The sequence below is a fragment of the Nelumbo nucifera genome, chromosome 8 (genome assembly GCF_055504915.1).
Source record: "Nelumbo nucifera cultivar China Antique chromosome 8, China Antique-T2T, whole genome shotgun sequence".
Lineage (NCBI taxonomy): Eukaryota > Viridiplantae > Streptophyta > Magnoliopsida > Proteales > Nelumbonaceae > Nelumbo > Nelumbo nucifera.
Window position 1 is genome coordinate 5,350,708 of NC_142656.1, and position 71,772 is coordinate 5,422,479.

Below are 71,772 nucleotides of genomic sequence, written 5' to 3' on the forward strand. Positions count from 1 at the left end.
AGAACTAGGCAATCTATAGCAGATCGATCAGTCCTTTACTACTTCATGCAATCGGATGATCTAGGGCTGCATGAAAATGCTTTAAGAAACCCTAGCCAATGCTCTGATACCAAGTAGAAATCTGCTGAATTAAAAAATATAAAGGAAAAGTAGTTTCTTGAAGAGAGAATGAGAAGAGAAGAAGAGAATAATAGAAGTTGAAAAGAAAAGAGAGCAATTAATCTGCCTGCCCCCTTCACTTATTATTTATACTAAAATAATAGAACAGTACAAAGACAACTATGCCCTTATGGAGCGGCAAAACATAAAACAACATATATAACACTCAAAAATATAATAAAATTTAGACTCACATAACTACTGTGGTCCCCACCTCCTATTTAACAAGTAACATAAAACATCTACTCAGAAAAATATCATAAAACTAATTAATCTTCAACATTCTCAAATTCTTTATTTATCCTTTTCATTCAATACCAAAATTCTAGGATATGAAAATTAAACTTATAAAGATTTTGCAAATAAGATACCATCAAGAGAAGTCGTACATTCAATAATCATTATTAGAATTATAAAAATGAATATAGGCAAGCAAAACATTTTAGAACAATTTTTAATAATACCTGCCCATCCCCCCTCATCTATACCTGAACTCATACCTGCTTGTTACCATTCATCAAAGTTGGTAAACATATGGCATTCCATATAATTTTGCTGGTAGATACATATATATTTTAATCTGTAGATATTAACATAAATGTAAATATATAAGGATTATTACATTGATCAGATCGGATTTGTGTGGATCCACTAGTTTTATCCAATTTAAACAAATCACTTTGAATCACCTTAATTAGATTAAATTGAACTTGAATTTGAATTTGAATTTGAATTTGACAAATGAATAAAGATATGAAGATATGGATCAAATACAGATCCATCACTATCAGAATTATTGATGAAAACCCATCATCTGACATATGATTTTTGTAATTGATTAGATATAAAACAGAACATTCTTTAAAATGTGATTGGTGGAATCGAATAGAAATTATTCTGACTCAATATGCAATGCCTTGAATCCCTTGATTATATTACGAGCTAGGGAAGCCACCAGCATAGAGCTAGGTTGCGTGTGCAACTTTGGTTGATGATAGAGTAATGAATTAAAGCACCTACAGGAATGAAAGGGGTGATTGACACATAATTTGCAGGGCACGACCACGTACCCTTGCCAGACCATCTGTCCTTGATAACTTAATTTGCCTAGCTAGAATCATGAATCATGGTATTCGAAAATTCGATTGCGAATTCGATATTTGATAAAATCGAATTGAATTGGGATAATTCAAATATTTAATTGGTCAAATTTAGATATTATCTGATTTAATTTGATAAAAATTGAATTCGATCGATTATTTAATTTATATATATATATAATATTTTATATATTTTATATCAATAAAATATTTATTTTATAAATTTATTAATTATCTAAAATAATTAATTAATTGAATTCAAATTGAATCGAATATTCGAATATTTAATCGGATTCGAATTTGGATATTAATTTTTAATATCCATTAGATATCGAATTAATCGAATCCGGATATTATCCGATTAGAATTCAATCCATTTACACCCCTACAATCACACACTCCTTTCACTTGAGAAGCAGAAATTTAATCAGCGACAATTACATGAATTGTATTTCTTCAATTACCAATAACTGAATTCATCATTATTATATCTCAACTATATAGGGTTGGTCACATGAATCTTATTTCTCTTTTCTGTTTGTCCTCTACGATGAGCTTTTAAATCATTTTTTTAATTCTTGGATCCATATCTTTTTGGTCTTCTATCACTTACAACATGCAATAAATCACTTCTTACATGTGCTATTTTTTCTCATTTTATTAAAGCCCCAATCTCTTGCCCACAAGAACCTTGCCCACGTTTATCTTAGCCACAGATAGAGAACATCTCATCCTCTGCATAGTATTATGCAGGGGAAAATGTTCCCAGTTCATGAAGGATGATATAATGTGGGTAGGTGTAGGCAGGAGATACAGAGTCATTTTATTATGTATTGGAGCTATTCTTACGTTCTTTAAAATGACTTTATTTTTCATCATGTTCTTTCTAATTTTTCCACTATTCATGTCTTCAATTACCAATAACTGTCAATAATAACTATCATGTGTTGTTTCTCTTATTTTGACTACTGATCATTTTATATTATTTATTTATCATGTCTTGTTCTGATGATTCCTGTTTAATTACATTTTTTATTTGCTTGTGAGTAAATAAGTTTTGATAGACAGTAAGACAAAAGCAGAAAGGGGAAGGTTCTTAAGAACTTTCATACAATTCCTTTTAGGGCTTTCCCCACCTGCTGATGGTGTTAATTACAGCAGGTGGGGAATTGTCTACAAGTTGCAGCCCTAGTTTTTGAGTCAATGGTGCAGTGAATCTCTAAAAAAACAAAAATCTAGGGCATTGAAACAATGTACCGAATCAATCAATCCAAAGATCTAGCGCATCAAAATGGTCTTCTAAGATAACTAAATTGACCTTAACCATGCAAGTGATATATAAATATTTCAACCAACATTTTCGAACCGCCGTTGACCCCCAAACAGTTAGATTGTTCAGCTTGGGAACCGTTCAAGCAACCAGTTCTGTTTTATTCAAAACCTGGAATCTGATAAAAAATCGTTAAAAAAGTCAATAAATCATTGACCCGGGTGATCGAACCATCAACCCGTTCAACGGTTTTTTACTGTTTTTTATTTTTTTAATTATTTTTTTATTTTATTGTCAGAAACGAGCCATCCATTCAAACCAGACAGTTAAACCATTAATTCAAAAATCAGTAGCAAGAATGATTCTATTTTTGGGTCATTTTTTAAAACGTTGATTTCAACTATTCCAGGCCATCCGAAAAAAAGATCTAACAAATCTCATAGTGTTCATCACAGGCCTTTTTTATTTGTCTTTCTTTTTGATAGAGGGAAGGGATTAATGGAAGTGATGCGGATGGTGGTGTGGTACATAAAATATAAAAGAAAAAGGTGTTTGATAGAATGGTGAGTAAAGAAGAAGGTGGGATTAAAGAGTGAGATTAATGATGATTGAATGAGCCCGGCCCAATCTGTGTACTTTCTTCAAGTTAGGTACCCAATTCCACCATTTCTAGAAAGATAAAGATCATTGGATGGAAACCTAAAACTGTATATTTCTTTCCTAAGACTGTTTGGTTTGAAAGAAAATACAGAGATAAGTAGAAAAACCTATACAAACCTATAAAGATCACCATATCAACACTCTTACCAAATATGTTTCTCAAACCTATACAAACCTAAAAAGATCACCATATCATTGATTCTTAAGAAAATGATTTTGATGAATGAATTCCTCCAACCACACACCCGATGCAACTTGAACGGCCCAACCCAAACCTGAATTGATCCAACTTGCAATTTTGCATGGACTGGCTTAGGTTTTAAGTTCCCAGGCTCTTATGTTTTGGACTGGGCCCAGGCCTAGCCCTATAGGTTCATACAACTTCAATCACCCCCCCCCCCTCCCTCAAAATAAAAAAAGAGGTTTGTACAATATATTTGACTTTTTTTCGGAAAAAGGAAAAATCTTCACTAATTCATTAAATTCAAAAAAAAAAAAAGTGTTCAGAGGAACACCTTCAAATGGCAAATCAAAAAATATATCTAACATTTTTGCAAGCCCCGTAAGCTAGATTATGAGCTATATGTCTTTTGGTCTATTTGCATAAACCACAATATATTATTCTACTGAGTGAACTCTAGATATCATTTTATGCAACACGATGAGGAATAATTTGGCCCTACTCGTCAATACGCGGATACATAGAACGATCTGATGATTTGATGACAATTCAGTATTTCTGAATACCTCAGCAGGCTAGGTTAGTTTGAGCACTTCAAACACATCGACTAAGACCGAGGCCCGAACAGCTTGTAGTGTCCCGACTTGCTAGGTGCCACGTAGCCCTCTTCTAGAAGTTAGCCAGTCATCTCCGATCTCTCCAAAATCACACCACACGTCAGTAAGCCTTATCCTTATCTCACCTAGATCAGACGGACTCTTGATTACGTGGGTCAGGGGTCTCAAATATGTTTCATGAGGCTTACGATAATTCGCCTATATAAGGGCATCAACTCCAACCTCATGAGGTACACGCAATTTAGCTCTCATACTTTCATACTTATAAACAAACCAGTTCGCTATAATACTCTTCTTTAACTTAAGCATCAAAAGACTAGCCAAGTATTAGTCTGACGTTCAAATTGCCTTCCAACTAGGAGAATACAAATCGCGCATCATCACAACCGGTGCTGCATCAGAAAATAGCATAACTTCTTTCATATTTTTATCCATCACTATTCACCAACTCCAAAGCTGTTAGAACTGCCCGCCACTCTTAATCCATTATGTCAGACACCCTACATTGAACTCTAGGCTCCAGCTGCATAAAAGATTGAAATGTTAGAGTTCATGAACATTATTCTTATAGCAGCTCAGCTTGATTGTGAGTCAAAAACTCAAAAGATCCGTCCACCCATATTTGATTATCATATGGATTAGTGATCTGGTGTTGGCGTTGGATCTCACTTGCTTGACCTAATAGGCCCACCTAAGCCCGATTGACCAACCCAAAGCCCAGGTCTGGAATTCGGGGTTGGATTTACCATTTTACCTTCTGGCCTAGTCCGCCCAACTTGCATCCCCTAAGAAAAATCGATTCTTCAATTGGTTTTGAGGGATCAATCTTACCATGAAATTAGCATGGTGTTTGGAAGCATGGATACTTTTTGGGACCGATTTTAAAAAAAAAATGCCTATACTTGCAAGACCTGTTTTTCACAAAAAAAAAAAAAACAATTATGCCATGTAAACAGTGAGCAACACTATGCTGTTTGATAAGGTGATTTTCATCACCGTTTTTCATATATGTGCTGACAGGTAAGCACCACATAAGATACACATCAGTCAACCATTGGGGGAAACGGTTCACCTATGCATGAAATGCTAAATTTGATGTTTCATGCATCGGTGGGGTCCTGATTTTCGAGGCATACCCGATTTTTTAATAATCGGCTGAACCAAATAATGAGATACATGGGCGTTTGTTAAAACGCTTATATAGATCCGATGTGACACCATTTTTTAAAAAACGGCCACGGTTCCAAACATCCCCTAGATTTTTCATACGATTCAAATAATTGAGTGATGCGGTAATATCATAAAAATTCGCCGAGTAGGCATAAAAATGACTCCAACAAAAATTATAAATTGAGAAGGTAGAAATAAAATTACATTAAATAAGGGAAAGAGTATAAATACAAATATGTACAAAGTAATAGGCTAAATTTGGAAAGAACACAAATAAATTATATACAGTATAATGCAAAATATAAGATTTTACACCCTGCTATTTGTATTTGTACTAATCTGTATTTGTATTTGTACTTCTTGTCTCATTTCCATTCACTAGCAGTGCAAATTAATAACATCCGCTTTTTAACTTCCCGCAAACAAATAAGACACAGGCAAATATGAAGCAAAAGTTACTTGGGTTTATATTCAGCCGATTTGCACTCTCATGCATTTGATGAAAATGCAAATGTGAGTATATTTAGTGTGAATATAAATACCTACAGTTCATAAAAATGCAAAGTTTGATTGGTTTTGCATTAATAAATTTACATTTGATTGTAATGGAAACAAATACAAATTCAAAAATTAGAATCTAACTTTTTTACACCGACTAACTTTTTAAGTGTAAAATTTACATCCATTTTTTTAAGCAAAGTTTGCCCCTATTTTGACTGCAAACATGTCTAAAAAAACACATTTACTGTCATTTTTGGTACAAAAATGTATTCTTACAAAATACATTGTAAAACTGACTCGGGGAGCAAATTCGCTTGGATCCAGCATTTACGCTCTTACCAAAGAGAACCCAGGTAGCAAAGAATAACAGCAGGAGTGTCGACACTCGCGCCCTCATCTGCTCGCAGAAAGTCGCAACTGAAACTCGAAGCGGGCAAGCGGCAGTCCAAACCCTTAGATTTCTCAAAAATGTCGTCATTTACTACACCTCTCTTTCTTTCCATTCGAACCCCCGCAACCCCTATTCCCTCTCTCTCTCTCTGCATCTTCACACACTTTACGCCGGATAACCGTCTTATGCCACCAGCGCCCTCATCTCCTCCTCCCCTCCTTATATTCTAGATCCGTCTCAGTCCACCCGCTTCCATGTCATTCACCGAGGTTAGGTTTTCCAGATTTAGTTCACAATTCACAGTAATCAGACTATTAAATTTTAGTTTTCTCAGTTCCCTCTTCATTTTTTCTTTAATTTTCTTTTCTGAATTTAATTTCCATTCTGTAGCAGGAACTCGAGCCGCTATTCTATCTCAAATATCTCAGAGGAAAAGTTCAGAATTTCTCAGGTATTTATATTTACATACGAAGAAAACCTTCTTTTATTTTATTTCGCTTTTTTGTCAAAAAGATAAGATTTTTGTTCTTGGCGTCATTCTTCTAATGTTTTCAAATTTGTGTTTATGCTTCTCTGGTGGAGAAAAGATAATCTCTTGCAGGTGGTATCAGAATCCATGGCCACGACTACTTGCCCTAACACAACCCAATCCGAGGATTGCCGGGACGAATCCGCTGCGCTGATTCTAAAGATGATCGCAATTGCTACAATTCTCATCGCCGGAGTAGCTGGCGTGGCCATTCCCCTGCTCGGAAAGAAGCGACGTTTTTTACGCACGGACGGGAATCTGTTCGTTGCCGCTAAGGCCTTCGCTGCAGGCGTGATATTAGCAACTGGTTTCGTTCACATGCTCCCGGATGGGGCATCTGCGCTTACCGACCCATGCCTGCCTGAGACGCCATGGTCGAAGTTTCCCTTCTCCGGATTCATCGCCATGATGGCTTCCCTCTTAACCCTTGTGATGGATTTCGTGGGAACTCAATTCTACGAGCGGAAACAGGAGAACAAAGGAGCTGTTGCTGAGGTCGACGGGGAGGGGTCGTTGGAAACGGCTTTGAATTCGGTAATAGTTCCAGTTGCAAGGATAGCAGAGAGGGATCTTAACGGGAAGGTGTTCGGGGAAGAGGAAGGGGGAGGGATGCACATTGTGGGGATGCACGCGCACGCGGCGCACCATAGGCACAGCCATCCGCACGGGCAGCAGGCTTGCGATGGACACGTGGCTGAGCTCTCACACGGACATTTGCATGGGATCGGTGACAGCGACGAGGAGAGCGAGAGTGGTGTTCGGCACGTTGTCGTCTCGCAGGTAAATTCCATTTGGTTTTTTGCACGTTATGAGTTAATCACTTTTTTCTTGTATGTTGTTTCTGTTTGTGTTTGAACTTTGAGGTTATGTTTGATTTGAAGGAAAAGGTAGAGAAAGAAAGGGAAAAATAGGAAACCTATAAACATTTCCTTATCTTTCTCTTCCTTTCCCTATTTTTTCCTTCAAACCAAACATAGCCTGAAGGAGCTCATTCGGAGAAAATTTTGGCTGTCAATAGGGCTCTCTCTGCACGCCTGCGTGGCAGTTTAATTTATGAACTAACTAACGTGTCACATAGGGAGAACCCTGTTGTAGCATCGACTGTCGGACATGGAAAGCCAATATTTTATCGCTTTGAACATGGAATTTGATTGGTGATTGTTGACTAATGCCATGTTTGGAACTAATGTCGTTTGAGAGGTGTCTTTTTTTGAGAAAATAGTGTTGCATTGATATACTATTTACTTTTAGGCTGTGTTTGGTTCAAGGAAAAAATAGGAAAAGGTAAGGAAGTCTTTACAAAGGTTTTTCTATCATTTCCTTTTCTTACCCTAGCTTTAAGGAAATGTTTTTTTTCTTTTTCTTTTTCTTTTTTTTTTTGTTTTTGTTTTGTTTGGGACCATTATGGTTGCTGCTGCATGGGTGTTTTTCAACTCTACATCACTAGTGCTATCCAAGGTTCAAAATATCGATACGCCGGTATGGGCATATCGGGCGAATCAATACTGTTTTTTTAGTTCTTTTTTTTTTTTTGAAACCAGTTCAGGGGCGGTTTAGGTCTCCTCCACCTCATGAACCGGTCAGACCCCCGATACATCCACTATAGGGGCGTATCGAAAGGGTCCTGGAATGATACATATCGATCGATATGGGCTAATACGTATCGATACTTGAACCTTGGTGCTATCAATAGTGAAAAAATAAATAACACCAAAAATGATATTTTTTTCAAACCACACCTTTTCCAATTCCCAAAGTGTCTATAGGGTTCATTTGTTTTCTAAGTTAGTAGGTCCTATGGAAAAGAAATAAACCCATATTCATTTTATTGGTATTAATTGATCCCATAGAAAAGAATGATTTTAAAGTGTGTCATTTGTTTAGGGAACTAATATTTTCGAGTTCACATGTGTGCCTCACATGCACATCTCACTGTGCATTGGGAATATCTCTTGTACTTGTCAAGATATTTTCAATACATATTTGTGAGCTTTACAAAAAAAATGCATAGTTGCAATGTGCTATGGGGCTCTCCTAGGGTGCAATTGTGATCTCGGATACTTTCCTTAAGTTTGGATAAATTATTTGGCCATACTGTATTGTTCCTTCAATAATGTTACTTTTTTGATAAATCAGTCATTATACACATTTAGTGGTAAATGTTCTTATTCTGATAAGCATTTCTCAAGAAACATTTGTTCGAATAATTTCACTTATCTTGGTAAGTCATTCATTAATGTGACACCCTTTTTTAAATAAAGGGCATCGGTTCCAAACCAATGTTTTTTGAATCGTCATTGACCCGAACAGTCAAACTGTTTGGCCCAGAAATCGTCTAGGCAACCGGTTACCACTGATCGGGCAGTTGAACCATCAATTTGTTCAACCCAGACAGCGGTTCATGGGTACAGCGATCCTAAATACAACAGAGAGAAGAAGAACATAGCAGGGATTAGAGACTGGAGAGAAATCAGATCTCAAATATGAGATCTGCATTTCTATTGTTGCCGCCGTCACCATCATCATCGCGGTGAAGGTTGAATCCTCCTCCTCATCTTCTTTCTTCCATCCTCCTCCCTTCTCCCTCCCTCCATCCTTCCTTTTTTTTTTCCCGATAACTGCAGCTTCTCTTTTTCTCATAAAAACCTAAAAGTCTAAAAGACTAAGTACCAACATTTGCTCTAATAATGTAAACAATTCAAACAGTTGGACCCAGATGGTCGAACCACTGACCCAAAAACCGGTGGCCACAGCGGTTCCATTTCTAAGTCGATTTTTAAAACCTTGCTCCAAAATCCAAACAGTGGCTAAAAGCTTTGTAATTTGAATGGATGCAGATATTGGAGCTTGGAATTGTATCGCACTCGGTGATGATAGGGCTGTCACTGGGAGTGTCGCAGAGCCCGTGCACCGTAAGGCCCTTGATCGCGGCGCTGGCCTTCCATCAATTCTTCGAAGGGTTCGCACTTGGAGGGTGCATATCGCAAGCACGGTTTAAATGGGCGTCGGCAATGATGATGGCTTGTTTCTTCGCGATAACGACACCGGTGGGGATCGGCATAGGGACAGGGGTGGCGTCCTTCTACAACCCCAACAGCCCGAGGGCGCTGGCCATCGAGGGCATTCTGGATTCGGTTTCCGCGGGTATCCTGGTGTACATGGCCTTGGTGGACCTCATTGCCGCTGATTTCCTTAGCAAGAGGATGAGGTGCAACGTACGTCTCCAAGTCATCTCCTACTTGACCCTCTTCCTTGGTGCTGGATTGATGTCATCTCTAGCTATCTGGGCTTGATCTCTCTCTTAGAATCAAAAGGAAGAAATCAACAAAAGATGACAAGGGCGTGGACATTTATAATTCATTGTATTCTTTTCAATTTGGGAGGCCAATTGGGGACAACAGGGATGAAATGGTTCCATTGTCGGTTCATGGTAGAGAAAAAAAAAATCCTATAATGATACACTTTTTTTTTGGTACAACGAAATTCATTCCTTCAAACTTCAAAGACGTTGGATCAAAACTGACATCACAATTAGCTTAAATCGATCCAAGCACCCTGCCGATGATTGTCTCTCATCATTCGAGTTTCTTGCTCTTCGATCTTCCTGCTAGACTTATAAGCTGTGGAAACCTTGTAGTTCAGTCAGCTTTTGCAGGCTTTTAAAATGAATGTCAAGGAGATGTTTGATAATAGTTGATGCAGCTTATTATATATTTTGTGTTTTTATTGGATAAAAGGGTGATATAACCTAATTTGCCTTTACAACCTCCTTAATGGCTTATTCAGAAAAAGTAAAAAATAAGCCATTATTTCAGCTGTATCAAACAGCCCCTTAACCATGAACAAGAAATAAAAGTATATGCCAAAATGTTTCTCTCAAAGTTGGAGTACTCTCTCTGTTTCTTATTAATGGTTAAGTTTCCCTCTTAATCTAATATAGACTTTCCTTTGTTGTGGAATTATCTCATCTGTTGGCATCACAAACAGGCAAAAGTGAACTCATGCTAGAACTACCTCAGGCCTTTGTTAGTGACAACTAAGAAACACCCGTTAGGAAGCTGGATTTCCTACTCACCTCTTCCTCCTCTCCTCTCTACTAACCCACTTAAATCAAGCCACCTGTCCCTATCCATCTCTCAATACATTTAACATGTTCAATCTCCCAACAAAGGGCCAACAGAGGTTAACCCTCCTTTAATTATACGGCTTCATTATACGGCGGAGCCACCTGGTGGGATGGACCACACGTTTAAGTCCATAAATAAAATCCCTCTCATTTCCAATGATTAGCACTTATCCGGCAGAGCATGCCACAAACAAACAACAACAAAGTTCCTAATTCTCACATTTGATTTCTTCTATCAATAATCGATACTATCATATATGAAAAAGAGTGAAATTTTTTATGCTTCCCGCATTGCAGTTTGCCAATTTCCATTGAAAAATGATTAATAAGAAGAATTCACAGAAGAAAACTTTGACTTATTTATAGGACATTGCAATTTGCAGTTTGCAAGAGAGAACTAGAGTTTGCATTGCTTCCTCGTGGCTGCCAGTTTCAAAAGAAAAGATTTTTCTTTTTCTCTGCTTTCCATGACATTAACAGTTGGCTATTACGATCTACAATTAATTAACCCCAACTAGAGATGAGAGGCAGAAATGACGTTCTTTCCATTGTGAAAACAATAACCATGTATAGAGCCGTTGACTATGTTGTCGTGAATACACTTGTTGTGTATAGAGTTGTTGGCTCTATTGCTATGAAAATTGCCATTGTGGATCTGCAACTCTGCATACGGTGATTGTTTTCGCAGTGGCCATTTTCATGGCAATAGAGCTCTATACATAGAGACTGTTTTCACAATGAGGCAGAGCCCCTGTTATCATGATGGATGTTTTCAAGGCCATAGAGTCAATAATTCTGTACATGGTGATTGTTTTCAAGATGGGGTAGAGGCTTTGTTTTCACGGCAACAGAGTCAACATCTCTGGATACAGCGACTATTTTCACAATGGAATGGAGCTCGGTTTCCACAACGGAAATTTTCACGGCAATAGAGCCAACAACTTTATAGCAGCAATTATATTCACGACAACAGAGTCAACAACTCTATAGATGGTGATTGTTTTCACAATGGGGCCCCTGTTAAGCTTTATTCGCCGGATCTGGTATACCGGTTTCCAATGAGGAAGAAGAATGTCTTGTGTCGTGGGTAACTAAAAAGTAGGAATCAATTTTCCCAAAAGATTAAAGCATTAAAAATAATTTAATTTAAAAATAATAATAATAATTAATGGAGGGTTAACCTCTGTTGGACCTTTGTTGGGAGGTTGGACAGGTTAAATGTATTGAAATATGGATAGGGACAAGTGGCCTGATTTAAGTGGGTTAGTAGAGAGGAGAGGAGGAAGAGGTGAGCAGGAAATCCGGCTTCAGCATTTAGGTGCTCGGTGCTCCCATCATTGAGAAAAGATGAGGAAGGCATTAAGGAATATCTTTAATGATAAGCTTTAAAATGACTACACTAGGTGGATAGTCTTCACTCTTTGTAGTTGTACAAGCTACAAATTTAAGCTTGAACTAATAGATCCATCAAGTGTAGAGTCAGATTGTACAACTTGGGCAGGTGGTGTAGGTTTACGACCAACTTAACCCCAAGCCTAAAATATACAAGTGGGCTAGGGCCCAACCCAACTTTTTAAGTCCAGCTCAGGCAATACCAATAAATCTTAGGTTGGGTTTCTAATGCTTCGTTTGGTTTGTGGGATGGGAATGAGAAAAAAAGAATATTTCAAAAATATTTCTTTTTCTCTCATTTGTTTTGAGGGAAATAGAGGGATGGGATGAGAAAAATGTGGGATGTCAGATCCCAAAATTGTGAATTTGGGGTCGCACCAAAACCATGCGACCCCGGTGGAAAAAGTTGAGAAAGCATTGTTACCATCAAATTGAGGAGAGAGAACTGAGAAAGAGAGGGAGAAAGTCTGAGAGAGAGAGAGAAAGAGATTGAGATAGAAAGGGAGAAAGTCTAGAGAGAGAGCATAAGAAGGGGAGGGCTCCGGTGGTTTCCCTTTGAAAGGTTGTGCTGGGAGCAGAGAAAGACTCTTAGGTAGAGGCTAGGGTCTCTTAGTTCAGGCAAGAGAAGAGACGATTAGAGAGAGAAAGAGGGATTGTCTTCAACCTGGCAACAAACATAGAGTCCAACGGAGGGTGGTGAGCTCGGATTTCCCAGACCGCACTTCAAGCCTCTCTCTCGCTATTGCAGCTAGTTGTAGCGGCAAAGACGTTCGATAGAGAACTAACGAATTGTTGCAGCTAGTTCAAGCCTCTCTCTCGTTGTTTCACCAACAGCTATGGTACTCTAGTATATTTCTTCCCTCGCTGCTGACAGAGACGTTCGACAAAGGACTAATGAAAGGAGAAAATGATGGAGAGAGAAGGAAAGGAATATGCGAGTAAGATTTAGAAATGGAGAGAGATGGGGGTTCAGTCTACTGCTACCTATTAGTCCGAAGGTAGGAGATGATGAACAATCAGTCCCCTTCCAAACTATCCGAAGGTAGGATATGACGAACAGTGCTTTTCTCATTATTTTCTCATATATAAAACCAAACAATGGAAGTGTAAATTTTTACACTTTCTCATCCCACACAAATCTTCCCACAAACCAAACGGAGCCTAAAGGAAAAATCAACTACTCCACTTTGGAGCTGCACTAGGCAAAGCTATGAAATAAGGGCCTTCCACGCATTGTTGTGGCCCCACTTTATGTCATTTCATCAAATTCAAGGCGAGGCCATGTCAATGAGATCAAATCAACCCCCCATATGACTGTGCCCCACAATGTCCCACAGCACATCCCCACCATGTATTGGGAATATCTCCCAATGATAGTATCAGAAATGATGATGTCATCATCTGGAGATGTTTCCCATACACAACGGGGATGTGTTGTGGGGCGTAGTCTTGTGGGGGGCTGATTTGAACTCCATGTCAATACATAAGGGGTTGTGATTTACTATTTTAGCCTAATGCTACTCCACCGGGAGTAGATAATTTTTTAGTAGGTTTAGACTTGTGCATAGGGGTGTCAATGATATTCGAAAATTCAACTTTGAATTTGATATTCGACATAATCGAATCGAATTCAGATAATTCGAATATCTAATCGGTCAAATTTGGATATCCCATTCTTACCAGATAGTTAATCGGATTCAAATTTGGATGTGACCTGATTCGATTCGATAAATATCCGAATTCGACCGATTATTTAATTCTTATATAAAATATTTTATATAATTTATATATAATAATTAAGTTATATAAATAATTTATATATTTATGTATTTTATATCAATAAAATATTTATTAATTATCTAAAATAATTAATTAATCGAATCGAATTTGAATTCGGATATCAATTTTCAATATCCGTTAGGTATCGAATCAAATTCAAATATCGGATTTTCTTGGTGACGTCTATACAATGTTTTTGGCTTACAGCTGTCAATACTAATCTGAGCCTTATGGTCCAACTTAAAAATAAAATGAAAGAACATATGAAATAAAACGCGAATCAATGAAAAGTAAGAAAACTCTAACATGATTTTTGTTTGGGCTCCAGGATAGTTGAACTCTTGTATCATACAGTCAAAAAAAAATGTGTATATTTATTACACATAATATATTTTACACGAGTGTATGGGTTAGAGTCAAGCCCAATTTTAATACAAGTTAAGTTCAAACTTATGAGCCCAAGTCCAAAAACGCCATCGAAAATAGCAGACCTAGTTGGAAAGCAATAGTGCCCTTTCGGGAAGTGACTTGTGGTGTTTAAAGCTAGGAGGCCTCACATGGAAACCCTCTGAAAGAGAGGGTTATAACATGAAATTGTTGTGAGCAATTTCATGTAGGGCCTCAATCAACGCAGCTCTCCCTAAGGGCTAAGGCAGGCATCGTCGTCCCAAGTGGGGCCTCAAAATATTGCAACGTATTGATCCCATTAATTAAGTTGAAAAAGTTGCAAATTTGGTTGGTTAGGAGTTATTTTTCTTTGCACTTGAATACTTGATATAGTTGCATGCAACACATGTCAATGGAAGATGCAAAACTGATTTGATTAACACGCAACTGATTGAGTCTCTAACTCAATTGGCAGTTAAGTTGTTATTTTATTTGCCGATGATAATCACTTATAAAAATTGAAACTTTGTTAAGAAGAATGAATGGTTGTATTCATAAATAGCCGATACCAGGAAATTGGCTACAACCCCACATTTATTTGAACCTCACAATAATCAAACATACTAAAACGTATCAATTACCCAAGATAAATGGATGAGATCGTGCTGATTTCTTTTTATATAAGCCATGTCCTAATGTCCTATGTTGAATCTTGAATCCATCCAACAATAAATCAGATCATCTGTGGGTGTATATGCCACGTAGTAAGTTATGAGGGCCCCACTTCACAACCACCCATCCTGTATACGCCAAACATATTTGCCAATGCCTAACAACAAGGGATTTTTGGACTGCACTTATATTCAAGTGAAGTTCGGTGAAATCTACCTCAAGTAGCCACGTGGCCCACGTCTCTTTTTTTTTTGTAGCCGCCTGTAGCATCTGACCCAATGAAACACGGACACGTCATCGGTGGAAATTAACAACCTGTTCAGATGGATCAAAACCCGAAAGGAATTGCTGCGACCGTATGCGGGCGGTTTCGCCAGGGGGATAGCCCACTTATATATATATATATGTCTAAATTCTAGAACATACGTTGAAAGGACAGTGAGACACTTCCTTCCTTCCTTCCCTCCCTCCCTCCCTCCCTCCCGTCCTCCTTTCCCGGTTCCCCGACCCCGACAATTCTCCTCTGCATTCCTTCGCTCTGGCGTCGCAGGTCGCACTCGCACCTCGAGGTGGGGACCCTCCTCTCTCCATGGTCATTAGTCTTCGTTCTTCGTAGAAGTCGAAAATGAGAAGCAGAGGAGAATATCAGACCTACAATCTACCAGCTAGCTACCAGATCCAGTAAACGCCATGAAACTTGATTGCAGCAACTGAAATCAGGAGCGTCGCCAATTATTACCCAAAATGCCACGTTCTCTGAGTCTGCTTCCCATATTCACCCACCGTTCCTCCTCCTCCTCCTCCGTGTACTCCAAGGACGATAAAGGGAAGAAACATCCTATCTCTATCCCTCCCCAGCCTTCTTCATCCCGCGTTCCACTCGCACTTATTATTTTCTCCATCTTTTGCTTCTTCATCGGCGTCGGCGGAATACTATTCTCTGTCTTCGCTCTGGCTCGCTCCAAACCACTCCCCGTCTTCCGCTGCGGTCGAGCCGAAGACACCTTCCGAACTGCCTTCCGCCGTTCCTCCGGTTCTCGCAAGCTCGGCGACAACGATGGTCTTGTCGACCGCCCCAAGCTTCTTGGCTTCGTCGGAATCCAAACCGGCTTCTCCTCCGCCGATCGCCGCGCCGCTCTTCGTTCATCTTGGTTCCCTTCCGACCCCGACGGCCTTCTCCGGTACCGTAATCTTTTCCCCATCTTAATCAAACATTGCTGTTCTAAACTTTTGAGATCGGATTCAATGTATGAGCCTTTTATTTGTTTGGGGCCAATGTTCAACTATTATCACGATCAACAAGCCACTGTGTGTAGTTGCGGTAATCATGTTTGAGTATCATTAAAATAGGTTTGCAAGCTATTTAATTTTACATATTGAGTCTCTGTCTCTCCTAGAATAATTGGTTGGATCTAATTTGAAAACCATACTTATTACCTCTATAAATGTCTATTTAGTCCTACTACTGTATTCACTCGCCCATTATGTAACGTTGTTCTTTGTTCAGCCATAACTCTAGATCTGAAAATTTTTCTTAAATCACCTTACAGCATTTATGGTCCTTGTCTATGTTAGTATGTTATGCTTTACAGGGATCAGAAATGCAATGCACATCATTTGAATGTAGAGGGTTATAGGTTTTCTTCAAGTAGTAGAGCAAGGGTGGAGCCAAGATTTTTTTTCTCAGGGGGGCCAAAATCTAGTAAACAACAAAAGCTTATAAACATAGATGGGGTTAAAATACAAGTAGGATTTACATGGAGACAATGGGGATTTTTAAGACATGGGGGGTCGGGGTGCCATGGTTCCCCTCTGCCACCCCTCCCTCCGTGGTGCAGTCAGTGGTCTCTTACAGGAGTAAGTCTCACAAGAGATAACCGACAACAACAAGTAGCGCTACAACAGTGGTGAATCAAAGCAACAAAATACACTAACCTCTTGGATTTGCAACTCGTAAAGGGCAATGACCTTAACCTCTACTCATGTAGAAGGGAGTAAGGGTTTGGGGGGTCTTTGTGGCTCTTGAACAAGTCCAACAAAAAAAGGGAAGAAGCTAACAGGAACACCTTAAAGGCAAAACACAAGTTGTATTCAATGTCCAAAGATGATTTATTACAAAACTCAGCTTGGGTTATATAATGCCAAGAGAGATGAAAAAGATTACAAACTTTGGTGCCCAAACATATACCAAAATAATAAACAAAAGGATGGTTGAAATAAATAGAAAAATTAGAAGCTTAGAGGGGGGAAATTGGTGGTTGGTGGTGTCTAACACACAATTTGGCTATCAGGCAACTGCTCAACAGGATATCTGCTGGTGAATCGGTTCAACTGCTACCAAGTACTGGGAGTCAACTTCAAACTCTGGCAGTTGGTGGACAGGTGCGATGACTTGTACACTGGGGGTTGCTGGGTGCGATGAGTTACGATTTCCCCAAACACTGGTGGTCTCATTCCCATCGCATCACAGCCTTGGATTTTCATCGTGTCACCACTGTTCCTCTTCTCATTGCAATTAGGTCTCGTTGCATCGCAGTCATGAGAACCTCGGACTGCATCACTCTGCCATTGTAGTAGAAGTTTATAAATTCCGTCCATGTTTCCTCTTCGTTTCTATTCCCATCAAACAAAACATAGGTAGGATTGGAAGGTGATGCTCAAAAGACTGCCAATTTCCTTTCTGTATCCCACCTTGGTGAATCTACCACTTCTTGCTGATTGCAGGAACTCCATAGGAGACTTCACCTTTTCTTAGTTAGCTATGGACCCAGAACATCAAACGCCATTGTCCATGCTCTAGCCAAATGAGCAACAAATCATAACTGTAATAATATTTGGCCCATGACTCCACCGGTTTGTATTTTCCAGCTCATAGAGGACTTGTAATCACCCAAGGGCCTTCCAAAAACAAATCACCCATTTGAGATGTTTGATGAATGAAAGTATGAAACCAACTTAAGGGCTTCAAAAAAGCTATATATATGTAGGATTCTGGTTCATTAGAGGTTGAAATGAAATAGGGAAGTGATAAATATAGGAAAACTTGATTTTACTTGTTATTTTCTCAAATAACAGTTTTCTCCTTTGTATGGTTCAGAAGGCACAACTCTTTCTAGAATCAAGATGGGTTTAATATATGTACGAAGTTTTTCATATTAAGATATGTTGGAGAACTGTATAAGTGACAAGTTTTTCATTTTTCCTTTCCTTTTGGATGGATACAAGTTTATGCAGCATTCTCAATTATGGTGAATTTTCATCTTGAAATATTGTATATTCACTTTCCCTCCACCTTTGCAGTTTGGAGCAAGCTACTGGTTTAGCTTTTCGTTTTGTAATCGGACGATCAAAAGACACCAAGAAGATGATGGATCTTGAGAAAGAGGTGGAGAAGTACAATGATTTTATGCTTATAGATGTTGAAGAGGAATACCTAAGGCTGCCATATAAAACGTGAGACTCAAGATTGCACATCACCCCCCCCCCTTCCTCATATACATGCATGCATACATATATTTATTGTTATCAGATCAATTGCTTGTTTGGTAACGTTTATCGTCTCTGCATTTTAGGCTGGCATTTTTTAAAGCAGCCTTTGATCTTTTTGAAGCAGATTATTATGTCAAAGCTGATGATGACATTTATTTGCGCCCAGGTATGCTTTTAGGTAATCCATAAATTGGTCATTGGAACTCATCCGTCATGCAATAATAAAATTTCCTTCCTCTATCAGATCGACTTGCCACTCTTCTAGCTAGAGAGAGAACTCATCCACGAACCTACATTGGCTGCATGAAGAAGGGCCCAGTAATTACTGATCCTAAAATGAAATGGTAGATATATGAAGATCTTCTCCAAAATTTTTTTGTGATAAAACATCTAATTCTGTGTGTGTGTGTGTGTGTGTGTGTGTGCTATCTTTTAGTTGACTTTTTCTTTACCAAATAATTTCAGGTTTGAGAAATCTGGGCATTTGATTGGAAATGAGTATTTCTTGCATGCTTATGGCCCTATATATGTTCTGTCTGCAGAGGTGGTAGCATCACTGGCAACTACAAGAAACAACAGGTTCTTTATTTACATTAACTGTCTTTGATTTTAGTTGTCTTTATGCTTTGATATTGACTCTTACATTTAGGTTAGTAGCTATTATCGGTTTTTATCTCATTTAAAATATTGATACTACTTTCTAAATGAATTGGTCTTACTAAACAAACCGTAAGTCCATTACTCATGGTTCAGTGGTGAATTTACTTGCATATTTCCTCTGTTCCTAAAAGGCTATCCTTTCTAGTGGACTTGTGGGGTCATCTGAACTGTGAATTATGGGTTGTAGGTATGGGAAGGGTAGGGGTGCCTGGCACTAAGACAGTAAATGGATACCATGCATGATCAGACTTGATTTTGAAGTATTCCTACCATATTCATTTCACTCATCTCACATTATTCATGGAACTCAGTCTTGGGACCATTCAACTTGTGAGAATTCTACTTTGCGGTTAACATAAAGCATATACAACATTTGGACATTTAATTCTGACAACCATGTATGTCCTTTTTGGGTAAGCGTGCATGTCATGTATAACAGATCCTTATTGGATGTCGATTTTGGACATGGAGCTTATAAGCACACATTTTATTCAGCTTCTAAATAAGCATTATTGCATATTCTGATATTCCATTAATCTGTCTCCTTTTGTTCTCAAGAACGATTTTGTTACCTTAAAATGAATGTAATTACCAACTCTTATGCTTGATTTAGCATAGAAAATGTCTTAGTACCTTAATTATGTCATGCATGTTGTCTTTAACTGGTATTTCAATTTCTTTTCGTTTTTTGCTAGAATTGTTTATTTACTAGATTTATCTACTGGTTTCCAGTCTGAGAATGTTTAGCAATGAGGATGTAACTGTTGGTTCCTGGATGCTAGCTATGAATGTCCATCATGAAGATAATCGAGCAATTTGTGATCCTCGATGCACACCAACTTCTATCGCAGTTTGGGACATTCCTAAATGTTCAGGTGAAACTGGTTTTTTGAACTTTCACTCGTGTCTTTGCAGCTTTTGTGAATATAATTGATAATTTTCAAGGTTGTTTCCCACTTGGAATTAAAATAAGAAACACAACGGTTTTTGCATGGGAAAAAATACTCAGAAAGGATCAATGTTTTTGAAAACCATAATGTTTGATTTTCATCTAGAATGCTAGTTATCTGTTTCCATCCAAATAATGTGCAACTTTAGTGTTTAATTTGTGGAGCCATCAATTTGATCAGCTAAAATAATTAGGTAAAGATTTGCCCGTCTATTACTTTGTCTGCACTAACAAATTTGGTATAATTTTCAGGTCTATGTGATCCAGTTAATAGGTTGAGGGAGCTTCACAAAATCAGCATGTGTTCCAAAAGTCCAACACTACCACCTGATGACAGGTAGTGTTGGTGGCCCAAACTCGCAGTCACGGGAGCAAGACATAACCCATTTACCTTGACAGAATTTTTAAGCTACCATCATGATACCTGTATTTGATATGTTACTGTCCAGTCAATTCATAGTGACGGTTTTCTGTTGGAGCAGCGACACATTCTTTTGTCTGTAGCCTGAGAGACGGCTCCGAGGCCTGTGTTTCAAGAATTCCAGTCAGTATGTAGGTTGCTGTTATTAACGGAATTGGGTTAGGTGTCTACCGTTGTTTCGGTGCATTAAATCAAAATATTATCCGGTGCCCCTTTACCAATGAATGATTGAAAGGTAATTGATCAAGTAACATTAGTTTGTACCGAGTTGCAGCAGGTGTCTAGAATTTTGGGACTTGTGTAATGAACACTCCTTGATTTTGGCGAAGTTCGATAAGGAGCCTCTTTTTCATTATTTGTGCTTCAGTTGTGGCTTGATTTAAGGCCTGTGTTTAACTATAAAATAAAATGACCATTCAAAGTATATGTAAGTTGTATGGAAAAGGTAATTTTAAGAGACCTAATATGTATTTGGATATAGATACATTAGAAAATTTAAATAAATCTTAAAAAATATATATTAATAATAATAAATATAAACTTTATGTGATTATAAATAAATTATTTAATTATTTACACAAAAAAAACATAATGATTTTTATAAAATTAGACATAGAGACATAATCAATAACCAACCAAAAATAATGGAAGGATTAAAATGCATATGTATATACCTTAATTTAGAAAAACAATATAATTTGTGTCTATAGCTATTAATATATAAATTTTAATAAATAATTTTACCATTTATTAGCAAGCATCATACATCCACCAGAAAGAAAATGTTTATTTAAGAATAAAAAGTGCATACAATTATGACAAAAAATTAAGTATGGTGTAATGGTATTACAAGCCAATGACAAAACCTTCATAACTCTAGCTTACAATTTTTATATCAAAAATTATAAGTACAATGATTAATAGTTATGACTTCTGAAAGTTTATTCAAATTTGAACTCACCTTAAATGTAGGAATTAATTAATGGTAAAATAAATTTGACTTTAGGCTCAGTTTGGAAGGAGTACAAATTCAAATATGTTGAGTGCAAACCATATATTTTGTATTATTTTGTATGTATTTGTACTGTACATATTTGCATTTGTACTCTTTCCAATGTGAGCCAAAGAGAGTTTGAAAGAATATTAAAAATCGGTTTGTAGTGACCTTTATCAGCCCGTAGTATCAGATGTGTATGGACCCAAAATGACCTGATTCAATATCAATATAGGCCGGTAAGCTATGAAAATGCTTGAAAAGGTACAAAAATGGTACATATCAACCAATACGGGTCAATATGTTGTAAAATTTTCAATTTTGGTTGTGCCATGAGTAAGGCTACACTCACCCCTGGTTTCTTTTTCCATTTTACCCAAGAAAATTATCTCTTCTTTTCGTCTTTAACCTGAATGACCTTAATTTATTAAATATTAGTGGTACCATTTTCTAAGTCAAGCTGTGATGTTTTTTGCTTAGTGAAAAAAAGGATTCATATAACTAACCCCATGTAGTTGGGATAAGGCTTGGATGGTGATGATGGTTAATTCTCTATCTTCTCAATAAGTCTTATAGTTCTAAAAAGCTACAAACAAAGAAAATTGCACCCAAGTGTCTTAAGTTAAGACACCAAATATGTCACCATGTCATGCTTCTACAATGAATTCTGAATTGAATTCGTATAGCTGCAACTTACATTTTCTCTTCTTAACAAATGTCTAAGAACAAATGTTATGAAACAATGGATTGTTAAAATTCATATATTTTAAATCTTATCAATGACTAATTGGTTTTCTAAGAAATTAGATGTGCATACATTAACCGGAGGGAGGGGTGGCTTAAAATAAGGTTCAAAATTTTGTCACATATCGGGGCCTTCCTGATACACCCCTACAGGGGGTGTTTGGGGTCGGCAAGTGGTTCAGGGGGTAGACTGGCCTTAAACCAGCCCCTCTGAACCAAATTAAAAAATAAAAATAAAAACAAAACAAAAACAGTCCAAACTTACTAAAATATGTACATGCATTAGTTATTCCGTATCTTGGCTCAGAAGCGAGTTATTAGTGTGATGCGGTGCTATTACCAAAAAAAAAAGATGTACATGCATTAGTTATTCCGTCATTTTCAACATTTCCAAATATATCTCAGTAGTCCAAACTTACTAAAATATATTTTTTTCATGTGTATGTACCTCGTTTATAATCATATAGGACCTAGATTTACCATCACTGATGTAACCTTTGACTAATTTGAGTTTTCCTAACATGTCCATGTTTATCTTAAGGTTCAAAGTGGCTCGTATCGGCCGATCGTGCCAATGGCTTCCCAATATTCCCCTCCAGGGGTTGTACCAGATCAGGCCATGGTTCAGAGGGTAGTCAGGACTTAAACTGACCCCTCTGAACCGTTTTTGAAAAATAATAAATAAAACTTAAAAAAAAACACCGATACAGGCTAATATACCGGTATATAGGCCAATACACCCTACCAACATATCGGCCTGTGTCGATACTTAGAACCTTCTTTATCCTAATTTTTCTGTCTATGCATGTCCAAAACATATCCCAATATCATCATAATCACCTTATCCCAACTATATGGGCTAAGCTACACAAATCCTATTTCTATTCAATGACATATCCATTGTTAAATTAAAATATGTATCATCTCTTACACAAATCCTCTTACTTCGCAATATATATATATATATATATATCACTTCTTACTACTTCAACCTAATATATCTCTTACAATTGCCTTTTTGACACCCTGCATTTCCAATACTTCAAACCTTAGATCACAAGTTTCCCAAGTGTATCCCAATGCATCTCTTCGAATAACCATTCTGAAATTTTTTGTAATACCAACTTTGTATGCATGTAAAGAGGGGATTGAGAATCATTAATGAACTTGAAATAACAACAATAATCGGACTAACATCCATCCAATGGCCAAAAGGATATATTGCCATTCTCGTATCATCTTGTAATAATATTCTACTATTGGATACTTTCACAACAAAACTCTACTGGCAAAATTCACAAAACGGAAGTCAAAGCATCAAGTTTAGTAGATGCCCGGAACATAACCAAGGGCCTTGCAACTTATATCTCATCCTTGTAAAATAATCAACAATCAGAAAAAAAAAGGAGAAAAAATCCAAAATATGAAAACTATTTTGGGGGGCTTTTGATCTCACCAAACCGTAGCCCCCAGTATGAAGCCTTCAAACAACTAAAAAAGAAAGCAAAGCTTTCAAACCTCCTCTCAGACATCACAAGTGCAATTCCTTTATGGAGCGTATGTATATAATTTATCCAGGCCCTTACCACAGACCATGTGATGTAGTGGTATATCTAAAGGAAGAAGGCTGTTCTTGCATGCAGCCAACCAGTCTCTAGTGAGGCAACTGGTCCAGTTCATTTCACTTTGTCTTGCTCCAAAGTGCTTGAATACTCTGAACCATTCTTTGAAGATGTTACAGTAGAGGATGCACTTGACATTAAATCATTGTAGGCATGTATACCATTTCCCAAATTTTTTGATTCTGAGGAAGGGTTTCTCTGAGCATCAGGTGCCACTGGCTTTTGGCCCTCCTCCGCTAGCCTTTTGAGAAGGTTCATCACAGTAGGAAGGAACTTTGTAGATAAAGACAGGAGTCCAGGAAGCTGCAGACAGATCCCAAGATCAAATGGATCAGCCACACTTGCAGAACAAGAAAATAAAATAAAAGCTCAAACTTCATTTTAGTTTTAATAAAAACAGGTCAAGTAGTAAAGAATTTTAACACTGACGGCGCCATTGCGGAATTCGCCCGAAATGTCTAGCTGGACCCACAGAGCCTTGCCCAGTAAAAAAGCAACAAAAATCACACCAAGATATAAAGGATTCCTGTGAAGAAAGAGAGTTACATGAAAATTAGCTTGAAACAAGGCAATAGAAGAAATATTCAGTATGGCTGCATGCACAATTCAAGAGACAGTAATTATATACCTTAAGAGTGTCATGAACTCATTGAATCCCAGAACAATCAAAGCAACGATTGCCCATGGAGGTGGTAACCAATTGTTGTTACGTTTGTTGGCTTCCTGTATAACATCCAATCAGCAACCATGACAATATAGGGTTAGTCGGTCATACATCATATGACTATAACTCAAAATTGGTTTCCAACACCCTGCCATGTTTAACATATAGTGTAAAAAATGTTGCTTAATACTATTACTAGAGTGCAGGGTCATACTACAAACTGCCAAAATTTATTTAACCATAGCTCAACTAAACTCAACTTTAACCCCAACTATTTGGGGTTGGCTAAACAAATCCTATCCTGTCATCATGCTTCATCATGAACCATATTTTCTGTCAAAAGTCCTTGGGTCATTTATTACCACTTCAAGCCATTTTTTCTTTGCTCTTACCCTTTCTCTTTTAGAGCCTTCTACTTTAATCAAGTTACTCATTGGTGCAGTCTTTCATCTTCTATGCACATGATCAAACCACCTCAGTCAACTTCCCTTCATCTTTTCACTTATTGGAGCTACTCTCAAGTTCTATCTAATATGTCTATTTCTGAATCTGTCCTTTTTAATGTTATCAATCATCCTTCTCAACATCCATATCTTAGCTATATATATAGCTATACACATTTTTTCTGAATGTGCTGTTTCTTGATTGCCCAGCATTCTTATTCCATTAGCAATGCCGGTCTCATAACTGAGGCTATAGCTATGAACAAATTAACTTGCTGAATGAAACACTATGGAACGATCAGCCAATAAGTACAACTATATTTTTCAAAATCCTTGCACACTAATATCATATGCAACTCAGCCAAAACATGAAGGTTTTGTTTATTTTTCAACTTCATGGAAAACATGCACAGTTGTTTTTGCCTTCTATATTGTCATCCTCACAATGATGCTTATGAAACCAACCACAACAATGTTAACTTTGAATGGTTAAATAACCAGACAAGGTAAGCAACTATGGGAAAAAGCTCATTTTCCTGGCTGTCTTGGCAACTCAGCATTGAACACTCAAGAGAAAACAGTTAAGGAGAAAATTTTTGTATTAAAATGATGATGTGTAAGAGCATACCTGTGCACTAATGGCCTGAGAGACACTGTACTCTGTCTCTGCCTTGAATTGCCTCCACAAATTTTTACATTGGACAGGAGTAATCAGAGTTCTTTTTGATGGAACCTGGGAAAGAAATTGAAAATCAATCACAACTGTGGAATGCATTATTTTAATAGGTAAGAAAGGCAATGCTATAGTACACAAAGGAAGCATTATTTTCTTTAAAAAAAGAAGATAAAACAAAATGAGAATCAAGAAATGGGCCAGCTGTAAATGAATTTGGAATTCTTTGCGGCACCTGGTTAACTTCTGGTCATAACTTTTAAACACAGGAGCATATATCATTTTGACAATATCTGCTGTTGGAGGATTTTTTTAATCCAAATAATATTTAAATAATTTATAACCCAAATAAGTGGGTTGGCTAGTTTGCAAACTAAATTACCAAAACTAAATAAGGTGTCCCATATGGGAGTTCCCTCTCTTTAAGTGGGAAGAACAGGTGTCCTTCACCTAGGGGGAGGGGGTAGTTGCATAACTACCCCACTCCCTACTTAAGCTCCTTAAGGGGAAACTAGATGCTCCTCTTCGGAGAAAACTGTGTCTCAGAGCATACCACTCTTAGAGATTCCTAAGAAAAGCCAAGATAAAGAGAGAAGAAAAGAGAAGTTCTTAGGGGAACTGGGGAAGACAGGTAAGAGAAAAAGAAATCTCACTAATACAGGTAGGTAAAAAGAAAGTCCTCTCTGTAAATACTTCCTATGTGTCTTCTGCTATGTATCCTTCTCTCTCTCTTTTGTTTTACTTCTACGAAAGGAAATAAAGGGAAAGAAACCATCTATGACCAGGTGTTTTTAATTGGTTGATTATGGTCCCTCTATCAAGACAGGTTAGGGATTAAACCATCTACAGTCTTATTTCCAAGGGCTGATTATGGTTCCCTTCAACTGAAAATGAAGAACAGAGGGATAAGAAAAACTGTCTACAGTCAAATAGTCAATTTGACTGACTACAGTTCCCTTCTCGTATACAAAATCCGGAAGATTAAGGCTGTCTACAATCAGAATTTTGTCTGATTGGCTACAGCTTATTGTGAAGAAAGAAATCTTCTTTGTATCAAAAAGAAAAGAAAGAGAGAAATGTAATGTTGTGGAGTTTCTCGAATGTGTTTTTTTTTCCTTTTCTTTTTCTTTCCCATTCTTGTACACTTGAAATATGTAAAAGAAATGCAAATGAAGATTTCTTTTTAAGCAGCACTCTATCATTCTTTTCTTTTGTTCTATGCATTCATTTCTCTAAGTCAGAATCAAAAGGTGTTCTCTACTTTCTTGTAGAGATGTAATTAAGGGGAACAATCCATATGATTCCCTGAATAGGCCTTACCCAAAAGAATAAAACTCAATCGCTCAATTGAGTGAATTGAGAATTTATTAAAATTTCCACTCCAACATCCGCCTACTCAGATTGGTTAACACAAGATCAAAATAAATTTTCTAATGTACACTTAAGCATTTTGTTATGTGGTTTCCCAGGTAAAATACTATTTTCAGTTGATTATATGTTAAACATGTTTTTAAAGCTTTAGGACTGTAGAAGTAGTCTCTCTGTACCTATGGCTCTTGGGGAGAAAAAAAAAAGTCCCCTGCTATTTTTCAACAAGGTCTCATGATTTTCTTCATGCATCCAATGAAATAACACTTAGATTTCTATAATTTTCTTTAACTTATATGCTTTTAGAATATTTCAGACATTTCTGTAACTTAATATTTATTGTCAGTTTATACCCATGGCACGATTTCTATGGGTCGACGTGCTTGACACCTATAAACACCTTGATACTTGGCACTCATGCCAACAGACTAAGGTCAAAAGTGAAGTCCTTTATATGGGTTGATGTGCTACTGCTACAGAGGACTTGGCTAGCATGACACTCACCGTAAAATATTACAATCCAACTGGACCAGAAAACAGAGGCCTCCAAAAAATTATTTATTTTGAACTCCCTGCTGCCCCATGTATTTCAATTGGACCATCCATGACAATCAACAACACATTAGATTTTCATATTACACAGATAGATATGCACATGCAAACATTGATTTTTTATTTTTTCCTTTTTTTTGGTGGGGGTGGGAAGATTGCTTAGCATGAAAAACTAGGCATATGTACTCATTATAGAATTTTCTAGATTCTAAAAGGTTTCTATAGCTATATTTTCCTTTGAAAAAATCTACCTGAAAACAGAAGAATGTTAGAAAGAAAATGTAAAATTGGTGGATTAGCTAACTAAATGCCAATTTCTTTTGTGAACAAAACATGTTTGAGAAAATAAAGGTTCTTTTATTATCTTTATTTAATTTTCTTTAAGTTTCTTGTATTTTCTTGGAACCTAAACATAGACCACATGCAACCTGGTCAACAGCCAATAGAAGGTTTAAGAATACAATCATGGACCTGAAACACATCAAGAACGAGTTCAGCAGCTAGAATATAGCTACCTCTTCCCAAGTGCTAGAGGCCAGTGGATCAAATGATGTGATGCTCTTACTAGTAGCACCATTATTATTGGCATCCACTAGAGCAAGTGATAGAGTATTCTCAATGTTATCTACATTGTCATCCAAACGAACTGCAGCCATAACAGAGAGTAACTTCAAGGACTGAAAGGGAAATAAAGGTTATGTTAGAGATTGAAATGCCACTTAAAACATAAAACAGAAGATTAAATAATTGATGTAATGAGTTGCCCATACCGCAGAGCGAGCAGCTTTTGTAATTGCTCTGATGTCCTCTTTCCCAGTCCAAACCCTCGGCATTGAGTCAGAGTCACGACTGAATAGTGTTGAAAACCTGTGAAGAATTTTTGTATAGCCATTGTCAGGGAATAAATTCAATCATAGTTCAGCCCACTCAAAAGTGCAAAGAATATCTACCTGTCCTTCATACGGATCAGGACTCTTCCGGCTTCTTCTCTTGCTTTTGATTCAACAACACCACTTGCATAATCCTCTAGGCTTGCAAGCATTTTATTTACTGTTTCTTCATCCATGTCAAAACCAGAAAGTGCACCAGAGAGCCCAGATACAGCTGCCTTGGTCTCACGCTGAAGAAGTTTCCTTATTGTTGGCCAGGTATCATTACTAGCTGCATCTAGAAGAGCTTCCACAGGTTCTGCTAATGCTACACTCAGTTTTTTCTACAGGCATAAAAAAGAATTGATATGACATTTTTTGACAAGAATACAACTCCAGCACCATAAGCATCTAAACTTGAAAAACCTAACGTGAGAACCAGTGGTCACTTATTGAGAATCATTTCTGATTCATATATTTTGACCTATAGTCTTTTCCCTTCTAACTTTGTTTTTAATGCAATATCTTGGTCATCAAAGAAAAGAAGACTCTAACATAGGACCTATTGCCTATCTTAGGAGAACTAACCCTGTCTTCATACCTCATATAGGGCAGTAAGTTCAGCCAGTTTGTCAGCACGGACTGATGTGACATGTGCATCTATATCACGCTGAAGCTTATCCCGAACTTTGGATGGGTCCCAGTTTGCTTGTTGAATTGCTGCATCTGTAACAGTAATAAGCATCAGTAATTCAGTATATGTAGATATTGCAAGACCATGTAAGATTTTCTTCCTGTTTTTTTGGGAGGGGTACATTTGAATGGATCTTGGTAAACTTCTTGTCTTCTTCCTTGTTTCTAGCAACGGTTTTGCATTGCAGCAAATGTTTTATTTCCTTAACGAAATGAAAATTCATATCTTTTATCCTCCAACATTGTGATCAGTTTCATCACATGCTTTACAGCCTATAGACTTCCCTTCCAGTCATAACTTGGAAAAATAGTTTTGGTAAAATTTTATCCTATGGTAGCTTTGGGGAAGTTCTGTTATTATGTAATTCAATTGACATGGACAACCTACATCAGATGAACATTTTTTTTTCAATTATACATTGCATGAATGTGCGTGCTATTGACCTTCCTTCACTTTATGAAGGCTGTATTCATAGCTAAGAATATGGAAGATAACATAATGTTGATGATAGAAAAAAAAATAATTATTTATCATAATCGACCTTCTTTTTTAGCAAGAATTGACTCATGTCAGGTGGCTTTCAGTCAGATCAATTTTTATTTTTCTAATGACAAAGTTAACTATCATGTTGTATTCACACATCATGTGTTTAATATAAAGGACGAGTAGGTTTTACTTAAAGAAAAGTTGCTATTTTAGTAGGAAAAAGATAAAAAAAAAAAAAAGCAAAAAACAAACTACAAGAGAGAAGGGGAAATTGAAATGAAATTTCAGACATGATTAGTGTACCTGCACATCCCTCGTCAAATTGTGTCATGGAAATTTTAGTACAATGACATGCAGCAAGAGCAAATCCTTCCCCTTCATTCAGAGCCTTGCTAAATGCTTCCTTGAAATTATCTAGGGTCCTTGACCGTACATGACTCAACATGGATTGATAGGCGGGTTGGACCAGCTAGAAAAAGATCAGCACAAAGCAAAAATGAGAAGAAAACAAAGGATGACACTTTCTTGCTCCCAAGGAACTCTGTACCTAAGTAGATAATAGATCACCAACGTTCATTTATTCATACTAAAACTTGGAGTAGAATTTTCAAATTAGAAATTGAAATCAACAAAGAAATAGAAGAAACCTCATGATGTACTAACAAATTCTAGGACCATATAAACCTAGACTTGAGGGACACCAACTTTATCGTTCTCGATGATAATACTATCATCTTTTTAATCTGTAACTTAAGTCTCTTAATTCTGCAATTCTTTTTCTTTTTTTTGATTTCCAATGAAAAAAAAAATGATATACTTATTTCCAAATAAAATGTAGAAGAGTTCTAGAAGAGCAGAAAGTATATAAGAATTACCTGCAGAACTTTAGCTTCCAACTGATTCCTCTTTGCTGTCCTGACACCTTCATCAAAATAAATAGCTTCTGCATCATACCTACAAATAAAAGAATGAAATCATCAATCTAACAGTTGTAGACTTATAGATGTCAATATAACTTGTTCTGGATTTTTTTTTTCGTGACCATTCAAAACATGTAAAACAATGAAAATTTCTTTGGATATCAAAATCTATGTAATATAGATAAAAACAGGAAGCTGTTACAGTTCTAGATTTGATCAGGTAACATAGGCCTACATCATGCCATGAAGAAAAATCATGACAAGGGCGGAAAGCCTGACTTATGTGAACTAGAAATATCAAGGATCAAACACAATGGAAATGATTTAACTAGATGTGAGTCCAATGGTTTTATGACTCCAAATATAAGAGACGGAAGAATTAACACCCAAACTCCCTTGCTTATACCAATGATTTCTCAATCTGCCTTCTATGTTAATGAACAGAAATATGCAAGCATAGCTTTGTTGGGTGCTCAACATCCTCAGCTACCTTGTGATTGAAGCCAAAATCCATGGTCCAAACAGCAGTTTCAGGTGGGGAGGGTTAGATTGCACATCTCACACTTACAATTTGCTGATGAAACACCAACTATTTCTTGGAAGTGAGAAGGGAATGCATACAGAATGCAAGGAATACCATTGGATGCTTCAAAGTAGTTGTGGAGAAAAACATCAATCTGGCAAAAAGCTGTTTTATGGGCATTCACTTGGATGACGAGGAAAGAGAGTGAATCAGAAGCATTTTGGTGGGGCTATAGAATGGAGGACTAGCCAATTAGGTACATGGGGATGCCATTGGTGGAAAGTTTAAAGTCAGGTTGTTTTTTGAAACCTGGTAAATGGAAGATTTTTTTATGGGAACTTAGACAAGACAAGACAAGCAACTTAGACAAGAAAGAATATCTTCATAACTGGAAGACACATCCATCGTAGCCACATTTACCTATATGTCAGTTTACTTTCTCTAGGTTTTATGCATACTAGCTATCATGAGGGATCAGATAGAATAGATGCGAAGGAATTTTCAACGGAGATCAGAATACATATCATCTCATTAAGTAGGTTGTCTACAAGCCAAAGAAAGATGGAAAATTGGGTTTGTGATGTATTTCCTTGAAAAGAAATAGCATTTCTGTGCATGGTTTTGGAGTATGGAGATGTCCATGAGACAATTATACCTTGTACAAGTCACGAGCAATTATAGCATAACCTAAAAAAGTGGGACAGCAACCTCACCATGCACCAATTATCTCTTTGCAGTTCTTGGAAGGGTATACTTAAAGCATATCTTTTTTTTTGCTTAGGCATGGGTGATAAGCAAAGAATCACCAACATTTGGTGGGATTGCCTCATCTTCTCCAAATTTCATTTGCCAAGTCTTCCCTTTCAGGGGGGAAAAAAAGGCCAAGGAAGGAGTCTTTTCCAGTTCTCTCCAATAAGAACCATGGTCTTTCTTGGAACTTTAATCTCTAGCACTCCCTTAAGAACACACAAATAGAGGAAGCAGCCTTTCTCCACACTCTCAAGAAGTTTTGTGCATGTCCTTTCACAATCAACACAAGAGTTTGGTGTCAGCACCCATCAGGACCATTCACCACTAAATATTCTGTTGAGATGCTAACCACTGGTTCCATTGCTCATATGTTGTCAAAAAAGAAATGTTTTTACCTAATTTTCCACCCTGGGTCTGCTTCTTCACATCAGAAACTGTTTACAGGAAGATTAATGCATGCAACCTGCCTTAAAAGAAAAGAAAGGGTTGGAAATCCTTTTTTACTCATTTCCTCTCAGGTGTGTATCATGAATTTGAAGAATGTTGAGCCAATGTTTGGTTGTCACTGTTTCGTCCAGGAACTCTCCTACTCGTGGTAAACTTGATCCTCGTACCATTCCCTGTGTATTCTTGGGTTATCCTTCTTCCCAAAAAGGTTATTGATGCTTTGACCCCGTTTCCAAGAAGTACTATGTCTCTATAGATGTGTCTTTCTTTGAAAGTGACCATTCTTTCCCGGTTTCTCCTCAAGGGGATAGTAAGGTGGAGGAGAAACCAGATCAGGTTCTCCCCCTTCTGTCTGAACCGCCAACATCATCAAATTGAAGAGTTGTGGAGCAACTTGAAACTGTACCGCCAACATCATCAAATTCACCGGGGAAAATTCATATCCAACCAAGTACTATCATTCCTGTTGATGTTTCTGATCCTCTTCACAAAGGCCAACTAAATTCAAGAGTTGTGGAGCAACTTGAAACTGTACCGCCAACATCATCAGATTCATCGGGGACAAACCATATCTAGTCAGGTACTATCATTCTTGTTGATGTTTCTGATCCTCTTGCTATTGATTACTTCATCTGTTGATGACCTAGACATCCCCATTGCAAAAAGGAAGGGAGTTAGGTCTTGCACCACCAATATCCTATTTCCCATTTTGTTTCCTATGAGAACATCTCACCCTCTTTTTGTGCTTCATTTCTTCCATTGACAGTGTCCATATCCCTAAAAATGTAGCAGAAGCTCTCTTAGTACCTAAATGGACAGATGCAATGAAAGAAGAGATAAATGCCCTACATAAAAATGGTGTGTGGGAGTTAATGGATCTTCCTGAGGGTAAGGAACCGGTAGGGTGCAAGTGGGCATTCACAGTGAAGCACAAGGCTAACGGCACAATAGAAAGGTACAAGGCTAGGTTGGTGGCAAAAGGGTTTACCCAGGTATATGGTATAGATTATGTAGAGACTTTTGCTCCAGTAGCCAATATGAACTCCATTAGAGTCCTTTTCTCCCTCGCAGCAAATCTTGATTTGGATCTTCATCAGCTAGACATTAAAAATGCCTTCCTGAATGCAAACCTTGAGGAAAAGGTGTACATGGTACAACCTCCTGGCTTTAGTGCCCTAGGCAAAGAGCAGAAGATGTGGAGGCTAAAGAAGTTTTTGTATGGTCTAAAACAATCACTGAGAGCCTGGTTCAGCAAATTTCATCAGGCTATATAGCAGATTGGCTGCAAACAGTGTTAGGCTAACCATACTCTATTTGTGAAAAAAGGGAAAGGAAAGATTGCAGCCTTGATAGTGTACGTTGATGACATAGTGATCACAGGTAACTGGAAGGTTGAAATTCAGAGGCTAAAGGATTTCTTAGCCACTCAATTTGAGGTGAAGGATCTAGGTCCCCTTCGGTATTTCCTTGGAATTGAAGTGGCCCGCTCACAAAAGGGGATCTTCATTTCTTAAAGGAAATACATCCTAGATCTGTTACAGGATTCAGGAAAATTAGGGGTTAAGCTAGTTGACTCTCCCATTGATCCAAATCATATACTGGGTGACTGTTATGGTGAAGTTGTCAAAGATGTAAAACAATTCCAAAGACTTGTGGGGAGGCTCATGTATTTGTCCATGACCAGGCCAGACATTGCTTATGTAGTGGGTGTTCTTAGTCAGTTCATGCATGCTCCTAAGACCACACACTTAGAGGCAGCAGAAAGAATCCTCAGATATCTAAAGAAGTTTCCAGGAGCTGGTTTATTATTCCAGAAGAATGGTCATTTGAAGATTGAAGTATATACAGATGCTGATTGGGCTGGATCAGTTGATCACAGAAAGTTCACTAGTGGGTATTGTTCCTTTGTGAGAGGAAATCTAGTCACATGGAGAAGCAAGAAACAAAGTGTGGTGGTTAGGTCTAGTGCTGAAGCTGAGTATAGAGCAATGTCCCATGGGGTGGCTGAAGCTATGTGGATAAAGAATTTGTTGAGCAAACTGGGTTTTCCTGTTGATAGCCCTATGTCCTTGTATTGTGATAACAAGGCTGCCATCAATATTGCAGCCAACCCAGTTCTTCATGATAGAACTAAACATATAGAGGTTGACAAACACTTTATTAGAGAGAAAGTTGTTAATGGGGAAGTGTGCACCCCATATGTGAGTTCTAAGGAGCAACTTGCAAATATATTTACAAAAGGCTTGCATCACTCGCGGCACAATTGGCATGATTGACATCTATGTCCCAACTTGAGGGGAAGTGTTGAATAACTTAGTTTTATTCAGTGTCGCAAGGGCACATTTGTAATTGCACTTCTTTTTTATTTCTGAATGATCGCCCTAGTATAAATATTAAAAAGGCTAGTGCCGCCAGCTGACTTTTCTTCTCTCCAATATCTTTTCTCACTTCTCTCTTCTCTCTTCTCCTCTCACTATTCTGGGATCGTACTGCCTCTTCACCAAGAAAACAATTATCTCAATAAGATCAGAGATGATCTCCAATCCTTCCCAACACACTTGATTTAAATTTCTAGAAAACCAATTAACAATTTAGCCAAGAGATGTAGGGTCTTTTTGTATGGTGAAAGTTTTATACCTGCTCCTTTTTTTCAATCAAGAATAGGTCGCGATCATATTTTGTATACCTTTATACATTCTCTTATGTGCTTCATTTCCCATATTCAAATATATATGATTCATTACCCTCTTAAAAAAGAAAAAATAATAATATGACAGGAAAAAATTTACAAGGAACTACACCTATGCAATGTGGCAGGGCCTTTGCATTCACTTGTATGTGTACTTCTGTGGCTATGTGGCTAAACAAATATTTGCCAAATGCTTACAGGCCACAATAACCAAGATTATGTATCACAAAGTCATATGAAGAATTAAAACAGGAAAAGTACTAACTCTGCTAGACATGTGTCTACAATTAAACTGAGCTTCTTCCCAAAGCCCATAACTGAACCAGACTGTACAGCCTCCTCCAGCTGACACCAATCCTGTGTTAAATTCAAAAAAAAAAAAAGAAAAGAAAAAGAAAGGTTATATCACAAATGCTTATATTAAGAATACATTCAAAACGAAACCTTAGATAATGAGGAATAGATACCTCATTTGTAGTTAAACAAGCAAACTTCTCATTGGCAATCTCTTCACAACGTACGGTAGCAACCATAACCTACAAGTGAAATGACAATGGAACAACATGTAAGTCAATACAATCTGAACCTTTTCTTAGCAACTTCTACAATAGCTATCATTCACTCAAATGACCTTGTGCGCAGGAAGGTCGAGGTCCTTGTTCTCCTTAATAATTTTCCAGATCTGTTGTGCACTAAAAGAAAAACCTGAAGCAGGGACTACACCCCGTCTATCTCCAGCAAGTCCACCAGGGGCTATAGAATGGAAGAACCGCTGCCTCAAACTAGCAACCTTCATTAACCAAAAAAAAAAAAAATTTAAATGTACATTTCTTTTCATTGCAAAAGGACATTAGTGTACAAGTGAAACCTCTATATTACAGAATATGGATAAAAAGCTCAACCAAGATCCATGACATAAAATAATAAAATGGAGCACAAGTTCAGAGAAAAATTCACTGAATGTAGTTCTGACATATTTCTCCCCGCACTATATATAATATACCTGCTCTTTGAATTGCTCTTCCTTTTCTTCATAACTAGATAGAGCCACAACTTCAACCTGAGAATTTTAAACAGCAATGGAGCATCCAAGCATGATGCCAAATTAATAAGCATTTCCGAGTAAGACAAGAAAAAGACACAGCTAAGATTATGCGAGCAAGACGATGGAATCTTACATTAAAAAATTCACTGAGTGGTGTTTCTTTGTGGGCTTGTGGTTTAGGAACAGAGTCCCATATCTGTACACAAGGTATTAGTTATGAATCAAGTCTACTACAACTGCTAAATGCAGAAAGAAAAACCAGATTCTGTACCTTCTGTATATCTTCCCTCAGAATTGGTTCCAAACTTTCCAATGGTGTCTGTATCAAGAAGGGATAGGATAGGAATGGATAAAGCAATTAGAAATCAATATTCAAAAGAAAAGGAAAAAAACTATCTAAAGCTTCCAACTCTCTAAAATGATACAGGTTACAAGCTGGGAAAACAAACCCTAGTCTTGTCACGGATAACAAATAACAACGTTGTTTTACGTGGACTGAACAACCGCATCATAACCTGTCATTGACATATAATCATAAAATAATAGAAATTATATCAATCAATCGAAGCCTTCCATATTTGGAATAACTGCTTGAACACAGCATGTATATAAACAAGACCTGGAATACAGTCTTCAGAAGAGGCTTATTTGCAGCCTGCTCACGGCCAATATCGTGACACCACCTAGCATGAAAATTATGTCAGAACCTATGGAAATTACAGAAAGGCATTGTGCTCAAGATTACAGCATCTAGTGCTAAACCAATAAGCTTACATATTTATGAGAACAATGTCTGAAACCGCAAGAGCAAAAAGAGAGCTCTGCTTTTCAAATGCAGTATCATCCTGAAAAATAACAGCAAAATAAAAAGAGCATTACATAAAGGACTAGGAAGTATTGAACTATTGATACATTAATTCAGTTTTTCAAAGAAAAGAAATAACTTGGGTCCTAATAGAAAGTCCAATTTGACTTCATCAACCTCTCCAATAAAAAGTCAGGTATTTTATTTTATTTTTAGATCAAATCACTAAAGCCTAGAGAGATAATGCATACTAAACCTGGCCCCTGTTACCAGTTCTAGAATTTCAAGGAAAATAAGGAGCATAGATCAAGTATCACTAGGATCTGAGATGTACCTTAGTTTACCATATCATTGAAACTTGACAGTGTAAATAATCAAAAAAAAATCTTGATGCAGTATAGGTTTTTCCCACTAACATGGTTTGTGTGAGTAGAAAAGACAAAGGACCAAAGGTCACAATAGAAAGAAATAAAATATGCATAATGGTTCTTTTTCTTTTTTTTTTTTAATTTTGACTCTTTCCATTTAAAGCAACATGTTGTACATGAACAATGCATTATTGTGCTTACAAATTCTTGCAATATAATACAAGTTATATTCTACTTCTTCAGGTATCAGTATTCTTTAAATTGAGTACTAAATGTAAAGGATTCCTAAAAATTTCAATAAGTATCGATGCCCTAGATAAGATATAATCAATAATGCACCAACATGAAATGAGAATAAAAATTATGTAACTAATGCATAATAAAATTTAGAAATGGAGAAAACTAAGAATTAAGGAAAGCTTTGATACCTCTCCTCTTTCTCTTCCATCAGTACCCTCCAAATCCATGACAAGTGTACAAGGTTCAATATCAGCACATCTTGCCAACCAAATGCCTTTGGTAGTTTGAGACCTGCAAAATGAAGAATGTTATGTCACTGTCCTAATATTGGTACACTAACCACATAGATCAATTAGCAAAAATCCAAAATAATATCTGAAGACTGACCTTCCCCTAAAAGCATCCATCTCTCTAAAGTTGGTACCAAATAGATTATTCAAAAGTGTACTCTTCCCTGATAAATCATAGAGGAAAAGATGTATCAAAAAATAACAGATGAAAAGATGAGGGTCATTCCTAATAAACTTCATGCAAAGTGATGGATGTAGTAACGCATGTGTGTTCTTATGTTAATGAGGAACATTGGAACTTTTATAAAGCAGAACTTAACAAATCACTAAAAACAGTCTGTCAAAAATAATAACTGCTGACAAGTAGAGTGTGTCAATAGTTATCAGGTGACTATGGTTTCTGGAACCCAGGTGTATGGCATGAATAAGCACAAAAGTTTATTAGGCAAGTTGGCATCTTCAAAAAATGCTGAGGATGAAAGATATTGTCTCCACAATGGATTAATCCTTGCCATATACTGTTATCATACCTTTTCAACCATATTACAAGTTTAACTCATTCTGGACTTGGCTGAGGCCAACTAATCCAAAAATTGACCTCTAGATTAGGCCAACTGGTCTTTATTCAAGCAGACTTGGGGTTGAGAATCATAATCATATTCAAAGTTGGATTATGGGCTTAAGCAACCAACTCAACCCAAACCAAATGATGTATATCATGTATTTATGTGTTACTCCAATGATTATTAACCAATGTCTTTTGGTGCAGTTGTACAAGTATGTCGAATGACATAAAGGAAAAAGTGGAAAATTCAAATGCATACCACTACTTTGTGGACCCATGATGGACACCACAGCATAGGAGAGTCCACATTCACGCAAGTTCACCTCCTTTGTGAAATTGTCAAGTCCAGAGATATTAAAAGTACCATCTCCATCAATTAACTGGGTCGAGCAACATTCACCAGCTTTTCCTGGGAAAAGAAACAATCTTTACAGTGAGAAACATAATGCATGGCCTATTAGTTTTCTAGATCTAATAAGATAATGATAGTTAGTTTTCTAGATCTAATAAGATAATGGTAGATCAATAAAACCCTGTGCGAAGTAGAAGGTGCAATTTGGAATACATATTTCACAATAAATAGATATACATCTCAAGGGGTATAAAATTCCTTTGTGATAAACCCTTCTTCAGAATTACCAAATCCACCTCTATGATGCTTCCAATTAATGGGTAATAGCCTAATCGTTCATATGGGGTGCATTAGATAAGAGAAGCATTTAGATGATCTCCAACCAGTCTTTTACTATTGCATAATATACGTGGGAATCCATTAATACAACAAAAGCAATCACGCATTTTAATCTTCCTCTCCTGCAATCCTTCATACCGAAGGCTAAATCAAGTAAAATTCCAATCTTCACCAAACCCTCACATTTACGGAGTACAGCAAATTTCTCCAACTTTCTCTTGATCTTTAAAAATTAGTTCAAACTTCGCAACCTTATGACGAAATACCACAAAGGTGACCAAAAAGGCCGCTACGTTAACCCACTTCACTACCTAAATACAACCATAAAACAGGAAATGACTCGTATTTAATGTCTTCTCTTAGATTCCTTGGAAATCTTCTCATCTGAGAATTGATAGAACGATAAAGTTTCGATTTTTATGTAGAAATTAATGCCAACACCAATTCAAGTTTCAACAACCCACACTACACTAAAAATCCAGAATCTTTATTGCCACCTCGTTAACAGAACAACAAACGACGTAAATGCAATATAAAAGGTGAAGACCCATTAAACAGTACGAACAAATAACCCAGATCACAAGTCCCCTAAAACACACAAGAATTTGACATGCAAATCAATTTGAGCATGGAAAATCATCAAAATTTAAGAGAAATTGTGTGACATAAAAGCAGAAACAGAAAGGGGTGCAAAAAAAACAGGATCAAAGGAGATGTTGGAGACGTACCCATCGATTTATATTGATTAATATCTAGAGGAGGCGAAGCAGACGAATTAATGAAACAAATTGAAATCTCAGATGGACGTGGACCTCCAAAATCTGCGAAGGGACGACGATCGATTGCAAGGGAGAAGGAGCCCAGCTGCTGAACGAGGAAGATCCAACATAGCCATCGCCCTCCCTACTTTTTAAAAAGGAGAGCTTGACTGCGCTCACGCTGTAAATTACGAAAGGAATATATTATATTAAAATTTTACTACTTTGAAATACAAGTGCCTTCGTATCGCTTCCGTATATTATACGGATTTCTCTTGTCTCGGTCGCAACGTGTGGGGCCCATTAACCGTCCATCTGACCTCTGTCCTTTCTAATGAAGTTCCTATCTTTTTTTCTATTCCTTTTCCGATATTTCCTATTTTCTTTTTTACTGGACAGAGTTCGCATCAGCTCCCCACTACCGGGCGCCCCACAGGGAGAGTTTGGGAACTAACGGAAGCTTTACATTGGAGAACTAACGCCCGTTCCATCAGCTCCGCAGTCTGCACTCATTATGGTTAATTATGGTTATGTTTGGTTTGAAAGAAAATGCATAAAAAAGAAGAAAAAATTAGGAAAGCCTTTACAAATTTTGTATAAATTTATCTGTCTTTTCTTTTCTTTTTCTACTTTTTTTCAAACCAAACATAATTTAAGGGAGGACAAATGGCGTTTCTGGATTGAGTGGGGAGCCTGTGGAGCGCCCGATTGTGAGGCGCTGATGCGAACACTACTGGACATTTCTGCAACTTCAGTTCAGCTTTGCAGCCTGCAGTTTTGTTTGTCCAGTTAACGGCAGATCTGAACTCTTGAAAAATGGATGTCCACGTGGACAAGGCTACCGAAAGTTGGGTGGCAACTTTATTTTATTATCTTTTTTATTTTATGATCGTGAAATCGTGATGATGATTTATAACGAGGATTATTTTGGGCTTTTTCCTTTGTGTGGGCCCTTGCTTGCTAAGCTCCTGCCATTTTAATCCTTGTATTTGCTTCATAGCCGACCACGGCTGCCGAAAGTTTGAGTATGTGAGGCCCATGGGCCCATATAGAGTTTTATATCGAGAATGAAGTACCACATCTTTTATTAAGGTCCCGTTTGTGAGTGCTTCTGTATTTTGGAGGAGCTGAAAAGCCGCTAATGCTATTTTGTAGTTTCATGTTGTTAAATTTCGGCTTTCCAGATGTTCATCAAATGTATCTTATTGGATTTTCCTACCTTTTCCTTCAAATCAAATACAGCCAAAATAGGAAAAGCCCGGCTCAGTCAGGTGCATGAACAGGTTTAGTGTCGAGTGTGTACCACGTGGGCCTTAGTTTTGACTCCGGATCATCCACCCACAAGAACTCTGCCTACCTCTACCTACAATATACTACTCCCGTGAATTGGAAATATCTCCTCTGCATAACATTATGTAGGAGGATGAGATGTTTTTCATGTATGACTGTGATGTTATGTGGGTAGATGTGGACAGAGTTTGTGTAAACAGGACATCCGGACCCCTTAGTTTTATGGGCAATATAATCAATCTTGCACTATATGTCACTGTATTCTATGAAACAAATACAAGAAAATGGAATTATTCGGGAATATTAAGTTTTTCTCATATATTTCTCAGCAATCAAACAGACTTTAAATGTTCGATGGATATTCCATTGTTCATTTTTATTGAAATATACATTGAATAAAGTCATGCAACGATTATTTTTAAAAAACAAAAAATAAAATAAAAAAATGCAGCCATTTGTTAGTGTAATTTCATCTTAGGCTCAGTTTGAAAGGAGTACAAATACAAATATATACAATGTAAATACATACAAAATAATATAAAATACAAAGCTTTGCACTCTACATATTTGTATTTGTACTCTTAGCCTTAATTTACAAGGTTTGTATGCAAAAATTGTTCAGGTTTGATTTTTGCAAAGTTTGTTTGGAATAATGGATTTGTATTTGTGGTTAACCAGGCGGTCAAACCATTCAATCCACCGTTTGACCATATGTTTGGGCCCATTTAAGCTTGAATCATATTGTTGCCAAAAAAAACATTGGTTTAGTCAACAAACCCGTGACAAAGCTGGTTGAATCATTGAATCATTTGACACAGTCAGGTCATTGGTTATGATTTTACTTTTTTTTTATTTTTTCTCGTGTTATTATTCAATAGACAGTCCTCATCGATTATACTTTTTTTGGTTTAATGTGATGAATATATATTATTAGAAACATGTTCAAATTTTATATATTTCATATAATTATTTATAAATTTATATATTATATTCATTTTTATTTTATTTTATTTTATTTATAGTCTTAAATTGATGCATTTTACCCATTTGGTTGAACAGCTGATTCACCAGCATTATGGAAAAGTGGTTCCATTTCTATATTGATTTTTAAAATATTAATTTGTAATGAGCAAAAGGGGAAGTAAAGTTGTGCGATTCCCATTTTATATGAGATAAAATGAAAGTAAACAGTGATATGAGAAAGAAATGAGAGTAAAAGGTTGGTTGTTGAGAAATAATGTGGTCCATTTTGTCTAAAGGTGGTGAAGGTAGATAGAGACAGGGTTGTGCAAATTTTATATAAAAAAAAAAAAACTCAATAAATAAAGACAAAAATGCACAATACAGTTTATTTTTTGATATTCTTAATGGAGGACCAGGAGAGGGTTTTCAAGACATGCATCCAAAGAAATAAATTTCGCACCCAGTTCAGTTTTGCATCTATTATTTATAATTATGATTTACATCCCTATCTGATACAAAATTTGCATCATCTTCTTTCTACCTCAACTCTCTCTCATATGAAGTGGAGATCATATCATCTTCCCACATCGTTGACAAACAACAAATCCTCCATTTACTTCCATTCTCTTGGGACCATACCATTATACTTCTTAATTTACTTTTTACACTGCCTATTTGCACTCTCATACATGAATATACATCAAAGTCACACTTTATTCTAGTAAATTTACACTCGGTAGAAGTAACTTTAATTTGCATTGCAGCCAAATACAGCCTTACATTTGAGAATTGATCTCATGCAGGTTTCTACCACAACCAGAGTGAGACTTTATTCCTTCATAGGTTGAGCCATCTAATTAACATTTATCATATATACGAATAGGCCTGATAAAAGGTTGGCCCAACCCCACGAATCAAACTTAACTGGCCCCAAAAATCCTTTTGTTTGGTACTTGGTGCCACACACCATTAATAACTCTCCTTTTTCCCCGAATCAGTGGTTGTGGGGGTCGATTCTACATCAATGCTAAAGCGAATCAGAAAACATTTGGTTATGTCAGGTTGGTTCACTGGTCAACCTACCTGATTACATGATTGCCATTGGGACTATTTATATATTTTTAAAAGTTTTCACTCTTTAATCTTTAGGCTGTATTTGGAAATGATGAAAATGGAGTGTAAATCCCGGTTCAGGGTAAATTTGCACTCTGGTTCACTTTTGCCTGTATTTGGCAACATTACATTTATGCATTGACAAATAATAGAAAACATATTTTCCAGTGTATTTTTACTTTGACAATAAGATATAGAAGTACCATCAATAAAAAATGAGTAAATTTGCATTCAAGTGGATTTTTGATAAAAAAAAAAAGGCATATGCTTTATTGGAATTCATGTTTGCAACCATTACAGCTAAAAGTCTGTTTGGTAAGAAGGTAAATTTGTTGATGCAAAACTAACCCAACTTTACAATTTATATGGACTGTTTTACACTCTACATATTTGCATTGTTTCCAAACGCAGCCTTAGTATTTATTCTTTACTCATTATTGTTTACTCTTTGAATTTTTTAATTATCAATTTGTTTTAATGTTAATTCCTTAATTTTGACGTTTCCATATTCTTTTTCTGTATTTTTTGGAATTCCAGCTATTTTTTAGTACTGTTGACCCAAATTGACCAATGGGTCAACCTTAACCCAAACATTTAGGGCCAGGGTCTAGAATTTTGCTGGCCCAGTCCAAAACTTGTCCCGACACAAAATCACCCTGAAAGTGCCACCAAACCCAACCCGCCAACCCAATTTATAGGTCTATATACGTATGACATATCACCTACAGAGTGGCAATTTTGTGATCTAACCAATCTGCTTCATGTAATAGTTTGAGATGGATTGAGTTATTTTGTATGTCAATTTAAATGGACTAGTAAGAAGATGCTCATGGATCATCTTTAAAATTTAAGTGGTTCTGATTTTGCATATATATATAGAGAGAGAAAGAGAGAGAGAGGATCCTTTGCAAACATCACTGATACAAAAGAACTCTCATACAAAAGCTTAAGTTTTCAGCTGAGTGAGGTGTGCCTTGCCAAAAAAATATGCTTACCAGAAGTTCTTCCCTATGAGCTAAGGTGAGTTCTAGATACTTCATATCTATTTACATACATTATATTACATTATCAAGAAAAAAGGATATAAGATGCTTCAAGTGATCCAAAGGAGCCTTCTCGTTTCCAGCGGTTGTTTCCAGTGGTTCCTCTTATCTTCGTCAGCTGTGTTCTTTGATATAAGCTAGAGATTATGACTGTTTTCCTGATGCCTATCTCCATCAATCTTCTCATGTCTCTAATGATTGCCCAAAGCTCAGCCTAGAAGGCAAAACACAATTCTTACAAGGGGCGTAGCTCTCTGCTTTTTTGATAATAGCATAGGGGGGGTCTGGATCCCCCCGGGAATATCATGGTTTTCAAAATTGGAATGGACCGGACGGTCAGATCAAAAAAATCGGGACCTGATCAGTTCTATTTTTCCTCAAAACCGTTGATTTTGGTCAGCAAACTGCTGAATCGGCCAATTAACCATTTGAATGGTTTTGACCGCTTTTTAATTTTTTTTTATTTTTTATCAGAACGGGCCGACTGTTCGGATCAGGCCGTTCGACTCGGTAACCGGACCCTAACCGTTCAATCACCAAGTCAGTTTTAAAAACCATGCTGAATATTACTTCACTCATGTGGTCCCAAACACTTCTTAGAATGGCTAGAATCTTGGCCAAGAAGAACTGTTCTAGTTCTCTTAAGCATTTTAACTTATTCATCCACCAATCCAAGAGACCTGGATTTGCTGAAGAGAGGTACACTCTTGGATTGAAACCTAGCTGAGCTGCACACCAAATAGCTCTCACTGTGTTGTATTTAAAGAAGAGGTGAATTTGATTTTTTTGTTTCTTGTTGGCAAAAGGAGCATCTTATATGGATGCTCTCTGCACTCAGGAAATAGAGTCTACTCGTGTGAATAGATTCCACGTGCGAGCACTCATTTCCAATAATTAATTATAGTAATTAATTATTAATTAATAATAATATTTACTAATTAATTACTAACTAATAATAATTATTATTAATTAATTACAGTAATTAATAATGTAATAACATGCACCCATTTTCAGTAATTAGTTACTAATTAATTATTAATTAATAACAATAATTACTAATTAATTATACTGTAATAATACTTACAGTAATTAATTATTGTAATTATACTGTAATAATAATTACCGATTATCACAGTAATTTAATAAATATATAATTAGTGATTATAATTAATAATTACCGTTATTATAAATATTGTTAATAACTATATATTTACTTTAATTTTAATTTAAATTAAAATTATAAATATTGTTATTAAAAAATACTGTTAATAAATTTAGTAACCCAATTTTAATAAATGCTGATTATTACAGTAATTTAATAAATATATAGTTAGTGATTATAATTAATAATTACTGTTATTATAAATATTATTAATAAATAGATATTTACTTAAATTTTACTTTAAATTAAAATTATAAATACTGTTAATAAATATAGTAATTATTGTTATATTCAAAATAAGGATCTCCTTAATTTTCCATAGCCTTGACCATTTGATGAGATTTTGAGAAGTTCATCCAGCAAGATTTGGAATAAAGCATATGAAAGCCGACTTGACTGAGAATATTCTTTTTTTTTCGCATAATAGAATCTCTGTCTTTGTTGAATGATAGGAATGCTTTGGATTTGTTGAACAGTGTTTGCATCAAAAAGTTCACTTAATAGACTTGTGTTCCATTCACCATTAATATTTACGAGAGATTTAACATTCCAATTCCTCTCCATAAGCTGATCAATATTCATCTTAAAATTGGTTTATGGATTGCTATCCATGGGATCCAAGGATCTACTTTGGCATTTATTTTTTCCCCATTTCCTATTGGCAGCACCAGCAGCCATCTAGCTCATCCATCAGTTTTAGCATGCTTTTCCACCAAGGAGAGTGGGACTGAAAAGAGGCCATTTAAATTTCAACTAGTTTAATTGTATTTGGTTGGACTAGCAAGTGTATGTGTTCGTGACAATTCTATATTATGATAATTATAATAATAATATATCCAAAATTTTCTATAAATGTTATGTATTTTTTTGCTTTTATTATTAATCAAATGTAAATTGCAAAATTCAAATCTAATTACATAAACACCTCATCCAAATATGTGATAATTGAATCAAATTGTGAAGTTTCAAATATCATTGAATGACTTACCTGCTTGGCTAAACTCTTGTTTTTTGTAGTGTTTTATCTTTATGGAGTATATTTTTCTTTTGTTCATTTATCATAAAAATGTAAGATTTAAATATAGGGAACGGGATGAGGTGAAGAATAGTGTAGTTCAATTTATAATTTAAACCTTACAATTAAATAAGGACTAAATTAAAAAATGAGTATTTTAGTCACTTTTTTAAAAACTGGACCAGACCAGACGATCAAACCATCTAGACTAGGAACTAGTCAGGTCACTGATTCCGTTTTGGTCCTGAACTACTATTTTACCAAAAAAAAGCATTGAAATGGCCAAAGAACTATTGACCTGAATGGTTTAACCATTAAAATGTTTGACCTGATTAACATTCTCGAGTTGCTTTCAAACTAATTCCAATTTTGTATTTATTTTTAAATAAAAATTTGAAAAAAGAAACTTTCATATCTTATAAACTTGCTCGATTATTCTCGATGGCCAAAATTAGTTAGGGTTTTTAGTTTTCCGTTTTGAGTTTTTTCATTTTCGTGATTCTTTTTAAGTTGTAACAACAAAAAAAAATACAACTCCAATAAAAAAATCAAAAAATTGATAGAATAGATGAAATATTAAACACTTATCTTATATTAAAATCTGAGATACACCAATGAAGCAAACGATTTGGGATCTTAGAGAGATGTAAGAAGAGGGCAAATGGTGTTGTAGCGATGGTGACGATGAACATGGAGATAGCCGCATGTGGTAGTTCATTCTTCTACTTTTCAGGGCAAAATGGTTCTGCAACAACGATTGGTGAACACGGTGACAACCACCTCCAACAACATCCCTTCTCTTATTTTTCTTCTTCTCTTTCTTTTTTCTCACTTCTTATCTTTAACCAGGTGCTTCCTTCTCAAAGTCTCACATTCCATTCTCATAATAATGTATATATAAGGTGGACTTTTAATTTAATCATAATCTAACAGTTAGAATAAAAAGTTACATTATATTTTACATCTTATCAGTTTTACTTGCTCAAACTGCACAGTTGAACCATTGGCCCGAAAACCGTTGACTAAAAACATTGATTTTAATCAAAAGAAAGTTCCATAGTCTTATTTATATTTTTAATAGTAGTGTAAATATAGAATTATAGATGTGCTCAAATTTTTCTATAATTTTTTTCATATTTTTGTGTGTAGAATTAATTTTGATATGTCATAGTTACTTTTTGTTTAATATGATAAATACATGATATTATACATGTGCCTAAATGCTTTTTTTGCACAATTAATGTGTTATTTTTTGTATTTTTATACTTTAATAATTTTTATTATTTATTTATGACATTAAAGGTTAATACATTCAACCCAAAAGTTTAACTATTTATTATTTAATTTTTTGTTAGTTCTAAATCATGCATTTCATTTTCATTATCAATAAAAATAATTATTGTTTATTACACTAAATTTTTAATTTTATTAATAAAAATATCATAAATGTGTCTAATTTTTTATACATTTTTTTTTGTAAATTTCTATATTTATTTATATTTTAAAAATTTTATTACCTAACTATGACTTCATATATTGATCAATTTGATTTGGATGGTTGAATTGCTTAGCCATCGCTTGGATAAAGAATGATTTTGTTTTTTAGTCAGTTTTAAAATATATGGGTTTATATTATTAAAAATATTGACATAGATCTAATTAGTAGTATTTATTAATGAACATAACTTAAAAACGTATGATTTAATAAGAGAATGAAATTTAATATCTTAAGTATAAGACTTAATGAGAGGGGATTAAATGTGGTGGAAAGTAATAATTGAAGTTACATTTTTAACCCTTACAATTAGAGATCGATTAAATACACAAATATAACAGTTATAGTAGCCATTAAAACTATAATAAAATGACTTTTGTAGCCTTTACCAAACAAAGAAATAAAAGGGTAATTTTAGTCCAAAAAAAGTTTCACATTGCATCCACACTTTATAAATAGTATAGATTAGAACTATACATATGCAACATAAACTTGTGATTAATTAATGGAAGGATATAGACCCTTCGGTCCATGACATACATGTACCCTTCAATTAGATTTGGCCACGCCATCTCAACATTAACTTCCAAACTTAATGGATTCAGACTTTCCATTAATTCAATTCCGTTTGGTGCATATTTTTCGTGCAGTTTATCAGCTTTTTAAAAGCTCGGCAGCCCACGTTTTGGTATTTTTCCCATTTGGTTGGAAAAAGATATAGTCGCTGAAAGTCACTGAAGGACCGACTAGATGCAAAGATGGACGGCTGAGATCTTGGCATACCAAACCTGCATACAGGAGAAAAAGAGTAGCACGCAATATAGGATCTGAGACACTAACCCATGGAAGCAAAGTGCAACCTGGAACTGCTTAATCCGAATTGGGCTAACTGGGAAGCTCTGTGCTCTTCCCTCACTTAGCTGCCTTTTTTGTGTGCTTTAGAAACAAGCTAAGTGCCCTTTTATAACAACGTCCTACTGTGTGCAATAAATGCTAATAGGAACATTGAAGTATAACCGTTTGGTTGACTGAGTCAAGCCCCTCCGGATTGAGACAAGTGTCTCATACTGACCAAGGATCTAGCCACATGGTCATCTAGTCTAGAGTAGGTCAAATGGATATCCATTGACCCAATAAGAGTTGGGATTTGGATATAGAATAATCCAACAATATTGGTATCTCCATGCATAAAAATATTTTAAAATAAACAACCAAATAATTTATTTTTATAGAAAATAAATAAATAGATAATAATTTAAAATGAATGATTGTATTGCATGGAGATAACCATAAAATAATCATCTTCCATCAACATGTGGCTTGTCACATGGCCATTGGATATTCCAACATGTTGAGGATCAAACGAGGGCCTATGGCCACTCTACCAACAGTTACAACCCTGGAAAGACATGGAAGACCCGTTTCAACCTATTTTTTGAGAAACTCTGAATGAAGTTTTTTGCCTTTTTTTAACTTGTCTTCATGCAAAAAGACGTGCACCCATATGGCCTTCAAGCTGCTGAGATCTGAATGCAAAAGCTCATATCGTCATTTGACTATTAGATCTGGTGGGAGATAATTCTAAAAAAGACTTACCAAACGATACTAGATATTGGGTTAGCTCTAAAACAAAATTCATTTATATTTAAACTAGCTCTCTTCTTGCTCTTGAAGGAATTCCATTGGTTGTGGGTTTTAACTTGATTGAGTTCCCTTTTTTCTCATCAAATACTAGTTGAATTCTCAGATTGTGGTTATCGGAACTCCGCCTTTTTTTTTCATTTTATATCCATTTATTTTCTCTCTTGGTGAACAAAGCTGTGTAGCTCCCTTTTTTTTGTAAGTTTCAAACTTTTTGCATTTTTATATTTTTTAATATGTTACTTTTTGGTGTTTTTTTAGTGTTTTGTAGTTTGTGTATTGTTTACATTTAAAAAATTAACATTAATATAAACAAGAGAAAGCATTTAGTTGTTCATCAAGTTGAACCACGTGGGAACCCTTATATTCCATTCTGAACTAGCTCTATTAATAACTAGTTTTATAATTATTTTAATGATTTCAAATATTTTCAAAAATAATTAAAATTAGTGAAAATAGGAAAAAAATATAAAGTGAATACAGATTAAAGATATGATTAATTTTTATAATAACACAATAAAATTTAATGTTTATCAATGATTTCCGTTAATATAAATTTCAGTTTAAAATTATTGCATTGATGAGTGTTCAAAGCTATTTTTAGTTTTTTTATTTAATAGAAATTAAATTATTAGAAAAATAACAATTATTAAAATCTACTAATTTTAAACACATTTTTCCCTAGTATTTCAAAGTCCATTTAAAAATAATAAAAAACTGTTAGTTTTATATTTATTAGGGTCCATTTGGTTCGCAAGTGTTTGTTTGGATCATTCCGATTCCAGGTGTTTGATTGGGCGGAATAGGAATCTGATTCCCATTCCAAGCAGAATGGCAAATTGGCAATCCCCCATTTGAGAGAATGGCCATTCCCGACCCACCCCCCAGGAATCGGAATCGCATTCCCATTTGTTCAAATAACAAAAAAACAAAATTCCCTTTTCACTACCTGATTCCAACTTTTTATAACCCTCTCTCACTCATCTTTTGTCTCTCTCTCTCTCTCCTTGTAGCTGAAGAAGAACGGATTTCCATTGAAGCTCCAACGATGACAAGGTAAGTCACTATCGATTTTGCTCTCTCTCCTCTTCTATTCTTCTTCTTTATCTCCTTCTCTCTCTCACACACTCTTCTTCATTCCTCCCTTGTCTTTCCATTGCAAACCAGACCACACTGTAGTTGTGAGAAGTAGAGGCAAGGTAGGTCACCGTCGATTTCAAGGATAACTTGACATGAATCCTGGTAGCTGGCTACTAGACCTGTTCATGGGCCAGGCTTTCACTTGTCATTAAGGGAAATATGCTAGGCCCAAGCCCGAGCCCGAGCCCGAAACCCGACCTAATAAAAAAAAATAGTTTTCCCTATTCAAATTAGAATTAAAAATTCAGATAAATTTTTTTCCTATTTAAATGAACAATGGGCCTACAAGATGGTTTTTTTCCCTTTCCTTTATATTTTAAAACACAGTTTTACATTATTAAATCAAAAAATTTATTCAAATGGACATAATCACAGTACTCACTTTAAGTCTAATATTAGGTCGGGTCGGGCTATTTTGACAAAACCCGAATCTGGCTCGAATTTATTGTGAGCCAGGCTTTTTGGTCCGAATTTAAGCCCACGGGCCTATAACCACATTCAAGCCCGTCCGGGGGCCGAGCCGGCCCATCAGGCCACCCGGCCCATGAACATGTCTACTGGCTACCCAAAGTAGAGGCCTGGAGTTTGTAGTCATCTGTGCTAGGCATACTAGCAATTAAAATGCAACACTTCTCATGAACATTGCCCTTGCACATTTTGTCAAATGTGAACTAAGCCGAGAAGACACAATTCTTACCCAGTTTTGAATGTTTTTTAACACCTTAATTTGACGGAAGAATTGCTTGCTTGAAATGCTGTGAGAAGAAATTCCTTTTATTATGTTGTTTGCCTGCTTCTCTGTTAGCTTATGGGCCTTATTTTGTAGTGCCGTGTCTTGGGCTGTTTTTGTTTAGCATTCTTCTATTGGAGTTCTCTGCATTCCTGGTCTTAATCTATGATAATTTTCTTACGTTCTCATTAAATGGCAATAACAACAATTTGACAACCACATACTCTATGATAATTTTCTTATGTTCTCATTAAATGGCAATAACAACAACTTGACAACCACATACACTGAGCATAGTGCACAATGTGGAATGAATGGGACCGATGAGTCCACTTATAAGAATTCTTTTATCAAATGACACTTTAACGGTTTGATGATTGATCTATCGCATTCTTCTGGATGATTATGGAGGATCTCCTAATTGAATCTCATTGGATGATGCATATAGACCATGGTCTTGATTTCCCTGGATACAAATAATTTCTTAAAATGTCCCCTCCTCCATGCTTTCTCTCTTGAAGGTGGGAAGATATCTTTTACATTATCTCCTAACTATACATTTTTGCCTAAGGGGCCATTTGATAATAGCTGAAGTTGCTGAACTGAAAGATATATTGCTTTGTCTTTTAGTTGATAAAATAATTAAATAATAAAATTTTTAAGGGTATAGTGATATGCCCAACTTTGATTTTAACCATTAAGGAGCTCTCCTAAAAAGCTTATTTGCTAAAAAACAATAAACTTTTCAATTCAATCACTTCAGCTGTTATCAAATGGCCCCCAAACTTATTTGCTAAAATTTTCAAGGGTATACAAACAATAAGCTTATTTGCTAAAAAACAATAGCTGAATTAGTGTTTTAAAGGAGATGATAATAATTTTGGCTGAAGTTATATCTAGTAGATATGAAATGTTTGATTATTTTGAAGTCTTGAGGAGGGGTGCTTTGGCACTTTTACTTTGTATCCCTATTGTTTAACAGAGTTTAGTCAAGTTTCAACTTATTACTTACCGGTCAAAAAAGAACGTTTAATTATTTTGGTGAAATAATTTAATGTCATTTAAATTATCTTAGTTGTTACAAATACAAATATGTAAAGTGCAAAATCTATGATGTCCAATGACTTGCTACAAAAAGCTTTTCCTTACATGGATTTGATCATATTACTGCGTCATATGTATTTGATGCTGCACTTAGATTGTGGTTAGACCAATTAAATGCAATATATAAATAAATGAGTAAAAATAAATTTGTGAGTTTGACTTGCATTGATTCAGCTATTCGAGAATGTCATAAGGAGCTTTTTTCTCTGTTAATAAATATAAGGTTTTAGTTTAGTGACATTCAATATTTTTTCATTTTTTTTTATATTTTAAATGATATCCGATATTCCAATATCTGAATCCAGTTGAAGTGGGTATGAAGCTATGAATCAAATTTTATAATTCGTTATGTTTTCATTGGCATTGGGGTTAGGCTGCAACTTGGGGCAGGCTAATTCAACCCAGCCTGAAAAAAAGTATGGTTAAGGCTGAGAAATATGAATCCGACTTAACCTTTGGGTTGGGTTAAGGTTGAGGCATTGACCAATCTAACCCAACTTGAATTTGACTTAACTTCATTTTTTTTCATGTATAAATATAAATATAAATATCAAATAAGTAGTATATGTGTATTTAATGGATATGCAACTAAGCATCCATATATGTGTATATATACATATAATAATGTGAAAAATTTTAAGTTTAAAGGCAATTATTTTTCTTTTAAACATGACAACCATGTTTTTAGACGTAATAATGCTAGTATTGAATTAACATAAACTCTTATAAGTCTAAGAAATATATACATTTGGCAAAAGAAAGTAGATAAATTGGACCAACCTAAGGTCAACCTAACCCAATCCATGCCTGACCTGAACCCAACCCGAAGTATAGGATTGAGTTAGGGTTGGAGTTGGGTAGAGGTGTTAAGTGGGCTCGTGGGTGGCCTGTGCAAAGTGCGAGCTGTGTCGTGTTGGCCTATGGGCTGTTATGGGACGTGTCGCTCTTCCTGATGAAAATTTTGGGGGTCAGCCCGGTATGACCCATGGCCCAGGCCCATGCGGGCCCATGTCGTGTTGCAGGTCGGGCTGGCCTATGGGCCGAGCCCTGGGCCAGGTCAGGCCGTGCATCGAGCTAAAGCTATTTATTTAAAAAAATTGATAAAAAACTTAAAATTTTAATTTTATATGAATTTTGTGTATAAAATTGCTTATTCATACAATAATTAAATAAATTAGTATAATAAAATTTTAAAAATATTTATTTTATTAATATATTATATACTATATATTAGTATATAATTATAATTTATATAAATAATATATATGGGTCGTGTTGGGCTGGGCTACGGGCGCTTGATCGTGCCATGCCATGCCGGCCCGTGGACCTAAAGCCCCAGGCCCAACACGGCCCGCATGAACGTGTCGAGCCGTGCCGGGCTGCGGGTGGCACGGCCCGATTTACACCTAGGTTGGGACTTCAATAAATCTGGGTTGGGCGGGCCAAAATTGACTTCAATCCGCCCAACTTGCAGCCCTAATTGGGGTTGGACCCATTGGGGCATGGATGGGTACGCTTTTGCGAGCCCGGATCCGAATATATTGAAAGCAAAATTTCTGATAGTACGGCATCCAGCCGCACATCGAAATATCCTCCGTAAATATTTGTTAGAGAATTGAGATGTTCCCAACCCGATCAAACCGACCAATCCGGACCAACCCAACCTGAGTCGGTCGGGTTTTCATTCGTACTGGTCAGTTTCGGGTTGGGCACATACAAAAACCGATATCTCGGGTCAGTTTCGGTTTTCACATAAGAAAACCGAAACCGACCCGACCCGAACCGAACTAGTCTTTCTTCTACTAGTTTGGTAATTCCTACTTCCTAGTTTGAGTAGTTTTATAATTCCTACTAGTCTTCTAGACTTCTACTATAAATAGAAGGCCCATTAGGCAATTACAATTAGAATTCAATTAATTAGGTGTCATTTTTTAGTTTTTTACCTAGATTAGGCAATTACAATTAGAATTCCTACTAAAACTAGAAAGCCCATTAGGCAATTACAATTAGAATTCCTAGTTTCCTACCAGTCTTCTAATTCCACTTTTGTCTTCTCTTAAAATCTTCTATTCTCTAACTTAACTTGGTTGGTCCGCCCCCCTCAACTCAAGTCCCTACTAGAACTAAAAAGCCCATTAGGCAATTACAATTAGAATTCCTAGTTTCCTACTAGTCTTCTAATTCCACTTTTGTCTTCTCTTAAAATCTTCTATTCTCTAACTTAACCTGGTTGGTCCGCCCCCCTCAACTCAAGTCCTCAACTAATTCAGAGTTTATTCGGCTTTGTACAGGAGCAAAACCGAAACCGACCCAACCCGACCAGGTCGGTTTGGCCTATCAGTGGGTCGGTTTCGGTTCCCACCTCTGGTAACCCGACTAGGTTGGGAATATCCCATGAAACCGACCCAACCCGACCCGTGAACACCCCTACCGTCTCCGCTTTTGCTCAACTTGCATGTGTAAATCGATTGACTATATATTACGATGTACCAAAGCTCCGTAAGCCAGGCCAAATCAAACAGCCACGGTTCAGAATGTCCAATACACAAAGCCTCCATCGTTTTCCATCAAAATTGCCGTGATATAGTAGGTCCCACAATAGGCGGGCCAAACACAGATAATCAGAAATCGTCGAAGCAGTTGATAACACATCTCTCGAAGAAGAGTCTAAGACCATCGTTGATAACACAGATAATCAAGAACTCACTCGTCAGTAATCAAGGGAAAAAAGAAGTGCGCAAGCTAAACCGATCGTCTTCGTCAAACATGGTGAGTCTCCTCCTCCTCCTCCTCCTCAAGATTTCTAGGGTTTTCTCTGCAATTGAGCATTCTATCACTGTTCATTTTGATTTTTATTTTTCTTTGACAGGCTTCGGCGGCGAAACCCATCACAAGCCCCGTCCCAGATGCGTGGTATCCAACATTAGCCGTTCTCATGCTTATAATTGGTCTTGTTGTAACCGCTTCATTCTTCATGTAAGCGATCTGCTCCAACATCTCTCCCCCTCTCTCTCTTAAGTGATTCAGAATGCTTCTAAATTTAGTGTTTTGAAGCTTGATTGAGTAGATAAAATATTGTGCTTTGGCGCTTGAATTTAGGATTTATGAACTAAAAAGATGTATCTTTCTGGGGGGAGGAGAGATCTCGTTTACATCTGGTTTCTGCTTTGCTTTTATAATTTAACATTTGCGAGGCTATTTGCCAATGCTTTTATTACTAAGATGGTTAATTCGTGATTTTAAGACGCATACAAGAATGGAACGTTTGATCTCCATTGATGGCAAAAATCTTGCACTCACCTAACGGCGTCTTCGCACATCAGTCTGACAGTAGTCTGAACTAAGATGAATGTGAAAGAGAGACTCACATGGATGCTACAATCCAAAACCAGGATTCATTGTTATCTATGATTTCTTTGTGCAGATTAACGTTTATTTAGTGCCCATCTACTACCTTAATACATGGAATATTCAATTATGTAAAAGTTGCTTGGATGCTCAAAGTATAAGATGTCTGGAGGTCCAATAAAAGTTCTCTACTGCCTCATTTTACTCCATAAGGCATGATCTAGTTATCTATCATTATGATATGTAATTAAGTTCATTGTGAATGTATTCGATATTTCTCGAGGCCTCTTTGCCTTTTTCTTTTATTCCCCAATCCCCATTAAAAAAGGAGAATTTATTTTATATACAGCTTTATGGTCATCCAATAATCTATTGATCATGGTAACTGGCCCTTTAGAGTTTCTTTCTTTATTTCCTTCTTTGCCTATTTGGCACTAAGTAAAAGTAATTGATGTAGATGGACAAAGGACAGGTGAATTTCCTCCAGAATTGGACTGCCACACTTATGAGGCCTATGACCGTATTCCCAATCTTAATCTTATATCATCACTTCTTGCTTCCTTTACAGTTAGAATGAGGTTTTAGAGGCTCATGATGTGATTATAAATGGTGGCGCCTAGCTTTCTGTTACATATTAATGTTATATGAAATTATCTTATTTAAAATTCACTAGTTGTCATTGTTCTGTAAAAACACATATTTGTTGTGTTTGTGATCAAATTTATTAATTACTGCCTGGAAAATGTACATGTACATGAAATAAGAAACACTTCTTGAATATCTTTCTTAACCTCACTAGTTTTGGCATATTTGTGATAAAGTGAGTAGTTGAAACTTGAAATGAGAATGTTGAGATGGAGGAGTGTGATGAGTAAAAGGGATACGATAAAAAATCTTTGCATCCATGGGGACCTTGGCATAGCTCAAACAGGTAACAAATGAAAGAGAATATACTAAGATGGAATTATGAATTGGTAATGTGCATGGAAGACCGACTATAGCATCGAGAAGTAGTGATTTGGGAGGCTAAAGTGGACATCAGTTGAAGTAGTGAGAAAGTATTTTAAAACTCATATTTAATAGAGGATATGCTCCTTAATAGGGAGAAAAAGATTCATTTAGCTGATCCTAGATGATTGGAACAAGGCTTTGTTGAGTTGACCACAGCATAAATAAAGGCACACATAGTCACATACAGAAATAACAAAGATTTTTATAATGTAAAAGGTAAAAAAAATGGTTTAGAGTCCCAAATAATAAAAAGTGAGGGCAAGTCTACAAGAAAAAGGAAAATGCATAACTACTCAAGAAGGGCCGTCCCCAAATAAGTCCTCCTCTAATAAGACCATAAGCATTCAAGTTAATGCATCTAATCATCTAAGAGAACAAGAAATTGGATGCCTTGGGTGATGGGAAGCCCTATCGCCTCAGAGATGTCATTAGATTTTGGTCATCCCGGAGAGAGTATGTTTTGTCAATGGTTTTATGATGTTGTTAGGTATTATTATTGTTGTTATTTTTTCCCATCTTTTGATTTGTTTTTTTCCTTTCCCCCTATTTTTGATATTAATATTATACCGTTGAAATAACCATAATGGGTCAAACTGTTTATATTGGATGCTTGAATTGAACCACTGAGTTGGGAACCGTTGGTCCCAGCAGTTCAACATCTGGCTTGGTAACATTGTTTATAAGCACATGGGCAGATCACAGATATTTACATGAGTATTTGCTTGTTTGGTTCCTTTATTTGGAACTTTTATGCTTTAAAGATGATTCTTCTGACTTAGGTTATATTTGTTCCTACATTTTGTTAAAATTACTTGAATAATATATGTATGAAGTATATGAACTCTGTTGGTACCATATTCTTGAGTAATGGTCTCCTTTTTGGCAATTAGCATGGGTTCAGCTATTTCACCAGACTTGTTATGGTAACTTTAAGGAAGACTACGGGTGTAACTTAGATCATGTAAGTCTTGCCAATGGATTTTTGATTTGTTACATGTTTTTCAGAGAAAGTACTAAGTCATGCCTTTAATGGACTCCTTTTAGTAGTTTGTTGGTTATACCTTCATGGCTTTGCAGAAAGGTAAGTAAGTTTCTACTGGTAAAAAGCGAGTGGTTAAGTTTATGGTTTTTCTTTTTTCTTGGTATGTGAATGGGCTTCACATTGGGGGGGGGGGGGGGGTAGGGCTACACAATGGGGGGTAGCCCAAACCCCAAGATCCCCAACCCAAAGTGAAGGTGGGAACCATGGGATTAGATCCCAAGTCCCCACTACGACCAGTCAGGAACCTTACCTGCAAGCTAGCTGGCACCTTCAGTTAAGTTTATGATTTTATAGCTTATACATTATGTTGTATATAGCACAGAGTCTTACCTCTCAAGTGATACCAAAAGTACTCATTTACAGTACAACTGGCTTATTTGTACAGCCAAATGGTTCAAGTTCACCAAGTATAATGTACCACATCGTAGCTGATACAAGATGTGGCTACCCCATTCCGATGCATAGTTGTTTTGTTGACCTTTCATCATCCTAGTTCTAGAATTAGCAGTTGAATATGGCTTTTTGTTGTTTTCAAGACATATTTCCAAACTTCGTTATATCGTTCAATAGTGAGATAGGAATTTTAGTGCTCAACAATGCATTCAATCTAATGAAAGGGACTAGTACTCATTTTTCACCCCATGTTTAGGTGGAATTAGGTGGTTGCCAGGGCGTTTATTTGTCATATCAAATGGATATGTTAACGGATTTTATATTGTACAAAAAACGTATCAATCGTAAGCTTATATTCCACTCTTGTTGGTTAGAATGGTGGTTTGCTGCAAGTTGACATGATTGTAGAAGATTTTTGAGGGATGGCTGAAAGTGGCATGTGTCAAGGTTGTGAAAAACTATCTCCAAGCTTATAATTTAACAGAAAATATGCTCTTTGATAGAATGAAGTGTTGAAAGGTTGTAAATAACTGAATATATGGTGCATCATATCTTGGACCTTTGCTTCTACTGCCTTTGTTTTATCTCGTGTAATCAAGGATTTGGTTACCAACCAAAATGCTAGTTTGGTTTCTCAGAATTTCTTTTTAGTTAAATGATACTTGCTCAAATAAATTATGTTTTAAAATTTTACCTGAATCATATTCCCCGTCTTTGTGTCTTCATTCTTTATTGCATGTTATAGTTGGAAACAATGAAGCTTCTAAGTAGAAGGGTATAAATTTTTGTGAGGATATAATTGAAAATAATCATTAGGTCTTCTCATAAAATAAAGGTAGTTGCATGTTTTGCTACTCTTCATGGTTGAACATGAAACCGCAAATAATTAACATATCTGCCCTAGAACAGTAAGGTGCATATTTTTTTTAAATGATTCTTTACCTATAAATAGTGATTTCTAGTTTCAATCATTGTTTCTGTTATGTTGCAGCTATGAGGCTACCTCATCAAAGCGATATCGCAGTTTAGCGAAGGAGCTTACAACTGGAGCTGTGGCTTCTGTTTTCTTGGTACATTTTAGAGATTTGTCCTTCATTTTTTCTTCACTGTGTTAAATACGGTGTCTGTAGGAGATTCAGTTTGTTGCTTTGGCTGAAAATTGATCCATTGATTGCAGGGTTTTGGATCTCTGTTTTTGCTACTTGCTTGTGGTGTTTATGTTTGATGATTTCCTCAGATGCTAGACAAGTTGAAATCCTGCAGATGCTAGAAAGTTTGGAAATTTAGAAAACAAAATTTAAGATTAGTATTACATCAATTACTACTAAATTTGACATCATTGGTTCGATTTATGTTTCGAAAGAGAACCTTTTATTTTTATTATTCAAACAGATTATTGTTTTTATGGTATACTTTTTTTTGGTAAGCTGTTTTAGAGCATACACGCATGGAAAATCGAAGATGGGAGGCTGTCAACTGTGTGCGTCAACGCAACAGATTAGAGGCATGAGCCTGGATTTCCTGCAAGCAAGATCTTTGACCTGCTTGTAGGAATCCTGTCGTATATCAGGAATATCTTTTACTAGATGCCTTTGGTTGCAAGAGTGTGTGCAGAGTTTTTGCTTGTGCGAAGTACAACAAAATGATGTCTCTTTGCGAGGTTGTGGTCATTGACCCATTGGCAACCTGGCAGGGATCAATTCACACCAAAAGTCCACAACTCTTCTGAATTGTGTACATACTTAATTCAGTCCGCACCCACATGTGGTGTGGATCACACTTCTTGGTTTCATGCATTTCATGTAATTATATACAAACTAATTTGAAAATAATACCAATAAATTCATATTAATTAATAAAAAATTATTTTAATAAAAAATAATTAAAATAACAAAATAAATGTTTTTTGTTGATACATTTTTTAAACTCATCATTAAAATTTTGAATTATTTAAAACTACAACGAAAATTATCAAACAGATTATTGTTTTTATGGTATACTTTTTTTTGGTAAGCTGTTTTAGAGCATACACGCATGGAAAATCGAAGATGGGAGGCTGTCAACTGTGTGCGTCAACGCAACAGATTAGAGGCATGAGCCTGGATTTCCTGCAAGCAAGATCTTTGACCTGCTTGTAGGAATCCTGTCGTATATCAGGAATATCTTTTACTAGATGCCTTTGGTTGCAAGAGTGTGTGCAGAGTTTTTGCTTGTGTGAAGTACAACAAAATGATGTCTCTTTGCGAGGTTGTGGTCATTGACCCATTGGCAACCTGGCAGGGATCAATTCACACCAAAAGTCCACAACTCTTCTGAATTGTGTACATACTTAATTCAGTCCGCACCCACATGTGGTGTGGATCACACTTCTTGGTTTCATGCATTTCATGTAATTATATACAAACTAATTTGAAAATAATACCAATAAATTCATATTAATTAATAAAAAATAATTAAAATAACAAAATAAATGTTTTTTGTTGATACATTTTTTAAACTCATCATTAAAATTTTGAATTATTTAAAACTACAACGAAAATTATAGATTCCATTGGTTTACATAAACATAGGGCATGCCATGTATAATATCAAAAGCCCATTTTTGTCGTACAAGCATTGTCGAGATTTTGGATTGGGACAATCGCTGTCCATGAGATATCAGGGACAGAGACTGTCTTTATGAAAATAGTATCGAACATTAATCCACGGATAGGATTCAGTCCATCCCTAGAAAATCTTACCTCCACCTAGGTGTACTGAATCATAAAGGGATTTTTGGACTGAATTTGGCATCAATCCACGGGTAGGATTCAGTCCATCCCTAAAAAATCCTACCTCCACCTAGGTGTACTGAATCATAAAAACCTCTAATATTAAATGTTATTGCTGCTTTTGAAGATTCCTCTGACAAAGCTGGGTTGTGTTTAATCATTAAGGATGTGTTGGAAGGCCTATTGTGGTTCAAGGGGTGTAGGTGAGAGCGTTCTCAATTTCTCTGGTCGATGCCTTTGCAATTAGGCTAGGCCTAGTTGTTGCAATCCTTGATGGATATGTGGAGAGTTTCTTTTCCTTTACGATGCTTGCTCACATCCTCGGGCTAGTCAACCCCTCAGGATGCAAGTGGGTCAACCCTAAAACCCCAAATGATGCAAGGACAAAAAATAAAAAAGAATAAGGAGGTAGCGACCAAATTATTTGGCCGGTGAATAGTTTGAGGAAAAAGCGGTTTTGGGGAAAAACGGAATTGGTCATCCCGGCTTTTCTGGTCTGACCGTCCGATTTTGAAAACCATGATTATTTGGCAAAGTGACGATTGTAGTGAATAGGTGAAGAATAGGAGGGAAACGGTGTGGGGTTTTGGTTTTTGGAAAACCAAGAGGCAAAACAAGAGAAATACCTCATAGAGGGAGAGGGGCGGAGTACCATGGATTAGGGGTGTTTACGATCTAGTTTGGAAAAGATTTTAGATCTAATCAGTAAATTACGATTTGAGATTTCCTTTCAAACCAAACCATTTCAGTATAGAAACCAAGCCAAGCCAAACCATAATGATACGGTTTGGGTTTAACCCAATTAGAAAAGCACAAATAATATGCATGTCTATATAAATAACAAATATATTTCAAATATCAAATTGAAATGTTAATAATAATCGGGTGATGTGTTTTCATCCACAGATAGGTGTGGTGTGGATGAAAATACACCACACCCCAACATGATAGTTGTTATGCACCATGGACAAAAATGTGTGTACTGCAAGGTGTGGCATATTTCTGTCCATATCTTGTGTTTGATTTCATGCATCTCAACTACAACATGTGAGATTATCTATGCCATTAATCATTAAAATACAATATTTTGTTTTTAGTAATATATAGTAAAAAAACATTAATAAATTATAAAAAATTAATAATGAATAAAAATAAAAATAATAGTAATTAATAATACTCACAGTAATATTAATAATATTTAATAACAAATACTGATATTAATATTAACTAAAATTAGTAATAATAAATAAAAAATAATTATTAATATTAATAATTAATGATTAAGAAAATAATATTAACAATATTAATAATATTTTATAATAATTAATAATAGTGTTACTAATTACTAATAATTAAGAATGATTAATAATATTAATAAAAAAATATTCAAAACATATTAATTAATAAAAATATTATTAATAATATTACTAATATTGTTTTATGAAGTTATTGACAATTTGACATTAATACTATTTATTCATGTAAAATAATAAATAATAAAATATACATTTATCCAATTAAATGTTATTACCTTTTCCATGGTTTTCAAAACTGGATCGGACAGGAAAAACCGAGAACCGGTCAGGTGATGACAGGTTCCGTTTTTCACCAAAATTGGATTTTTGGCCAAAAAACATTGATTTGGTCAACAAACCGCTGACCCGGGTGGTTGAACCATTTGGACTGTTCAACGGTTTTAATCATTTTTTTATTTTTTAATTTTGTCTATCAGAACGAGTCAATCGTTATAGAAAAAACCGGGAACTGGTTAGTTGATCGGTTTTGTTTTTTGCCAAAACCGGATTGTGGCAAAAAAACGTTGATTTGGTAAGCAGAACGCTGATCCGGGCGGTTGAACCATCAAGGTTCAAAATATCAATATGCCCGATATGCCAGTAGGGGTGTATCGGGCGTATTGATACATTTTTCTTACTTTTTTTATTTTCTTTTTGCAAAACCGGTTTAGGGATCCTCCACCCCCTAAACTGCGCCCCTTGAACCGGTCATACCCTCAATACACCCACTGTAGGGGTGTATCGGAGAGGTCCCAAAACGATATGTATTGGCCGATATGAGTCGATATGTGTCGACACTTTGAACCCTGCTAGAATCGTTCAATGGTTTTGATCGCCTTTTTTCTGTCAAAATGGGTCGACCACTTGGTTCAAACAGTCAGACTAGAAAAATCGAGAACCAGTAAGGTGACTGGTTTTGTTTTTCACCAAAATCAAATTTTGGCCAAAAAACGTTGATTTGGTCAGCAAACCGCTGACCCCGACAGTTGAACCGTTCGAACCATTCAACAGTTTTGACCTTTTTTTTTCAGTCAAAACAGGTTGATCATTCGGTTCGAATGGTCGGATCGGGAAAACTGGGAACTGGTCAGGTGACTGGTTTCGTTTTCCCCAAACTCGGATTTTGGCCAATAAACGTTGATTTGGTCAGCAAACTGTTGACTTGGGCAATTGAACTGTCAAGGTTCAAAATATCAATACGCCTGATACGCCAATAGGGGCATATCAGGGGAATCAATACCTTTTTTGTTTTACTTTTTTTTAAAATTTTTTTCAAAACCGATTTAGGGCTCCTCCACCCCTTGAACCGGTCAGATCCCTAATACACCCACTGTAGAGGCATATCGGAGAGGTCCCAAAATGATATGTATTGGCCGATACGTGTCGACACTTTGAACCCTGCTCAAACCGTTCAACGATTTTGACCATTTATTTATTTATTTTTATTTTTTCTGTCAGAGCGGGTCGACCATCCGGTTCGAATGACCAAACTAAAAAAATTGGGAACCGGTAAGGTGATCGGTTTTGTTTTTCACCAAAAATGAATTTTGGCAAAAAACGTTGATCTGGTCAACAAACCGCTGACTTAGGTGGTTGAACCGTTCGAACCATTCAATAGTTTTGGCAACTTTTTTTTTTTATTTTTTCTATCAAAACGGGCCGACCGTTCAATGTATTGACACAAGATAGCAGTGGTTCAATCTCAAATAAACATCCATGATAAAAAAAAAATCCAGATGAACATCTATTCAAATAGTTGATGAACTAGGGTAACTTTGATTGGTGTTCACCACCTTCTTCTAGTGGCAAGGCAGACCGAAGGGGGAGCAAGAGCTACAATGGTTTCCTCAAAAAAAAGAGCTACAATAATAATATTTCTTAGGATGGAATAATGAGGCGAAACAGGGAATCAATGGCTCTTAGAGATTTTCAACCATTGCGTGAAACAATCCACAATTCTTACCCGTGAATGAGATTTTGCGATATAATGTGGACTATTCCATGAGAAATTGTGATTCGGTACACACCATATTGAACTGAATGGTGCAAATGAGCCGTAGTGTGTTTTGAAACGCAATATATCGTGAATAACCACGATACCGAACACCACCTAAATGAATACATTCATGCATAAACATATGTATTATATATATTATGTATATTAATAAATTCAGTTTAATATGGTTTACGGTTTGATTTGTTTTTTAAAATATAAAAAACCAAACCAACTAAAGAGGCACGGTTTGAAGAATTCTCAAATCAAATCAAATCACCAATTAATATTTTCAATTTGCGGTCTACACGATTATGATGAACACCCCCCTACTTCGGATGTTGGATTGATGGAATCAACATCTATCTCATGCTTTAGCTTTCAAGGCAAAGTTGGAGTCCTTTTGTGCTACCTCACCCCGGGTTTTTGGGGCTAGATTGGCTTTGTATTAAGCTCGTTTTCACACCTGAATGGCTATTTAATCATGAACACAGGGTTTAGAATTACCGTTATTTTGCATCCTCTGGTTGGAAGAAGGAAAAGAAAAAACAAAAAGAGGGCCCATTAATTTTATCCGATGTCTCTCAAGAGACACACGGCACGTATGTAACACGATGATACAAATACTCTATCTAAGAAATATTTTGTCCATATAAGTTGCAATAACATACCAAATCAATCATTTGTCATTCTAATTCAAAATAATTTGATATCAATGATTTATTTGTTTATTCTTAATTCATATCTCTTAAGAGGAATCTTTTAATTTTAAGAGAAAATTTAGTGTTCGTTTTCTCTCATCTCTTATTTCTTAAGATTACGTTTGGAAACGATGTAAATAGGGTGTAAATCATGGTTCAGGATAAATTTGCACTTTGGTTCATTTTTGCTTGTGTTTGACAACATCACATTTATGCATTGACAAATGACAAATCAATGCAATTTTACATTGATAATAAGATGTAAAAATACATAAAAAAAATAAGTAAATTTGCATTCAAACGAGTTTTTGATAAAAAAAAAGCATATGCTTTATTGGAATTCATGTTTGCATCCATTACAGCTAAAAGTCTGTTTGGTAAGAAGTTTAATTTGCTAGTGCAAAACTAACTCAATTTTGTAATTTATATGAACCCTTTTACACTCTACATATTAGCATTCACACATTCAAATGCAACCTAAAGTGCAATCATACAATTTTTTTTATCAATGATACTCTCAAAAGTATAAACAAAAACTCTCATATATAGGGTCAAAATGGATATTTGATAATTTTTAGAATTCAGAACAATATCATAGGCATTTAGAGTTAAGATGAAAGAAAAATTCACCAATACTAATATATCTCTTAATGTAATTATTGCAGTTTAGATGTTGCAAATCTATTAATAAAAAAATATATTAATAATTTATAATTCAAAATGGATATCTAAACACCACAAGCAGTCCGAGTTGCATCCCTAATAGTAATTTAATCAGGTAAACAAAAAAAAAAAAGAACAAGAAATTGAATTGAACCCTATTTAGTAATTAGATCACCCTTAAAATGGCTGCCCCCCTAATTTTAATAATGTTAATCAGCTTAGTCTTGTTTGTTTTTTCAAAATGTCACTTAGGTTCTGATTGTTTGTGATCAAAGCGTCGGAGTATTCATATACCCTGATTTGCATATGCAAGTGTTTGTGTGACATGCAAAAATGTAATAATTAAAGAGATATTTGTCAAAAAGTAAGTAGAGAAATCGGGCCAATCCTATAACCCTGTGTGTTTGGTCCGTCCGACTTGCACCTAGTTGTTGTTGTCGTTTTTTTTTCGGTGTCAGAAATGAGGGGTTTCAGACTTTCAGTCCCACTCGGAGACTGGATCTGCTTCTCACACATAGCGCTTCACAACGATCTCACAGTCACATCCACCGTGCATTGGAATCATCTCCTATTATTATTTACGCGAGATGTTTTCAATGCACGGTGAGATGTTCTGTGAGGCGAGCAGATCCCAAAGCTATTGTCAATTGTCAGTGTCTACGCGTCACCAAAACTTTACCTAAAATAAGAAGCCCGACAAACGTAAACATAATACGACCTATCTGCATTTGTCACGGTGGAGTTAAGACTAGCGTGAAGAGAGAGAAGAGCGAGCGGGAAAACAAAAGGAGGGAAGGGAGGAAGGGGAGAGAGAGTGAGAGCAGCCGAGCAGGTGGGAAAATGAAGGAGAGAGGGAAAGCAGGACAGCCATCAGTCGATGAAAGGTACACTCAGTGGAAGTCCCTTGTTCCCATTCTCTACGACTGGCTTGCCAACCACAACCTCGTCTGGCCTTCTCTCTCTTGCCGGTTCGTCTCTCTCTCTCTCTCTCTCTCTCTCTTTCTCTCTCCGTGCACCACTCCCAATTTCTATCTAGGGTTCATGTGATTTCATTTGTCTGTCCATCCCAGCCGAAGAGCTAATAAACCCTTTTTGATCTTCCAAATGTACTTTTTTTTGGGTTTTTTCTATTGGTTATGCTATGTGTATTTTCATTGGCTGAAAGGATACGTGAGGTTCATTTTTGTTGCTTAATTTTTTGACTGATGCATTGCCTGGTCTTAGAACTGCGACCTAGGCCCAGGTTCTTCGTTCATGCGTTTGTCTTAAATCCGAGCTGGGGTGCTTTCGATTTGAACCATTCGAAATATATGCAGCTCAAGCGTCAACGTGCCATTGCTGACCGTCATTTTTTCTTTTGTCCTTGATGTAATAGGTGGGGTCCACAACTGGAGCAGGCGACTTACAAGAATCGCCAGCGTCTTTATCTTTCTGAACAGGCAAGTCGTCTTGATGTGATCACAAATTTGGTCTTGATTCTTAATTGCGTGCAATCCATGCTTCTTAGGCCCACCTTGTTCTTGTAGGCTTGGATACGCCTTGGCATGTGCATTGTAGAATCGCACTGTAGATTGTTAGAAACTACTTTAAATTTGGTAGTACTTTAAGCTCATAAATTTCTTTTACAAAAAAAGCTCATAATTTTAAGAAAATAATACGGCGTAGTGCCTTTACTCTCAATACATGCATCATGTAAAGTTCAATTGTACCCCCATAGTGACATCGCTATCAACAAGTTGTTTCAAAACAAAGTTGTGGAAGCAGTATTCACTAAGAGAAATGCTTGCAGAGAATGCTAGGTTGCAATGCTTGACCTTCAGCATCACTGAAGACACACCAGAAGATCAAGTTAACCAAGCTCCCCCTAGGGGTCCCATATGTCAGTTTTTTTTTTTTTTTTCCTCTGATAGCACTGTCTCTGAAAATAGTGTGAAAATGTCTAGAACTCTATATTATATTGCGTTAGATAAATATCTAAGTGTTTTTTGTTAAATGTTTTAGTACAGCACGATACAGTGGTGGTACACTTGTTGATGGCACTGAAGTTTACATTTTGCTTTATTTTTTATTGATTTTGATGTGAATAGTCTTTGTATTTCTACTGTTATAACTTATAATATGTATATGCACCAAAAGATCCAATCCCAAAGAAGAGAAGGAAAACACAAATGCACAATACTTTGTAAATTACTGCATGCATTTGTCATGACAATATTAGACGCTTCTTTTGATGCATGTTTTTTGGTTAAAAATTTTTTCAGACTGATGGTAGTGTTCCAAACACTCTTGTGTTAGCAAATTGTGAAGTTGTAAAACCAAGGGTTGCTGCAGCGGAGCACATATCACAGGTGAGGTTTCCATTATCTAATTTCCATGCTTCTGTTGATTGTTGAACCCCAACACACGTACACACACACACAAAAGAAAAAAAAAGGATATCTTCGCTTCTGAGCCCTTTGCCTTTTTTCTTCACTGTCAATGTTTATCAGGCGGTCTTTGATTCTTTAAGTATCATATTGTTGTTATTGTTATCAATGTAATTACTTTATGCAGTTCAATGAAGAAGCACGTTCTCCGTTTGTAAAGAAGTTTAAAACCATTATACATCCTGGAGAGGTATGAATCTCTATTTCATGTTTCTGTTTTCTGTTTCATCAATTAGACATGAGTGTAGAAATGCCTAATTTATTGTGTGCTTTTACTTTTAACGAAGCTGTCCTTCATCTATTACAATTCTGCAGGTAAACAGAATAAGGGAGCTGCCAAAGAACACTAAGATTGTGGCCACCCATACCGATAGTCCTGATGTAAGCATTCTAAATTTACCAACTAGCAAGTAGGTTATGCATGAACAAATTATATTGGTTTGACTTATTTCTGATTTTACCAAATTGGCAAAACTTGATGTGGGTTAGGTTTATGAAACTTGTGAATCAGGTTCTCATATGGGATGTTGAGGCTCAACCTAATCGTCATGCTGTACTGGGAGCTGCTGACTCTCGTCCAGATCTGGTATGTTTATTCTAAAATTTAGTTTATGTTTTCACTTCAGGTTCTTTCTGTCACTTTGAGACTAAATTTTTGAAGGCTTATAATTTGTTTTTCATTCCAGAAGATGGGGCTGGTGTTATTGCTGTATTATCATGCTTATCTTTTGAATTTTAACAACCCATTATTTTGCAGATATTGACAGGGCATCAAGACAATGCAGAATTTGCACTTGCCATGTGCCCAACAGAGCCTTTTGTCCTGTCCGGTGGTATGGAAATTTTGCCTGCTGATAGTCCTTGTCAATGTGGATTTGTAACCTATAGGTGGACTTGTGTTTATGTAACTTAGAAGTTTAATATATTTTTGGCAATTTTATTAAAAGACTTCAGTTTTTCTTTGCATGCTATACAAATCAAAGATTCTTTTATTATTATTATTATCATTGTTCTAGATTTTTATTTTTCATTTTTTCTGTTGTAATATATGACCACTACACGGTTAGGTAGAAACTTAGTTATTTTATGGTGGCCATAATGGAATTCCTTTTTTTTCTTCTACTAGACTTCACCTTTTCTTTTCATGGTATACACATCAATGATTCCTTTGTTATTATCATTTTTATCATTGTCCTTTTTTTTCCATTTTTTTGTTGTAATATGTGACTACTACATGGTTACTATAATTAATAGTTACTAATTGTTACTATTAAATTATTAATTAATAGCTTACTAAGGGGTCATTCAATAATGGCTGAAGTGAAGTGAATGCCTTGTTGGTTTGTCTTATGTATGGATAAAATAATTAAATAATAAACTCTTCAAGAATATTATAGTCAACCCAACTTCAAATTTAGCCATTAATAAGCTCACAACCCCTTTAATAACTTATTCACTAAAAGGCAAACCAGCAAGCCATTCATTTCAGCTACTTCAGCTGTTATCAAATGGCCCGTAACTCTGTTTGATATGGAACTTTTGTTCCTATTTTTGTGCTTATTTGCTTTTTCGTGTAAATTGCACCTGGGATATGAGTAGGCATCAGGGAACTTTTTGATTTTACTTGAATAACTTATATCTAGATGACATCTTTGGGGTTTCAAACTTTCAATTGCTTCCTTGTCCTCTATACTACATTACTGAAATTGATCCTTCCCTTTTTTCCTGTATTAGCATTGCATAATTTTTTTTCTTCAATAATCAATGAACTTCTTACCAAGATTATTATTGTTACTATTATTACTATGACAGGAAAAGATAAGTCAGTTGTTCTTTGGAGTATTCATGATCATATCACTGCTTCAGCAGCAGACACAAAATCCCCAGGTTCTGGGAGCTCAAGCATTAAACATGCCTCTAAGGTTGGTGCTACTGATAAAGCTGCAGAGAGCCCTGCTGTTGGACCACGTGGTATCTATCATGGGCATGATGATACTGTTGAAGATGTGCAGTTCTGTCCATCAAGGTAGCTAGCATGTTCCTTGTCAAATGCAATGTGTATGGGTGGAATGATTTTTTTTCCTGATTCTTCACATTGCTTGGTTTTACAAGTTCTTTATCAAATGCACAATGGTTATGATTCCAATTATTATTCAATCTTGTATTGGCAGTACCAAGTGCCACTTATGGAGCTCTTTTTGATCAATAACAGATAATGAGAGTTCTGTTGACATCTGAGGAAAAAGAATACAAAGAGAACCTTCATACTGGAAGTCTGGAATAACCAACACACCGGAACAAAGTCACTATCTTGCCCCAGGAAAAAAAAATAATAAGCTAAAACCTATCCTGGCATGGCAGGCCTCGAACACAACCTGCCCACTCACCCTTTCTCTGGTGAGATTTGCCAAACAGATGGGGCTGAACCAAATATGAAATTGGGCAGCTTGGGAGCTTGGATTTTTAGATGTGCTATAAGGGAGATCACCAACATAACAAAAGGAGATTGTGGCTTCTTTCAAATGGACTAGAAGATCTGTTAATGGACTAGCTGATACTTTAGCTAAACAGGGGATATTGAGGGAAATGCTATTCTGGGCAGAATTGTAAAAAAAGGTCTTTAGGGGTCAGAACCTATTCTGGGGCTGACAGTTGTACTTGATAGTTCTTAATTTGCTTAATGAAGTTACCGATCCAATAAGAAAAGAAGGAAACATTTAGGAAATACAATAATCTTTCTGCTCATTGAATGAGATTTTTACGCTACAGGCCACAATCTAGCTTCCCTTATGTTGTAACAAAGAGTTCAAGGATCCTTTACATCCTGCATCAATCTGGTGATAAGTTGGAAATCTCCTTATACTTCAAGGCAAGGGCAACCTAGGTTATGCTTCAATCTCATTTGGAATGTTTTGTATGAGGGGCATCAAAAATCTTGTTACCTTTTAATCCACACTCTTGCACGTATATGGACAAAACATGTCCACAATCTTGCATCAATATCATATGGAGATACTTGTAACAAAATTTTATAGAATGTGTTATCTCATTCATAATTTCTTTGTATGTTATATTGTTGCTAACTTTGCCTTAATTGTGCTGAAGTGTGCAGGAGTTCTGTAGTGTAGGTGATGATTCTTGCCTTATACTATGGGATGCACGAACTGGTACTAGTCCAGCCATCAAGGTTAGATGCCTTTTCATTTGTTTATTTAATATGATCATTTTTTGGCCTTTATGTGCCTTACCATGTTCATGAAAGAAGAATACTGAATTGTTGATGAATCTAGAATGTGGATGAAATATTGGTTTAAATAATTGTTGCATGTAGGCCCTTGATTAAAACATCTGATCTCTTTGTTATGTGGTGTTAAAAGTGTTTGATGAAGCATCAAATAGCTTTTAGTAACATTAGTAAGGAATTTTAACTGTTTTGAGATAGGTAGTGTTGTTGCGCGATTTGACTACTCCTAGCTGGAGGGCGATCTGGCTTCCAATCGAGCAGCGAGCTGGATCTATCTGCAAGACAATCTATCAGAGAACCCGGGGTGGCTAACCCGGCGAGGTCGCTCTGATGCTTAAGTTAGTATGCTGTAAACACGAGTTGAGTGCTTAAGAGCTTGAAAGCTTGAATGCTAGAGAGTAGAGTAATCATGCGTACCTTTGCCTTGAGGTTCCCGCCTTTATATACTGGAGTAGTTGTGGGTCTCACGAAAGAGCTCTGGGATCTCCGGGGTGTGGAGATAGGGTTCGTTCTGCTTCCGAAGGAGTAGTATGTAG

The 71,772-nt window shown here is 36.2% G+C and overlaps 5 protein-coding genes across 7 annotated transcripts in view; 4 read left to right on the forward strand and 1 right to left on the reverse strand.

Annotated features, from left to right (window-relative positions):
• The first annotated feature begins 5,974 nt into the window (after positions 1-5,974).
• Positions 5,975-10,056, forward strand: LOC104600716 (zinc transporter). 2 transcript variants are annotated; one of them, XM_010263820.3, is made up of 4 exons: positions 5,975-6,318; positions 6,443-6,500; positions 6,637-7,358; positions 9,416-10,056. In XM_010263820.3, the coding sequence occupies exons 1-4, from the start codon at positions 6,304-6,306 to the stop codon at positions 9,869-9,871; spliced, it is 1,251 nt and encodes a 416-aa protein (XP_010262122.1). In that variant the 5' UTR covers positions 5,975-6,303; the 3' UTR covers positions 9,872-10,056. The 2 variants fall into 2 exon arrangements, with proteins under 2 accessions (XP_010262122.1, XP_010262121.1); XM_010263819.3 differs by having other exon boundaries at positions 6,085-6,318; positions 6,440-6,500.
• Positions 10,057-15,352: 5,296 nt separating this feature from the next.
• LOC104600717 (Galactosyltransferase family protein) lies at positions 15,353-20,808 on the forward strand. Of its 2 annotated transcripts, none has more exons than XM_010263821.3 (7): positions 15,353-16,115; positions 18,235-18,387; positions 18,507-18,589; positions 18,668-18,767; positions 18,889-19,002; positions 19,816-19,958; positions 20,285-20,808. In XM_010263821.3, exons 1-7 carry the CDS (start codon positions 15,679-15,681, stop codon positions 20,371-20,373), a joined length of 1,119 nt encoding a protein of 372 aa, XP_010262123.1. In that variant the 5' UTR covers positions 15,353-15,678; the 3' UTR covers positions 20,374-20,808. The 2 variants fall into 2 exon arrangements, 1 of the variants encoding a protein (XP_010262123.1); XR_735751.2 differs by having other exon boundaries at positions 15,357-16,115; positions 19,866-19,958.
• A 2,588-nt stretch (positions 20,809-23,396) lies between these two features.
• On the reverse strand, positions 23,397-39,839 carry LOC104600718 (protein ROOT HAIR DEFECTIVE 3-like). The gene is made up of 23 exons (XM_010263822.3): positions 39,624-39,839; positions 38,464-38,613; positions 37,737-37,803; positions 37,538-37,640; positions 36,711-36,781; positions 36,556-36,619; positions 36,386-36,451; positions 36,208-36,255; positions 36,070-36,132; positions 35,895-35,951; positions 35,523-35,681; positions 35,359-35,427; positions 35,157-35,248; positions 30,438-30,516; positions 29,866-30,031; positions 28,984-29,108; positions 28,464-28,726; positions 28,284-28,380; positions 28,029-28,190; positions 25,549-25,653; positions 24,442-24,536; positions 24,243-24,339; positions 23,397-24,116 (listed from the first exon to the last, which is right to left on the reverse strand). The coding sequence occupies exons 1-23, from the start codon at positions 39,625-39,627 to the stop codon at positions 23,868-23,870; spliced, it is 2,451 nt and encodes an 816-aa protein (XP_010262124.1). The 5' UTR covers positions 39,628-39,839; the 3' UTR covers positions 23,397-23,867.
• Positions 39,840-54,818: 14,979 nt separating this feature from the next.
• LOC104600811 (uncharacterized) lies at positions 54,819-59,553 on the forward strand. The gene is made up of 4 exons (XM_010263942.2): positions 54,819-55,118; positions 55,219-55,325; positions 59,135-59,213; positions 59,321-59,553. Exons 1-4 carry the CDS (start codon positions 54,834-54,836, stop codon positions 59,366-59,368), a joined length of 519 nt encoding a protein of 172 aa, XP_010262244.1. The 5' UTR covers positions 54,819-54,833; the 3' UTR covers positions 59,369-59,553.
• A 6,498-nt stretch (positions 59,554-66,051) lies between these two features.
• Positions 66,052-71,772, forward strand: part of LOC104600719 (WD-40 repeat-containing protein MSI4) — a 15,433-nt gene continuing 9,712 nt past the window's right edge. Inside the window, exons 1-9 of the mRNA XM_010263823.3 lie at positions 66,052-66,534; positions 66,942-67,005; positions 67,828-67,914; positions 68,120-68,182; positions 68,308-68,373; positions 68,504-68,578; positions 68,750-68,825; positions 69,805-70,018; positions 71,098-71,179. Coding sequence (XP_010262125.1) covers positions 66,407-66,534; positions 66,942-67,005; positions 67,828-67,914; positions 68,120-68,182; positions 68,308-68,373; positions 68,504-68,578; positions 68,750-68,825; positions 69,805-70,018; positions 71,098-71,179 — 855 coding nt within the window. The 5' untranslated portion in view covers positions 66,052-66,406. The remainder of the gene's footprint in view (positions 66,535-66,941; positions 67,006-67,827; positions 67,915-68,119; positions 68,183-68,307; positions 68,374-68,503; positions 68,579-68,749; positions 68,826-69,804; positions 70,019-71,097; positions 71,180-71,772) is intronic.

What these genes read in the sequence shown, in the direction of transcription:
- LOC104600716 (XM_010263819.3), top strand. An exon ending in AAAAGTTCAGAATTTCTCAG is followed by an intron (nt 6,501 to 6,636) that starts GTATTTATATTT and finishes GGTGGAGAAAAG; the next exon opens with ATAATCTCTTGCAGGTGGTA. An exon ending in GGCACGTTGTCGTCTCGCAG is followed by an intron (nt 7,359 to 9,415) that starts GTAAATTCCATT and finishes GAATGGATGCAG; the next exon opens with ATATTGGAGCTTGGAATTGT.
- LOC104600717 (XM_010263821.3), top strand. Translation starts at nt 15,679, where the DNA reads ATGCCACGTTCTCTGAGTCTGCTTCCCATATTCACCCACCGTTCCTCC. An exon ending in GCAACTACAAGAAACAACAG is followed by an intron (nt 19,003 to 19,815) that starts GTTCTTTATTTA and finishes ACTGGTTTCCAG; the next exon opens with TCTGAGAATGTTTAGCAATG. An exon ending in GGACATTCCTAAATGTTCAG is followed by an intron (nt 19,959 to 20,284) that starts GTGAAACTGGTT and finishes TATAATTTTCAG; the next exon opens with GTCTATGTGATCCAGTTAAT.
- LOC104600718 (XM_010263822.3), bottom strand. An exon ending in CACTCAGTGAATTTTTTAAT is followed by an intron (nt 35,952 to 36,069) that starts GTAAGATTCCAT and finishes TAAAATTCTCAG; the next exon opens with GTTGAAGTTGTGGCTCTATC. An exon ending in ATTTGACGAGGGATGTGCAG is followed by an intron (nt 29,109 to 29,865) that starts GTACACTAATCA and finishes TTACTGTTACAG; the next exon opens with ATGCAGCAATTCAACAAGCA.
- LOC104600811 (XM_010263942.2), top strand. Translation starts at nt 54,834, where the DNA reads ATGTACCAAAGCTCCGTAAGCCAGGCCAAATCAAACAGCCACGGTTCA. An exon ending in GTAACCGCTTCATTCTTCAT is followed by an intron (nt 55,326 to 59,134) that starts GTAAGCGATCTG and finishes GTTATGTTGCAG; the next exon opens with CTATGAGGCTACCTCATCAA. An exon ending in CTGTGGCTTCTGTTTTCTTG is followed by an intron (nt 59,214 to 59,320) that starts GTACATTTTAGA and finishes CATTGATTGCAG; the next exon opens with GGTTTTGGATCTCTGTTTTT.